The sequence below is a fragment of the Oncorhynchus nerka genome, linkage group LG18, assembly GCF_034236695.1.
Source record: "Oncorhynchus nerka isolate Pitt River linkage group LG18, Oner_Uvic_2.0, whole genome shotgun sequence".
NCBI classification, from domain to species: domain Eukaryota; kingdom Metazoa; phylum Chordata; class Actinopteri; order Salmoniformes; family Salmonidae; genus Oncorhynchus; species Oncorhynchus nerka.
This window is the reverse complement of record NC_088413.1, coordinates 22506613-22569587: the sequence shown is the minus strand read 5'-3', so window position 1 is coordinate 22569587 and position 62975 is coordinate 22506613. Positions and strand designations below refer to the sequence as shown.

The window sequence follows — 62975 nt, the reverse complement described above, 5'->3', positions numbered from 1 at the left end:
GGTAGAGAGATCCCACTAATACTAACTCAGTGAGGTTAGAGAGATCCCACTAATACTAACTCAGTGAGGTAGAGAGATCCCACTAATACTAACTCAGTGAGGTAGAGAGATCCCACTAATACTAACTCAGTGAGGTTAGAGAGATCCCACTAATACTAACTCAGTGAGGTAGAGAGATCCCACTAATACTAACTCAACGAGGTAGAGAGATCCCACTAATACTAACTCAACGAGGTAGAGAGATCACACTAATACTAACTCAACGAGGTAGAGAGATCCCACTAATACTAACTCAGTGAGGTAGAGAGATCCCACTAATACTACCTCAACGAGGTAGAGAGTTCCCACTAATAATAACTCAACGAGGTAGAGAGATCCCACTAATACTAACTCAACGAGGTAAAGAGATCCCACTAATACTAACTCAACGAGGTAGAGTGATCCCACTAATACTAACTAAGTGAGGTTAGAGAGATCCCACTAATATTAACTCAGTGAGGTAGAGAGATCCCACTAATACTAACTCAGTGAGGTAGAGAGATCCCACTAATACTAACTCAGTGAGGTAGAGAGATCCCACTAATACTAACTCAGTGAGGTAGAGAGATCCCACTAATACTAACTCAGTGAGGTTAGAGAGATCCCACTAATACTAACTCAGTGAGGTAGAGAGATCCCACTAATACTAACTCAGTGAGGTAGAGAGATCCCACTAATACTAACTCAGTGAGGTAGAGATCCCACTAATACTGAGAGGTTAGAGAGATCCCACTAATACTAACTAAGTGAGGTTAGAGAGATCCCACTAATACTAACTCAGTGAGGTAGAGAGATCCCACTAATACTAACTCAGTGAGGTAGAGAGATCCCACTAATACTAACTCAGTGAGGTAGAGAGATCCCACTAATACTAACTCAGTGAGGTTAGAGAGATCCCACTAATACTAACTCAGTGAGGTAGAGAGATCCCACTAATACTAACTCAGTGAGGTAGAGAGATCCCACTAATACTAACTCAGTGAGGTTAGAGAGATCCCACTAATACTAACTCAGTGAGGTAGAGAGATCCCACTAATACTAACTCAACGAGGTAGAGAGATCCCACTAATACTAACTCAACGAGGTAGAGAGATCACACTAATACTAACTCAACGAGGTAGAGAGATCCCACTAATACTAACTCAGTGAGGTAGAGAGATCCCACTAATACTACCTCAACGAGGTAGAGAGTTCCCACTAATAATAACTCAACGAGGTAGAGAGATCCCACTAATACTAACTCAACGAGGTAAAGAGATCCCACTAATACTAACTCAACGAGGTAGAGTGATCCCACTAATACTAACTAAGTGAGGTTAGAGAGATCCCACTAATATTAACTCAGTGAGGTAGAGAGATCCCACTAATACTAACTCAGTGAGGTAGAGAGATCCCACTAATACTACCTCAACGAGGTAGAGTGTTCCCACTAATAATAACTCAACGAGGTAGAGAGATCCCACTAATACTAACTCAACGAGGTAAAGAGATCCCACTAATACTAACTCAACGAGGTAGAGTGATCCCACTAATACTAACTAAGTGAGGTTAGAGAGATCCCACTAATATTAACTCAGTGAGGTAGAGAGATCCCACTAATACTAACTCAGTGAGGTAGAGAGATCCCACTAATACTAACTCAGTGAGGTAGAGAGATCCCACTAATACTAACTCAGTGAGGTAGAGAGATCCCACTAATACTAACTCAGTGAGGTTAGAGAGATCCCACTAATACTAACTCAGTGAGGTAGAGAGATCCCACTAATACTAACTCAGTGAGGTAGAGAGATCCCACTAATACTAACTCAGTGAGGTAGAGAGATCCCACTAATACTAACTCAGTGAGGTTAGAGAGATCCCACTAATACTAACTAAGTGAGGTTAGAGAGATCCCACTAATACTAACTCAGTGAGGTAGAGAGATCCCACTAATACTAACTCAGTGAGGTAGAGAGATCCCACTAATACTAACTCAGTGAGGTAGAGAGATCCCACTAATACTAACTCAGTGAGGTTAGAGAGATCCCACTAATACTAACTCAGTGAGGTAGAGAGATCCCACTAATACTAACTCAGTGAGGTTAGAGAGATCCCACTAATACTAACTCAGTGAGGTAGAGAGATCCCACTAATACTAACTCAACGAGGTAGAGAGATCCCACTAATACTAACTCAACGAGGTAGAGAGATCACACTAATACTAACTCAACGAGGTAGAGAGATCCCACTAATACTAACCCAGTGAGGTAGAGAGATCCCACTAATACTACCTCAACGAGGTAGAGAGTTCCCACTAATAATAACTCAACGAGGTAGAGAGATCCCACTAATACTAACTCAACGAGGTAAAGAGATCCCACTAATACTAACTCAACGAGGTAGAGTGATCCCACTAATACTAACTAAGTGAGGTTAGAGAGATCCCACTAATATTAACTCAGTGAGGTAGAGAGATCCCACTAATACTAACTCAGTGAGGTAGAGAGATCCCACTAATACTAACTCAGCGAGGTAGAGAGATCACAATATTATTAACTCAGCGAGGTAGAGAGATCCCACTAATACTAACTCAGCGAGGTAGAGAGATCCCACTAATACTAACTCAGTGAGGATCCACTAAGAGATCCCACTAATACTAACTCAGTGAGGTAACTCCAGAGAGATCCCACTAATACTAACTCAGTGAGGTTAGAGAGATCCCACTAATACTAACTCAGTGAGGTAGAGAGATCCCACTAATACTAACTCAGTGAGGTAGAGAGATCCCACTAATACTACCTCAACGAGGTAGAGAGTTCCCACTAATAATAACTCAACGAGGTAGAGAGATCCCACTAATACTAACTCAACGAGGTAAAGAGATCCCACTAATACTAACTCAACGAGGTAGAGTGATCCCACTAATACTAACTAAGTGAGGTTAGAGAGATCCCACTAATATTAACTCAGTGAGGTAGAGAGATCCCACTAATACTAACTCAGTGAGGTAGAGAGATCCCACTAATACTAACTCAGTGAGGTCCCAGAGAGATCCCACTAATACTAACTCAGTGAGGTAGAGAGATCCCACTAATACTAACTCAGTGAGGTTAGAGAGATCCCACTAATACTAACTCAGTGAGGTAGAGAGATCCCACTAATACTAACTCAGTGAGGTAGAGAGATCCCACTAATACTAACTCAGTGAGGTAGAGAGATCCCACTAATACTAACTCAGTGAGGTAGAGAGATCCCACTAATACTAACTCAGTGAGGTTAGAGAGATCCCACTAATACTAACTAAGTGAGGTTAGAGAGATCCCACTAATACTAACTCAGTGAGGTAGAGAGATCCCACTAATACTAACTCAGTGAGGTAGAGAGATCCCACTAATACTAACTCAGTGAGGTAGAGAGATCCCACTAATACTAACTCAGTGAGGTTAGAGAGATCCCACTAATACTAACTCAGTGAGGTAGAGAGATCCCACTAATACTAACTCAGTGAGGTTAGAGAGATCCCACTAATACTAACTCAGTGAGGTAGAGAGATCCCACTAATACTAACTCAACGAGGTAACCCTAGGAAGAGAGATCCCACTAATACTAACTCAACGAGGTAGAGAGATCACACTAATACTAACTCAACGAGGTAGAGAGATCCCACTAATACTAACCCAGTGAGGTAGAGAGATCCCACTAATACTACCTCAACGAGGTAGAGAGTTCCCACTAATAATAACTCAACGAGGTAGAGAGATCCCACTAATACTAACTCAACGAGGTAAAGAGATCCCACTAATACTAACTCAACGAGGTAGAGTGATCCCACTAATACTAACTAAGTGAGGTTAGAGAGATCCCACTAATATTAACTCAGTGAGGTAGAGAGATCCCACTAATACTAACTCAGTGAGGTAGAGAGATCCCACTAATACTAACTCAGCGAGGTAGAGAGATCACAATATTATTAACTCAGCGAGGTAGAGAGATCCCACTAATACTAACTCAGCGAGGTAGAGAGATCCCACTAATACTAACTCAGTGAGGTAGAGAGATCCCACTAATACTAACTCAGTGAGGTAGAGAGATCCCACTAATACTAACTCAGTGAGGTTAGAGAGATCCCACTAATACTAACTCAGTGAGGTAGAGAGATCCCACTAATACTAACTCAGTGAGGTAGAGAGATCCCACTAATACTAACTCAGTGAGATTGAGAGATCACACTAATACTAACTCAGCGAGGTAGAGAGATCCCACTAATACTAACTCAGTGAGGTAGAGAGATCCCACTAATACTAACTCCACGAGGTAGAGAGATCCCACTAATACGAACTCAGTGAGGTAGAGAGATCCCACTAATACTAACTCAGTGAGGTAGAGAGATCCCACTAATACTAACTCAGTGAGGTAGAGAGATCCCACTAATACTAACTCAGTGAGGTTGAGAGATAACACTAATACTAACTCAGTGAGGTAGAGAGATCCCACTAATACTAACTCAGTGAAGTAGAGAGATCCCACTAATACTAACTCAGTGAGGTAGAGAGATCCCACTAATACTAACTCAACGAGGTAGAGAGATCCCACTAATACTAACTCAGTGAAGTAGAGAGATCCCACTAATACTAACTCAGTGAGGTTGAGAGATCACACTAATACTAACTCAGTGAGGTAGAGAGATCCCACTAATACTAACTCAGTGAAGTAGAGAGATCCCACTAGTACTAACTCAACGAGGTAGAGAGATCCCACTAATACTAACTCAGTGAGGTAGAGAGATCCCACTAATACTAACTCAACGAGGTAGAGAGATCCCACTAATACTAACTCAGTGAGGTAGAGAGATCCCACTAATACTAACTCAACGAGGTAGAGAGATCCCACTAATACTAACTCAGTGAGGTAGAGAGATCCCACTAATACTAACTCAACGAGGTAGAGAGATCCCACTAATACTAACTCAGTGAGGTTAGAGAGATCCCACTAATACTAACTCAGTGAGGTAGAGAGATCCCACTAATACTAACTCAGTGAGGTAGAGAGATCCCACTAATACTAACTCAGTGAGGTAGAGAGATCCCACTAATACTAACTCAGTGAGGTTAGAGAGATCCCACTAATACTAACTAAGTGAGGTTAGAGAGATCCCACTAATACTAACTCAGTGAGGTTGAGAGATCACACTAATACTAACTCAGTGAGGTAGAGAGATCCCACTAATACTAACTCAGTGAGGTAGAGAGATCCCACTAATACTAACTCAGTGAGGTTAGAGAGATCCCACTAATACTAACTCAGTGAGGTAGAGAGATCCCACTAATACTAACTCAGTGAGGTAGAGAGATCCCACTAATACTAACTCAGTGAGGTTAGAGAGATCCCACTAATAATAACTCAACGAGGTAGAGAGATCCCACTAATACTAACTCAACGAGGTAAAGAGATCCCACTAATACTAACTCAACGAGGTAGAGTGATCCCACTAATACTAACTAAGTGAGGTTAGAGAGATCCCACTAATATTAACTCAGTGAGGTAGAGAGATCCCACTAATACTAACTCATTGAGGTAGAGAGATCCCACTAATACTAACTCAGCGAGGTAGAGAGATCACAATATTATTAACTCAGCGAGGTAGAGAGATCCCACTAATACTAACTCAGCGAGGTAGAGAGATCCCACTAATACTAACTCAGTGAGGTAGAGAGATCCCACTAATACTAACTCAGTGAGGTAGAGAGATCCCACTAATACTAACTCAGTGAGGTTAGAGAGATCCCACTAATACTAACTCAGTGAGGTAGAGAGATCCCACTAATACTAACTCAGTGAGGCAGAAAGATCCCACTAATACTAACTCAGTGAGGTAGAGAGATCCCACTAATACTAACTCAGCGAGGTAGAGAGATCCCACTAATACTAACTCAGTGAGGTTAGAGAGATCCCACTAATACTAACTCAACGGGGTAGAGAGATCCCACTAATATTAACTCAGTGAGGTAGAGAGATCCCACTAATACTAACTCAACGAGGTAGAGAGATCACACTAATGAGATATCAGCTGATGTACGAAGGGCTATATAAATAAATCTGATTTGATTTGATTTGATTTGACTAATACTAACTCAATGAGGTAGAGAGATCACAAGTCCCACCAACTAACTCAGCACATAGTGTTCATAAGGAAGACGTGGTCACACACTGTTCTCCCCATAGAGAATGACTCACTCATAATAAACATTGCAGTTTGTGCTCTCCTGTCTGGAGACACACACACTAACACACCTCTCTGGAGACAGACAGTGATCAGCAGGCTCCACTCCTGGCTACATCACATGACCAGGTAACATCATCGAGAGAGATGAGTCATCCAGTTGTAAATCTTTCTTTATATGACTCCATTTCTTTCTTATATGGACCAATCATTCTAGTGGCTCATTTAAAGGAAGACAAAACACTGAACATAATAGGGATTATTTGACAATCAACTCACTTACTCAATTTCTGACTCACGGCACAATTCAAACTTCTTTTTCGACTTTGTGTGTGTTGTTCGGCTTTTGTACTGATTGTATTAAAAGGATGGCAATGACAAGAACATCCATATTATCGGCCTGGCTGTTTCCCTAATCAGGAAGTACATTTGAATTTGGAACGACTTGTTCTTCTGCATTCCTTAGTTTCTATTCCCTGAGCGTATAAAACATGAACAACGACTGTTATTTCCTGGAACACGGACTGAACTGGTGAATCCAGGTGAAAGCTGGGATCCTTTATTGATGTGACTTGTTAAATCCACTTAGATGAAAGGGTGGAAACAGGTTAAACAAGGATTTTCTAAGCCATGAGACAATTGAAAGGAAAATACCTAGTCAGTTGTCCAACTGAATGTATTCCACTGAAATGTGTCTTCCGCATTAACAGTTTTTTATAATCGCTAGGAGCCATTAGACCCAATACTTAGGTCGCCTTTTCAAAACTTTTCACACAGTGAGCACAACAACAGTCTATGTGGGCTAAACTATGGATCATTTTTCATTGCTTTGGCACAAAATGCATTCAATGACTACATCTTTAAATTTTCATGAACTATTTGCTCTGTCGAGGGTAGGTATGCTTTTGTTGTTGTTGTCTTGTCTAGGGTTTTTGTAGATCCAGGGTTTTTTGTAAGTCTAGGTAATTGTATGTCTATGGTGGCCTGAATTGGTTCCCAATCAGAGGCAGCTCTTTATCGTTGTCTCTGTTTGGGGATCCTATTTAGGTTGCCATTTTCCCTTTTTGGAGTTGTGGGTTCTTGTCTATGTGTAGTTGCCTGTCAGCATTTGTTTATATAGCGTCATGGTTTGTTTTTTTTGTTAGATTGTTCAGTGTTCAATTTGTCTAATAAAAGAGAATGTACGCATACCACGCTGTGCCTTGGTCTCCTCCATACAACAACCGTGACATTCTCACTCAGACACAACCACCACCAAAACTCTATGTACCTACAGGCCAATTTGCACATGTTTACATACTCTTTTCAAAACTGTTGAACTTCAGTTCAAAACCTAAAATAACACAACATTGAAGAAGACATCAATTTGCTACATTTCTACAGTAATACCATACTGAAATATATTCCACATCTAAAAAATGAAATACTATCAAAACAATTAGACCAACCACAGCTGATTCCCATTGTAGCTGAACACCTACACAGGTGTTAGTCTTTCAATTACATTACCATCTATACAAAAGGGGACATTTTAGGAATAATGCTGTACTGAAATGTAAACATGGACCCAGCCAGAGATAGAGAAGTGACAGAGGAAGAAGAGTGGCTGGGAGAGGGAGAGGAGCACGCACGCACGCACGCACGCACGCACGCACGCACGCACGCACACATGGTGGAAGAAGACTGAGAGGAAGATCAAGAGTTGTAGTCTCAGATTAGATTAGGGCCACTATAATTGATCATGTATTAAATCATGGTCTATCAATGAGAGAGGCTGGTCTGAGAGTGCAGCCAAATCTGCAACACTCAACAGTGGTGTCAATTGTGAGAAATGTCTGGCAAAACGATAGGTAAGATGTGCATTCTGCATCTGACTGACCTGCACATTACAGAAGTCTATTTAGCAAAGCCACCAAACCTTCTTGTGTGTAATTGTTTTTGTATTTCTGCATAGGATCCACCGGTTACCTCCCACAGGTGGGAGAGGTAGGATTTTTCACTGCTGTGCAGGAAACTGCAGTCGTTGATATGGTCATCAGAAACAACGGCATAAAACTCACAGAGATTCGGGACGACTGTTGGCAGACAATGTAAGCATAACAAATATGCTTACGTCAAGTCAGGATGAAGCAGTTGTACACTGTCCCCTTTGAGAGGAACTCTGAACGAGTCAAGCAACTCAGGAACCAATATGTCCAGGTAAGATGACTATCAAATACAGAACTGGTTTTGAACAAAACCAAACAAGGCAGAGGCACACAATGGCATGTTTTAGGTATAATGTAAACTACCGTAATAGCCTAACTCTTATGTTGTCTTGTGGATTTATTTTAGAGAGTCATGGAGATTGAAGCCAGGAAAACACCCCACATATTCATCTTTGTGGATGAGGCTGGTTTCAACTTGGCCAAAACACGGCGGTGAGGAAGGAATGCGATTAGAAAAAGAGCCACAGTGGATGTCCTGGGCCAGAGGGGTGACAACATCACAATGTGTCCAGCAATATCCTCTGATGGATTCCTGTCACACAAACCGCTACTTGGGCCATACAACACCGAGCGTCTCATTTCATTCCTGGATGACCTCTATGGAAGGGTTGTGCCAGGTGAGGACAGGGTTGCAGTGAGGCGAAATCAGCCAACGTTTGTAATTGCATGGGACAATGTGGCACTTCACCACTCCCATACAGTCACAGAGTGGTTTTACAGCCCATCCCAGGATGATGTCACTTTTCCTCCCACCTTACTCTCTATTCCTCAACCCCATAGAGGAATTATGTTCCTCCCACCTTACTCTCCGTTCCTCATCCTCATAGAGGAATTATGTTCCTCCCACCTTACTCTCCATTCCTCAACCCCATAGAGGAATTATGTTCCTCCCACCTTACTCTCCATTCCTCAACCTCATAGAGGAATTATGTTCCTCCCACCTTACTCTCCGTTCCTCAACCCCATAGAGGAATTATGTTCCTCCCACCTTACTCTCCGTTCCTCAACCCCATAGAGGAATTATGTTCCTCCCACCTTACTCTCCATTCCTCAACCCCATAGAGGAATTATTTTCCTCATGGAGGTGGAAGGTTTATGACCACCATCCACATGATCAAATGTCCCTCCTGGACCCAATGAATGGTGGATGCCTGGACATATCTGCAGAAGATTGTCAGGGATGGACCAGGCACGCCAAAAGATTAGTTCCTAGGTGTATTGCCCACGATGACATAAGATGTGATGTGGAGGAGAACCTGTGGCCAAATGCAGAAGATAGGGTTAACTACTGTATCTGTATCGGTAGATGGTGTATATACAAATGATTGTATTGTGGAATCACTCAATGCCATAAAATGACATAAAACATATTGAAGCATATTGCATCATGTCTGGTACATTCCTGTAACATATACTGCAGTGTATTCTAAACAGCAGAGAGGTGTGATTCTTGTTTTGTACAGAAAACATTGTGTAATGCTACCTGTTGTTAGTGTTGTTTAGGTCGTTGTTTTATGAGTGACAACGTGTGCTTTTTGGGTGGCAGCCTTTGCTAGTGTTATGGAAGAACGAGTTGAATTTGAGACATGTATGAAGTGTTTTTGGTAGTTTTAGGGCATTTTGAACATGAAATGAACTGCTGTGCCAAGCTGAAAGTTAGTTAGGAGAGCTGTGTGAAGAGTTTTGAAAAAGTGACCTAAGTATTGAGAAATGGGTCCTAGTGATTGTAAAAAACTGTAACCCAACCCCTCTGAATAAGAGAGGTGCGGGGGGGGGGGATCAACATCCATGTCTTAACTGCCATGCTCAGTGGCAGAACAACAGATTTTTACCTTGTCAGCTCAGGGATAGGATTCAGCAACCTTCCGGTTACTGGCCCAACCCTCTAACCACAAGGCCAATCGAGACATGGATTGTGTGTGTGTGTGTGTGTGCCACATAAGGTGTTCCTAATGTTTTGTTGACTCAGGGTATGTACAAACAGTACACACTGATGCGTGTCTCTATGTTTTTACATTCCGGTTAATGATGATGATCAGAGGTGCTGGCCACTCTTCGGCCAGCGTCGTCGTGGTGATCAAACATGTTCAGTGACTCAGATCTGTCTTGCCCAATGACAACAGCAGGATGTCTCTGCCAGTGTCTATCTAGTAGGTAGGGCTCTGCTAGTCTAGGGGATTCCTCCTTTGGCTCGCCCTGCCTTGTTTCCTTCTGAGTGGCGTGACTGGGAGGTAGAGGTGACTGTACATTAGAGCAGACAGACAGGGTTGATAGCCAGGGGGTGGATGGTATGGCTTCTGGTGGGTAGGGCAGTACTGGTGCCATTCCTACCATTCCAAGTGAAAGCACCACAATGGACAAGTCTTTCTGAAGTTTTTGTTTGTAGCGTGACAGAAAATGTGTTAGGGCTAGGCAGCACAGTCATATGGCTGTATGGGACTGTGTAGTATTGTTGAGTAACTGAATACAACAAACTGGTTAACTGAGTAGCCTGACTGGGAGGCTGGCAATGGAACGTTCAGACTTGGAGAAGGAAAGTTGGAGGGAAGAGTGGAGGAAGAGGAGCGTCCTCTCTGCCCGTCGCCTGCTGTAGTGGGCCCATGATGATGGACAACCCTGGGGGCAGAGCACCAGATAAGCTCCCCGGGGCCTCCACATGGCTTTCAGGGCTATAGGGGGCCGAGGGGGGTCATGGGGCCCAGTGTGGGAGTGCCTCTCTGGGGCTCCATCCATCAGCTCTGCCCTTCAAGGGGCCAGGCCTGGGGCTGCCGTGTACTATCAGTATTTATGATGTGACATTCTCCTAAACGTCAGAGCGATGTTGATAACGTGTAGGATGTGAGGTTGTGTTGAGTGCAGATACAAATGAGCCATTTCTGTTAGGCTACAGTGTCATTTGCAACACCCTGCGTCTGTTGCACAACACGCTACAGTGTTGCCCTTCTGTCACTACAAAATGCCTCGAGTCAAAAGGAAAGTCCATAATTCAGAGCGTTGCGCCTTGTGAGTGTTTGTGCGTTTGCGTTTCCTTTCCTTCTCTTTTCCACTGTGACATCATCAGTCAGGCTCGTGACTTTTGACGGACAGCTTTTGAAAATAACATCATAGCAACGGCATGGCAACTGAAACATTCCGACGTCATCTGGAGGGCTTTCTTTATGACAATTTACAAACTTGCCTCTACATGTCTTCTCTCAAAGACAGACCTGTAGCCTGCCTCTACATGTCATCTCTCAAAGACAGACCTGTAGCCTGCCTCTACATGTCATCTCTCAAAGACAGACCTGTAGCCTGCCTCTACATGTCATCTCTCAAAGACAGACCTGTAGCCTGCCTCTACATGTCATCTCTCAAAGACAGACCTGTAGCCTGCCTCTACATGTCATCTCTCAAAGACAGACCTGTAGCCTGCCTCTCCATGTCATCTCTCAAAGACAGACCTGTAGCCTGCCTCTCCATGTCATCTCTCAAAGACAACATTTTGTCATTCCTCACACTGCTGTCACCAGCTGGCATTGACTGACACACTCATTTTCTGGAGATGTGTGTGTGTGTGTGTGTGCATTCATGTGCACTGACCTCATGAGTTGTGCCCTGCCGTAATAGAGCCCCAGAGTGGAGGTGTCATAATACCCATAAAAGCTAGCGGTCAAACAGGGAAATAGTTCTAATTGTTTTTCCACCATTCATTTTTCCCATAGGGTATTTTCTGGACACGTAAAATAAGCTCTGTGTTTTGTGAAGGTTTACCCTGGTGTGACGTTTTGATAACCGTGTCAATCTCTCTCAGACAAGGGGACTTTTATCAATATTTCAGCTGTTGTGTACATTTGTTTTATTAGATTACTTTATTATTTCATTCCAAGTCATCCTCTCATCACTATATCCTGTCTGACAAAATCACTATTTTAGTAGTTCTTCAAAAATAAACAAGGAATACTTTTATGACTGCTGAATATCAACTATCAATCATTTATTTCATGTATTCTCAGGTAGAGTTACCTCAAAAAGAAGCTGCTCTCTTTTGCTCTGTCCATCGCACATTCTTCTGTCTCATTTACATAGCAGGTGTAAAAGAAACACACACACCGGAAAAGTAGGTGCGCAATGGGTTATTGTCGTTGTGGTTAATTGCCATGTTTTCTGAGCTAAACTATGTGGAATATTGGCCTGTTGGAAACTACAACTCCCTACTACATCGCACAGTTTGCGATGTCTGATTTATCTCTAGAGAAACTGTGCAATGTGTGCACTGAGCTTACAGAAATAAACTGGACAAAATGGAATTAAAATAATCAAACCGAAGTCAGTCAATTAGTTGTTTAAAAAACGAAAAGTAACCTACATTGCTCAGCAGTAGTGGCTATTAACCCCTGGTTATTTCCCAACTTACATCTATTTTAGGATGCTACTGGATACTTCATGACAATAATGATTCATAAAGTTCATCCCCCCCCCCACACACACACTGCCAGTAAAGCTCATCGGATAGAACCAGTTGTGTCCTTCCCTTTGTGTGTGTGTCATACTATTTCAAATACTTTCGGGGCCACACTCCCAATATGGAGGCTGAGAGAGAGGGGATGACCCTGGCGTGTGAGCGAGAGAGAGAGAGAGGAACACTGTGCTGCTGTCATTACACCCTCGAGGGAGAGAGGGAGAGAGAGAGAGAGAGAGAGAGAGAGAGGGAAGTCCGAGACGTGCTGGAACGACATGTACCGTAGTGGTTACAGTGTGTGGGTGTCACCGGTACATAGAGTGTGTGTGAGTTTAGTTCATGCTGACCAGGCCCTCTTCTCTGGGTGTGTACAACACTTTGTTCTGTGACTCAGATGTCATGACAGTGTTAATCTCCCCATAACAACTGATTTGGGATCAGTTTCTAAGTGCATTAGTGAGTAAACAGACTGAGTTAAAAAGGCAAACACACACACACACACACACACACACACTAAATACCAGCCAGACTACCGCTGCACGCGACTCATTGGCGCAGTAGAGGGTCATTACGCAACATTTCAACATGCTCCTAAAATACATGCTCTTGACTCTCTTGTGTCTCATTAACACCCATTGGTGGTTACATCCAACACTTCATACTAGAGACACACCATGTTCCTAACTTTAATCTGGCTCATCTCATACAAGTACAATTTTCCTCTAAAATATAAAGTTCAGGATTTATGCCATGTTCTATCCCTGTTTAGAACTGAAGTGTGAGAGGGAAGGGGTGTGAGAGGGCAGGGGTGTGAGAGGGCAGGGGTGTGTGAGGGTATGGGTGTGTGAGGGAAGGGGTGTGAGAGGGCAGGGGTGTGAGAGGGCAGGGGTGTGAGAGGGCAGGGGTGTGAGAGGGCAGGGGTGTGTGAGGGTATGGGTGTGTGAGGGAAGGGGTGTGAGAGGGCAGGGGTGTGTGAGGGAAGGGGTGTGAGAGGGCAGGGGTGTGAGAGGGTAGGGGTGTGAGAGGGTAGGGGTGTGTGAGGGAAGGGGTGTGAGAGGGCAGGGGTGTGTGAGGGTATGGGTGTGTGAGGGAAGGGGTGTGAGAGGGCAGGGGTGTGAGAGGGCAGGGGTGTGTGAGGGTATGGGTGTGTGAGGGAAGGGGTGTGAGAGGGCAGGGGTGTGTGAGGGAAGGGGTGTGAGAGGGCAGGGGTGTGAGAGGGTAGGGGTGTGTGAGGGAAGGGGTGTGAGAGGGCAGGGGTGTGTGAGGGTATGGGTGTGTGAGGGAAGGGGTGTGAGAGGGTAGGGGTGTGAGAGGGCAGGGGTGTGTGAGGGAAGGGGTGTGAGAGGGTAGGGGTGTGTGAGGGAAGGGGTGTGAGAGGGTAGGGGTGTGAGAGGGTAGGGGTGTGTGAGGGAGGGAAGGGGTGTGAGAGGGTAGGGGTGTGTGAGGGAAGGGGTGTGAGAGGGTAGGGGTGTGAGAGGGTGGAGGGTAGGGGTGTGAGGAAGGGGTGTGAGAGGGAAGGGGTGTGAGAGGGCAGGGGTGGGAAGGGGTGTGTGAGGGAAGGGGTGTGAGAGGGCAGGGGTGTGAGAGGGCAGGGGTGTGTGAGGGTAGGGGTGTGTGAGGGCAGGGGTGTGTGAGGGAAGGGGTGTGAGAGGGTAGGGGGTGTGAGGGAAGGGGTGTGAGAGGGTAGGGGTGTGTGAGGGAAGGGGTGTGAGAGGGAAGGGGTGTGAGAGGGTAGGGGTGTGTGAGGGCAGGGGTGTGTGAGGGTTGGGGTGTGAGAGGGTAGGGGTGTGTGAGGGCAGGGGTGTGTGAGGGTTGGGGTGTGAGAGGGTAGGGGTGTGTGAGGGCAGGGGTGTGTGAGGGTTGGGGTGTGAGAGGGTAGGGGTCTGTGAGGAAAGGGGTGTGAGAGGGTAGGGGTGTGTGAGGGAAGGGGTGTGTGAGGGTAGGGGTGTGTGAGGGCAGGGGTGTGAGAGGGTAGGGGTGTGAGAGGGAAGGGGTGTGAGAGGGCAGGGGTGTGTGAGGGTTGGGGTGTGGTAACTGGTAACCTACGGCATAATAAATGTTGCTAATGTCAAGATTAGTGGCGGTGGTAAGTCCTGTTCTGCTCATCTACTCTTCCATGGTGACATGGGTAGTGTCATAATGCCCATCGTGCTAACCAGGGCCCTGCCCAATCACCAATACCCAGTGACTCACTAGGAAGATTACATACTGCACACACACACACATACACTCTTGCATGTACACATACCCAGGTGCACACATACACACTCGCGTGCGTGAGACCATGAAAACCTTTAAAATTACCGCAACATTTGATTTGCTGTAAAATTAAATGAATATTGGCAGAAATAATTGTAGAAATGTGTGAAAATAAAAGTGTTAGGTTCAATGATGGATATCCATTACATTAGATGAAAATGTTCACAATTATTTATGTCAATATTCACTTCGGTAATTTTACCGCAAATAAAGCATGATTATCTCTTAATTGAAAAGGTTTTCATCACAGCTGTAAAAGTAGGGCACCAAAATGACATTTCCAATAGTCTGCTCCCACCTTGTGGACAATAGGAATGTTGCGGCGTTTGTCCTGTGGATTTCCCCAAGTACTTATGTAAGGCACTTTCTTTTTATGGATTTGGTGGTAGGATAGGATAACCTGTCCTACATAAAACAGCTGCAGTTCACACACACACATGGGTTTTGTACACTTTACACGTGTAGGGGTATGTACCATGCAAGTAATAAGCAACACATTGTTGTCTCAGTCAATGTACAGCGTGTGTATTCACTGCTGTTTTCTTGTATCACTTGGAATGAAATGTGTACGTTATCTATTTCAACATGCATGTCTTTATCGGGTGACCTTGGCCAAGCATCCTTACCCCATCCCTACACCTCACGGTGGCTGAAACAATTAGGCCTCTATAAAAATAAATTGAAAATTACGTTGCTTGCAAATCTACACAATGCTAGACATTGAATTTGGAATCAAAGTCGTTTAAAACGGAGCTTTACTAAGCAGCAATCTCTTTCTCGGCCTCTGCGACTGTTGCCAGGAGCCGGAGATAGACCGGCGACGTCCAATCATCTGCACAGCCCTCTCCTCTTTTCCTAGTTTGAGAGGGCTGGAATTACATGACATCATTTAAAGAGCGCCCCCGTACCACCAACGAGGAAAAAAAGAAAACTTGAATCCTCACTCCTCCATCTTCCCACGAGCTGGAAGAGAAAACACCTGAGGGTCGTTTGCCATTGGGACGCTTTCCCTTCCCTTGTCGATATCGCGCAGCCTGTAGCATTATTGGATTGGCCGCGGCGGTATCCCTGATAGTATCGGATTCGGGGAGGGGCGTTCTCTACGCTCGGGGAATGGCGGAGCTGCAGGCTGCTGTGCTGGGGATTCAGTGTGGGAGAGAGATGGGGATTTAGCACAATAAGATAGATCCCAGTCCTCTCTGTTTTCCACTCTCTCTCTCTGTTGTCGTTCTACATCTCTGCTGCCTCTGGCCATGGATCCAGAGAAAACGTTGACGTTCTGCCTTGGACTCAAAGCAGAGGCGGTATGTTGACTTACACATTTGGTATTATCAACATCTTCGCTTGATGTGATTGCTGTGAGTTATGGTGATTTTTGTCAACAACTGGGCAATATTATACCGCAGGGGTATTAGGATACTGTGAATGCCGCCGTGATGTTTTCTAAGAAATGTTCCTAGATTTGCACGGATTTGTTGTCATACCGTCGCTTCAGTGGATATCTGTTATTGTTGGAAATAATTCAATTGATATTGCAAAACATATTTAGGCTTCACAAAACTAAGGTTTTATGGACAGTCTGAAGTTCAAGTTTTTCCTAAATCAGGCCTTTTGAGCATAGATAGACTTGTTGTACAGCACACACACAACTGCATGATTATCCTTTCATTTACGTTTTCATTTAAGATGTGTTGCTGATATCTGAAAGTTGATTTCCTCATCTCATTGTCTGGAAATTAATTTGCTGTAATGCACCAAATAATGACCTCAATGTTACACAGCCCATAATTAAAAGTGCTTTTAGCTCCCGACCCTCATAATAAAGGTAATTTATAACCCCTCTGCCAATGGTGAAATACCATAGTGCTGATTCAATGAGCTATAGGCCTCGGGCCGGGATAATGCAGGGCTGAAGCCCCTGGGCCACAGGGGGCAACAAAAAACAACAACTATGAAGGAAATGCAGTGCATTCGGGAAGTATTCAGACCCCTTGACATTTTCCACATTTTGTTACTTTAAAGCCTTATTCGAAAATGTATCAAATAAAATAAAATCCTCAGCAATCTACACAAAATACCCCATAATGGCAAAGCGAAAACAGGCGTTTATATGTTTTTGCACATTTATTAAAAAACCAGAAATACCTTACTTATATAAGTATTCAGACCCTTTGCTATGATACTCAAAATTGAGGTCAGGTGCATCCTGTTTCCATTGATCATCCTTTTGATGTTTCTACAACTTGATTGGAATCCACCTGTGGTAAATTAAATTGATTGGACAAGATTTGGAAAGGCACACACCTGTCTATATAAGGTCCCACAGTTGACAGTGCGTGTCAGATAAAAAACTAAGCCATGAGGTCGAAGGAATTGTCTGTAGAGCTCAGACACAGGATTGTGTCGAGGCACAGATCTGGGGAAGGGTACCAAAAAATGTCTGCAGCATTGAAGGTCCCCAAGAACACAGTGGCCCTCCATCATTCTTAAATGGAAGAAGTTTGGAACCACCAAGACTCTTTCTAGAGCTGGCCACCCGGCCAACCTGAGCAATCGGTAGAGAAGGGCCTTTGACAGGGAGGTGAACAAGAACCCGATGGTCACTCTGACAGAGCTTCAGTGTTCCTCTGTGGAGATGGGATAACCTTTTAGAAGGACAACCATCTCTGCAGCACTCCACCAATCAGGCCTTTATGGTAGAGTGGCCAGATGGAAGCCACTCCTCAGTAAAAGGCACATGACAGCCCACTTGGGGTTTGCCAAAAGGCACCTAAAGACTCTCAGACCATGAGAAACAAGATTCTCTGGTCTGATGAAACCAAGATTGAACTCTTTGGCCTGGATTCCAAGCGTCACATCTGGAGGAAACCTGGTACCATCCCTATGGTGAAGCATGGTGGTGGCGGCATCATGCTGTGGGCGTGTTTTTCAGCGGCAGGGACTGGGAGACTAGTCAGGATCATTGGCAAAGATGAACGGAGCAAAGTACAGAGAGATCCTTGATGAAAACATGCTCCAGAGTGCTCAGGACCTCAGACTGTGGTGAAGGTTCATTTTCCAACAGGACAAGGACCTTAAGCACACAGCCAAAACAACGCAGGAGTGGCTTCAGGAAAAGTCTCTGAATATCCTTGAGAGGCCCAGCCAGAGCCGGGGCTTGAAGAATGGGAGAAACTCCCCAAATACAGGTGTGCCAAGCTTATAGAGTCATAGCCAAGAAGACTCGAGGCTGTATTTGCCTTCAAAGGTGCTTGAACAAAGTACTAAGTAAAGGGTCTGAATACTTATGTAAATCTGTTTTTTTATTTTTTAATACATTTTGCTTTGTCATTATGGAGTATTGTGTGTAGATTTATGATGGGGGAAAAAAACCATGAATTGTTGAATAAAGCTGTAACGTAACAAAATGTGGAAAAAGTCAAGGGGTCTGAATACTTTCCGAATGCACTGTATACACTATATACATTAGATATGTAGTATATTTCTTAAACCGCCAACCACAGGAAGACTCAGGAGCCCACTCTCAATGAGTGTAGGCGGACAGGAGGTGGGGAGATGGGGGAGGACAGGAGGTAGGGGGCCCACGTGGGTAACTGGGGGGCCCTGCCTTGATTGGGTAACTGATTATTAAATACATTTAAGTAAACTGCATTATAATTAAATGTGACTGGTCAATTGTGTGGATAATGGTCTGGGCCCAAAATCATAGGGGGCCCAATAGGCAAAAAAAACAGCAACAAAAAAGAAATGTCATTTTTTAAATTATAATTTTTATACAACCACAGGAGCTGACTCTCAATGTTCAAAATACACCAAGAGCATAATTTAGCCCCAGAGAATCAACAGTTTATCCCAATAAAGCACATACAGGTATCTGCCAAAATGAAGGAAACACCAACATAGAGTGTCTTAATAGGGTGTTGGGCCACCACAAGCTGCCAGAACAGCTTCAATGCACCTTGGCATAGATTCTACAAGTGGACCTAAACCAACACCAGAACATATATTCATATCCCTTGTTTACTTTATTTTGACAGTTACCGGTATGCCTACAGCCGGGAAGGCCACAGTTTGGGCAACATTCGCATCAAATATCAGCTCCAGCTTGTTGCTCTGTGACCATAGACATATAATCCATAGAAGGGCAATGGGTCGGACGGCGGCGGGGCAGGGGGCTATAAAAAAACAAAGCCCCGGGGGGGGGCCTATGATTTCTTACTCCGGCCCTGTATAGGCCTAGAGGTCTTCTCGGCATGGCTAAACACACTGTATATACAGAGCAGTGTGTTGCAAGTCAGCTACTAGAATATGTGCAATTACCGTTCTTAAGAGGATCTTTACATTGATTGTAGGCTTAGTTGTAGTTGTAGTGGGTAGTAGTCATGTGTTAGTGTGTATGTTAAAAAAGTTATCTCCGATTGAATACACTCACTAAGAAGAAAACTCTGCTATTGTAGGTGTTTACTATCATAGCTGAATTTCTCGCTCGCACACACACACACACACACACACACACACACACACACACACACACACACACACACACACACACACACACACACACACACACACACACACACACACAGACACTGTTGACTGTCCATCAGGCATTGTGCTATGAACGTTCCTAATCATTTATCTTCTGATGATAATAATATATCTGTTGAGGAGGACAATGTTTCTTCATAACTTCCACTTGTCACTGTTGAAGTGGTCTTAGCTAACGGTCTCTTCTGCCAGAACAATCAGCTCCTTTGTATCTGTCCAGGATGCTCCTGCGGTCACATTAGCTCGTAGAAAAAAGGGTTCCAAAAGGGTTCTTCAGCTGTCCCCATGGGAGAACCCTTTTTGGTTCCAGGTAGAACCCTCTGTGGAAAGGGTTTTCTGTACATGGAACCCAAAAGCGTGCTACCTGGAACCAAAAAGGGTTCTTCAAAGGGTTCTCCTATGGGGACAGCCAAAGAACCATTTCAGGTTCTAGATAGCACCGTTGTTTCTGAGTGTATAGCCTATTGTGTAAGAGGTGCCTGGGTTAACCAGGTCTCCCCTCAGTCTGGCCTGTTTTCTTACTCTCTTTACAGGACCATCATTCCTCACAAGGCCAGCCAGCCACACACACACACACACACACACACACACACACACACACACACACACACACACACACACACACACACACACACACACTGGTGAACAGGCAGGAAGTGAGGAAGTGTGTTAAGCTGTTTGTCTCGCTGTCTGTCTGTGGCTTTGCACTGTGGTTAGGTGTTAGAGTGGGAGACATCTACAACTCGTAGTAGAGGTGTCTTGTGGTTTTTAACATGGTCTCGGGGGATGATTGAATGACCTCTTCAGATCCAGTAATGTATGATGTATGATGTGGTGGGCTAAACCACAGACTCTCAACTTTACAGAGTGGAGGCCAGTGATATTACACGTTTTCTCTTCCTGTAGATAAGACTGTTTGGCTGCCTGAAATCCCCTCCTATGCCAGTGAAAGGCATTTACTGAGTTGTCGTTGCCGATCACTCCCAGTCACATACAGTAGGTCTTATACTCCCAGTCAGATACAGTTGGTCTTATACTCCCAGTCAGATACAGTTGGTCTTATGCTCCCAGTCAGATACAGTAGGTCTTATACTCCCAGTCAGATATAGTAGGTCTTATACTCCCAGTCAGATACAGTTGGTCTTATACTCCCAGTCAGATACAGTAGGTCTTATACTCCCACTCAGATACAGTAGGTCTTATACTCCCAGTCAGATACAGTAGGTCTTATACTCCCAGTCAGATACAGTAGGTCTTATACTCCCAGTCAGATACAGTAGGTCTTATACTCCCAGTCAGATACAGTAGGTCTTATACTCCCAGTCAGATACAGTTGGTCTTATACTCCCAGTCAGATACAGTTGGTCTTATACTCCCAGTCAGATACAGTAGGTCTCATACTCCCAGTCAGATACAGTAGGTCTCATACTCCCAGTCAGATACAGTTGGTCTTATACTCCCAGTCAGATACAGTTGGTCTTATACTCCCAGTCAGATACAGTAGGTCTCATACTCCCAGTCAGATACAGTAGGTCTCATACTCCCAGTCAGATACAGTAGGTCTTATACTCCTAGTCAGATACAGGTCTTATACTCCCAGTCAGATACAGTTGGTTTTATACTCCCAGTCAGATACAGTAGGTCTCATACTCCCAGTCAGATACAGTAGGTCTAATACTCCCAGTCAGATACAGTAGGTTTTATGCTCCCAGTCAGATACAGTAGGTCTTATACTCAATTCTACAGTAACCAGTTGACAGTCCTGCTGACACTGTTGACAACATCTATCTTGCTCTCAGTGGTAATCGCATCAAATTATTTTCCCCCCCTCTCTCAGCCAATCACAATTTCCAATGTGTTGGGATACATCTTACTTTAACCCTGAACCTGACCCAAAAATAACCTGAAAGCTGTTGCCCATCAACAGAGTTAAAGTTGATAGTTTGTTGATAGATATGTCGAACACATATAGGGAACTATCCAAATATAGTGTGACCAAACAATGGGATACAAGATTATCTAGATGTTTTCTAAAATCTCTGGTATTCCGCTCACACTGCCCAGTAACAGTACATTACTAGTTTCACTCCTCTAACCAGGCTGACAACTGCTGTTAGTGGTCCTGCCGTCGACAGAGTGGGGTTTCCAGTCCGGAGCTGCCTGTGTAATGTTTATCCCAAACTAGTCTCACACTCCTCTGCTACGGCTGTGTGTGTCTCTGTGTGTGTGTGTGTTGCTCTGCTACTGTTTGATCAATACCTGGCACAGACGCCAGCTGCTTGTCCTCCCCCTGTACTCTACTGCTGCTGCAGTGCCTCACTTTGTTAGAGAGCAGCAGGAGTTGGATGGATGGAGAGAGACTACTAGGAGGACTCTGGGTCAACCCTGATAGGGTGTAATAGTGTGTAGTAGTATGTACTAGTTTATAGTAGTGTGTAGTAATGTGTAGTAGTGTGTAGTAATGTGTAGTAGTATGTACTGGTTTTTAGTAGTGTGTAGTAATGTGTAGTAGTGCGTAGTAGTGCGTAATAGTGCGCAGTAGTGCGTAGTAGTGTGTAGTAGTTTGTAGTAGTGTGTAGTATTGTGTAGTAGTTTGTAGTAGTGTGTAATAGTGTGTAGTATTGTGCAATTGTGTGTAGTAGTGTGTAGTAATGTGTAATAGTGTGTAGTAGTGTGTAGTAGGGTGTAGTAGTGTGTAGTAGTTTGTAATAATGTGTAGTAGTGTGTAGTAGGGTGTAATAGTGTGTAGTAGTGTGTAGTCGGGTTTACGTTTGTAATAGTGTGTAGTAGTTTGTAATAGTGTGAAGTAGTGTGTAGTAGTGTGTAAGTATTTTGTAGTAGTGTGTAATAGTGTGTAGTAGTGTGTAGTAGGGTGTATTAGCGTGTAGTATGTAGTAATGTAGTAATTTGTAATCATGTGTAGTAGTGTGGAATAGCGTGTAGTAGTTTATAATAGTGTGTAGTAGTAGTGTGTAGTAGTGTGTAGTAGTGTGTAGTAGTTTGTAATAATATGTAGTAGTGTGTAGTAAGGTGTAATAGTGTGTATTAGTGTGTAGTAGTGTGTAATAGTGTGTAGTAGTTTATAATAGTGTGTATTAGTGTGTAGTAGTGTGTAATAGTGTGTAGTAGTTTATAATAGTGTGTAGTAGGGTGTATTGGTGTGTAGTAGTGTGTAGTAATGTGTAATAATGTGTAGTAGTGTGGAATAGTGTGTAGTAGTTTATAATAGTGTGTAGTAGTGTGTAGTAGTGTGTAGTAGTGTGTAATAATATGTAGTAGTGTGTAGTAGGGTTTAATAGTGTGTATTAGTGTGTAGTAGTGTGTAATAGTGTGTAGTAGTTTATAATAGTGTGTAGTAGTGTGTATTAGTGTGTAGTAGTGTGTAATAGTGTGTAGTAGTTTAATAGTGTGTAGTAGGGTGTAATTGTGTGTATTAGTTTATAATAGTGTGTAGTAGTGTGTAATAGTGTGTAGTAGTTTGTAATAATGTGTAGTAGTGTGTAGTAGGGTGTAATAGTGTGTATTAGTGTGTAGTAGTGTGTATTAGTGTGTAATAGTGTGTAGTGGTTTATAATAGTGTGTAGTAGGGTGTAGTAGTACTAGTCAGACATGTAGAGTAGCTACAGTTTTGACTATGTGTGAAGGTTAAAATGGAGGATTTCCCTAACTAACTGATTTGAAATCAGTCATTGTCATTAGCTACTGACTAGTTTCTGTTAGCCTGCACTAGTACCCTCAAACTACACTCTGGACCTCCAAGACAGTCCACTGCTTTTCTTCATTGTTCCCCTCTAATCCTGGGACACCAGGTGGGTGCAATTAATTATCAGGTAGAACACCAGCAGGCTCCTAACCATGTTAAGGTCGAATAACCCTGATCTAGTATGCGATTGGGGCTCCATTATGCAATGTGCTTATTGGTGATTATAGGATGACACCAATACAGTGCAGGCTCGGGTGATAGGCCTAGTACCAAATCTATGTGTGAGTTCAAACAGTGCTGGGGAGAGAGATGCAGTGCTGGGGAGAGAGATGCAGTGCTGGGGAGAGAGATGCAGTGCTGGGGAGAGAGATGCAGTGTTGGGGAGAGATGTAGTGTTAGGGGGAGAGATGCAGTGTTGGGGAGAGAGATGCAGTGTTAGGGGGAGAGATGCAGTGTTACGGAGAGAGATGCAGTGTTAGGGGAGAGATGCAGTGCTGGGGAGAGAGATGCAGTGTTGGGGAGAGAGATGCAGTGCTGGGGCGAGAGATGCAGTAATTGGGAGAGAGATGCAGTAATGGGGAGAGAGATGCAGTGCTGGGGAGAGAGATGCAGTGCTGGGGAGAGAGATGCAGTGCTGGGGAGAGAGATGCAGTGCTGGGGAGAGAGATGCAGTGCTGGGGAGAGAGATGCAGTGTTGGGGAGAGAGATGCAGTGCTGGGGAGAGAGATTCAGTATTGGGGAGAGAGATGCAGTGCTGGGGAGAGAGATGCAGTGCTGGGGAGAGAGATGCAGTGCTGGGGAGAGAGATGCAGTGTTGGGGAGAGAGATGTAGTGTTGGGGAGAGAGATGCAGTATTAGGGAGAGAGATGCAGTGTTTGGGGGAGAGATTCAGTGTTTGGGGGAGAGATGCAGTGTTAGGGGAGAGATGCAGTGTTTGGGGGAGAGATTCAGTGTTAGGGGGAGAGATACCGTGTTGGGGAGAGAGATGCAGTGCTGGGAGAGAGAGATGCAGTGCTGGGAGAGAGATGCAGTGTTGGGGAGAGAGATGCAGTAATGGGGAGAGAGATGCAGTAATGGGGAGAGAGATGCAGTGCTGGGGAGAGAGATGCAGTGTTGGGGAGAGAGATGTAGTGTTGGGGAGAGAGATGCAGTGTTAGGGGGAGAGATGCAGTATTAGGGAGAGAGATGCAGTGTTAGGGATAGAGATGCAGTGTTGGGGAGAGAGATGCAGTGTTAGGGGGAGAGATGCAGTGTTACCGAGAGAGATGCAGTGTTGGGGAGAGAGATGCAGTGTTAGGGGGAGAGATGCAGTGTTACCGAGAGAGATGCAGTGTTTGGTGGAGAGATGCAGTGTTTGGTGGAGAGATGCAGTGTTTGGTGGAGAGATGCAGTGTTTGGTGGAGAGATGCAGTGTTTGGGGGAGAGATGCAGTGTTAGGGAGAGAGATGCAGTGTTAGGGAGAGAGATGCAGTGTTTGGGGGAGAGATGCAGTGTTAGGGGGAGATATGCTGTGTTGGGGAGAGATATGAAGTGTTAGGGGGAGAGATGCAGTGCCCAGTGCAGCCTGGCCAACAGAGACCCAACGTCAGCTGACAAAAGGCTGACTGCTCATTTGCATGTTTGGTGACATGCCGTCCGGTCAGACTGAGTCGGGTGTAAAAAAAAAGCCCAGTGTCTCCGTCCATGCGAGCATTGTGTCCTCTGTAGCTGGACCCCCGCAGCCCACTGCAACACTAAACAGACAGGCATTTTCCCTTTACTGTTATGCAACCGTCCTCCTGTCTGTCTGAAATGTACACACACAGGCGTTGTGTTGCGTTCTGTTGTGTGTTTGAGGTAGACGTGCCGAGTACAATGGAGGTATTGAATCTGGGGATCGTAAGCGTGAAGTGGGCTTTCTCACTGATTTCCAATGCAGATGGACTCGGGTATCTGGGATGATAGCACGCTTACAAGTGATCACAATCACATGCCTCTTTTTTGGTTATGCAAATCCTTTAGCCAATATGTGCTTTTGACTTGATTCATGACTAATCCTTTCTACAGGAACTGTCCTGTTCCACAGTTCATGTGAATGCTGGGTCGTGTTCAGTAAGAATAACATGTTTTAACTGTGGTCCAACAGGGAAGTTAGTACCAACTAAACTTGCTCAATAATAACATAGATTTTCGTTTTCCCTTGCAACATGTACCCTACTACTGAACATAGCCCTGTCTGTAAGGGCCTGTCTGTCTGTAAGGGCCTGTCTGTCTGTAAGGGCCTGTCTGTCTGACTGTCTGTCTGTAAGGAGGCGCCAGGCTGGGAAATTGATAAATGATAACCTGAAAATGACATCACGGTTGTTTTGGACTCAGGGTACCTTGTTGTTCCTGTCACTGCAGGAACACTGAGAGGTTGTTTGTTTGTGTGTGTTTGTGAGTATCAGGTTGAAAGTGTGTCGGGGGTTGACTGTGGTGGCCCTGGAGAGTTTATCTTTTAGGCGCATCCACAGTCAGGCTGTCTGTATAGGTGAACATCCACAGTCAGGCTGTCTGGATAGGTAAACATCCACAGTCAGGCTGTCGGTATAGGTGAACATCCACAGTCAGGCTGTCGGTATAGGTGAACATCCACAGTCAGGCTGTCTGGATAGGTGAACATCCACAGTCAGGCTGTCTGGATAGGTGAACATCCACAGTCAGGCTGTCGGTATAGGTGAACATCCACAGTCAGGCTGTCTGTATAGGTAAACATCCACAGTCAGGCTGTCTGTATAGGTAAACATCCACAGTCAGGCTGTCTGGATAGGTAAACATCCACAGTCAGGCTGTCTGGATAGGTGAACATCCACAGTCAGGCTGTCTGGATAGGTAAACATCCACAGTCAGGCTGTCGGTATAGGTGAACATCCACAGTCAGGCTGTCGGTATAGGTGAACATCCACAGTCAGGCTGTCTGGATAGGTGAACATCCACAGTCAGGCTGTCTGGATAGGTGAACATCCACAGTCAGGCTGTCGGTATAGGTGAACATCCACAGTCAGGCTGTCTGTATAGGTAAACATCCACAGTCAGGCTGTCTGTATAGGTAAACATCCACAGTCAGGCTGTCTGTATAGGTAAACATCCACAGTCAGGCTGTCTGGATAGGTAAACATCCACAGTCAGGCTGTCTGGATAGGTAAACATCCACAGTCAGGCTGTCTGGATAGGTGAACATCCACAGTCAGGCTGTCTGGATAGGTAAACATCCACAGTCAGGGTGTCTGGATAGGTGAACATCCACAGTCAGGCTGTCTGGATAGGTAAACATCCACAGTCAGGGTGTCTGGATAGGTGAACATCCACAGTCAGGCTGTCTGGATAGGTAAACATCCACAGTCAGGCTCTCTGGATAGGTGAACATCCACAGGTGAATTGGGGTCAGGTACGGGCAATTCCAGTGTTATGGATGTGACATTTGCATGCAAAATCACAAACTAAATGGCTCACAGAATTGACATACAAAACGTAAACAAATGTGTGTGTATAGTACCACTGGGAGGACCATATACCCAAAATACAGACTACTAAATATTGGCACTGGGGGGACCGTATACCCCAAAAACAGACTACTAAATATTGGCACTGGGGGGACCGTATACCCCAAAAACAGACTACTAAATATTGGCACTGGGGGGACCGTATACCCAAAAACAGACTACTAAATATTGGCTTATAGGCATTACAAATGTTAAGTGAACTGGACAAGGTTTTATGGGGAGACTGTATTTATTCGATCTATTAGCTAAACTGTAAATACAGATTGAAGGGTTGGCCTCTCTCTCTCTCCTCCCATTCCTTTCTTTCTCTGATGTGCAGCCTGTCTGTCAGTCAGTCTGGCTCTGCCTGTGTAAATGTCAGCTGTATTAACCCCCCCCTCCCTCTGTTCTCTCTTCTAGATGACCATCTCCCTGCAGGGGCCGGGAGGACCAGCAGCTACGGTAAGGAGTCTAACCTTTCAATATGCAGTCATTCACAACAACCAGCACAACACATAGAAAGGAACTAGCGGTGGGAGGAAAACGAGAGAGAGAGAGAGAGAGAGAGAGAGAGAGAGAGAGAGAGAGAGAGAGAGAGAGAGAGAGAGAGAGAGAGAGAGAGAGAGAGAGAGAGAGAGAGAGAGAGAGAGAGAGAGAGAGAGAGAGAGAGAGAGAGAGAGAGAGAGAGAGAGAGAGAGAGAGAGAGAGAGAGAGAGAGAGAGAGAGAGAGAGAGAGAGAGAGAGAGAGAGAGAGAGAGAGAGAGAGAGAGAGAGAGAGATGGAAAGGGGTAGGGGAGGGAACTAATAACAGTACAACACTGAAGATGAACTGAGAATGAGTAAGGGAGGGAGGGAGGGAGAACTAGGGGGTTAACAAGCAAAATTAAGAAAAGGGGGATGGAGAGAGAGAGGGAGGGAGGGGTGAAGAGAGAAAGGGATGGAGGGAAGACACTAGAGGGCTAACACCCATTCTGAAAAAACAAGGAATGTTCATCTCACACTGTGTTGCTACCTGCTCTCATAGCTGCAGGGTTTCTACATATTGGATCTGCTGTTTGTCCAGCTCCTGTGAAAAAGGTGTGGTTGTGTTATCTGTAAAACCCTCTCCTGGTATCACTAACACGCTAACTAACCTTGAAATAACACGTAAAACAGCCTCGGACTTATGTACCTATAACAAGCATCTTCAGCATGAAATCCAGTATGGATTAGATAACAGGCCTCAATGCCAAAATCCTAAAGTATCCCTTTAAGTGCTTCACTCCTGCTAGCCCACAGTCTTCACCCCTGCTGGCCCACAGTCTTCACTCCTGCTAGCCCACAGTCTTCACTCCTGCTAGCCCACGGTCATGTGGATGTTTTGGTCAAAGTGGTCAAACCAGTAGCCTAGTGATTCAGCGGTTTTGCATTACACGTCAACGATGATGAATGTGTGGAAAGACCAGATTAAGACTTCCTAGATAACGTTTATTTTCTCATTGCAGACGACTGTGTCTCCAAAGGGTTCAGACATGGGAACCATCAACAAGGTTAGAGATGTATTCTGTTTATGTCTGCTATCCACTGTTTCTCAATAAAACATACAGTGCATTTGGAAAGTATTCAGACCCCTTGACCTTTTCCACATTTTCTTACATTACAGCCATATTCTAAAATAGATTAAATAGTTATTCCCACTCGTCAATCTACACACAACACCCCATAATGACAAAACAAAAACTGGTTTTTAGAAATGTTTGCTAATTTATAAAAAATGTAAAAAAATTACACAAGTATTCAGACCCTTTACACAGTACTTTGTTGAAGCACCTTTGTCAGTTATTACAGCCTCAAGTCTTCTTGGGTATGATGCTACAAGCTTGGTACACCTGCATTTGGGGAGTTTCTCCCATTTTTCTCTTCAGATACTCTCAAGCTCTGTCAGGTTGGATGGGGAGCGTCACTGCACAGTTATTTTCAGCTCTCTCCAGAGATGTTCGATCAGTTTCAAGTCTGGGCTCTGGCTGGGCCACCCAAGGACACATCCCCACAGCATGATGCTGCCACCACCATGCTTCACCGTAGGGATGGTGCCAGGTTTCCTCCAGACGTGACGATTGTCATTCAGGCCAAAGTGTTCAATCTTGGTTTCATTAGACCAGAGAATCTTGTTTCTCATGGTCTGAGAGTCCTTTAGGTGCCTTTTGCCAAACTCCAAATGGGCGGTCATGTGCCTTTTACTGAGGAGGGGCTTCTGTCTGGCCACTCTACCATAAAGGCCTGATTGGTGGAGTGCTGCAGAGATGGTTGTCCTTCTGGAAGGTTCTCCCATCTCCACAGAGGAGCTCTGTCAGAGTGACCATCGGGTTCTTGGTCACCTCCCTGACGAAGGCCCTTCTCCCCTGATTGCTCAGTTTGGCCGGGCGGCCAGCTCTAGGAAGAGTGGTGGTTCTAAACTTCTTCCATTTAAGAATGATGGAAGCCACTGTGTTTTTGGGGACCTTCAATGCTGCAGACATCTTTTGGTACCCTTCACCAGATCTGTGCCTCGACACAATCCTCCTGTCTCTGAGCTCTACAGACAATTCCTTCGACCTCATGGCTTGGTTTTTGCTCTGACATGCACTGTCAACTGTGGGATCTTATATAGACAGGTGTGTGCCTTTCCAAATCATGTCCAATCAATTTAACTTTCCACAGGTGGACTCCAATCAAGTTGTCGAAACATCTCAAGGATGATCAATGGAAACAGGATGCACCTGAGCTCAATTTCGAGTCTCATAACAAAGGGTCTGAATACTTATGTAAAAAAGGTATTTCTGTTTTATTTTATTTTTAATAAGTTTTCTAACATTTCACTTTTCACACTTTGTCATTATGAGGTATTGTGTGTAGATTGATGGAGGAAATGTTTTTTATTGAATCCATTTTAGAATAAGGCTGCAACGTATCAAAATGTGGAAAAACGGAATGGGTCTGAATACTTTCCGAATGCACTGTGTATACCTGGTTAAGTAAAGGTAATGAATACATTTTTGTTTGACGCTACTACATCTGAGCCACTCAACTATTCAAGGGTTTGATGACTAGTTAAGTAGTTAAATCAGATGAGATGGTGCTGGGCTGGAACAAAAAAGTGCAACCCTGGGGGGTACTCGTCTCCAACCCCACAACTGGAAATTTGAGAAACACCCTGCTCAAGCTAAACGACCATGTTGTTGTTGTTTACCATGTACGTTGTTGTCATGTCATGTCTTGTCCACTAGGGGGTGAAGGACCAAGCTGGCTCAGGCAGCCAGCCCATGCTCAGTCATAAGTACTGCCCTGGTGTCAACAACAACCCAGGCTACCTGTGTGAGACCGGCCACTGCTGTGGGGAGACAGGATGCTGCACCTACTACTACGAGCTGTGGTGTGAGTAACAACCGGTCGATACCAGCCAAGAGGCTAGTCTTGTCAGCATTTGCTGTCACACAGCTATACCGATGCATTGTGGTATGTAACCAGACCAGATCGGGAGTTTAACATGAGCAAGCCCTTAAGGCTGGTCCTCTGGTCAAACTGTGGACAGTTTGTCTTATTACGGTTTAATAAATATCCATTTATAAAAGCTTTTTCAATGTGATTATGCAACGGTATAGCTACCAGAGGCTGTTCAATAATTGGGATTAATAAAGTTGTTTGAATTCAATTCAGTATTGTCAGTGTGTCTGTATCCTGCAGGGTTCTGGCTGCTGTGGACCATCGTGATTCTGTTCAGCTGTTGCTGTGCCTACCGCCACCGGCGGGCCAAGCTGCGTGTCCAGCAGCAGCAGAGACAGAGGGAGATCAACCTGATCGCCTACCACGGAGCCTGCAACTACCCTGCGTCCATGTTGGACCTCAGTACGTATATCTACGGTCGCCTCTCTCCCCGGTCCTTTCATTGTCTGCGTCACCTTATCGTCTTATTAGCAGGACCTGGGTTCAAATAGTATTTGAAATGTTTGCTCATTTGCTTGAGTCTGTCTAGGGTGACAGACTTTTGGGACTCTTCCATTGGCTGCATTGTGCCAGGGAAGGTCAAGGAAGTACAACTTATAGCCCCGATGCAGTCTTCTTAATTTTATTTTCAAATGTAAACAACTCCGGATATATTTTTGTATAATTTGTTTTCCTGAGCCTTCTTTTGCCAAATGCTCAGTCTGATTGTGTGGGCGTCTTGATACAAATGTTAATTTACAGTATTTACATACTGGCGGATAGGAGTGTCTAGACTCTAGAGCCTCTAGAGTACCCCTTCAAAGTAGGAGGATACATACGCAAATAAAAGATGACTAGTCATTGGTCAGAATAATCAGATCTGATTGTGAAGTCATGATCTGGGCCAAAAACTCCATCTCGCCTGAACAGGCTGAAATTCCAGGATTTCTTTTCAAACAGCTCTTACACAAAAATGTCATTATCATAATTTTCTCAATTTCAGAGTGTCATTTCAACCTCATAGTGTGGAAGTATCATTAAAAAAACAAGACTTTTGAATGCGCTGCACAATGACTATTTTGGAGTTTGGTGTCTCAGTCCCTATTGCTGGTCATGTAACCCTAGTGGTTAGGAGATGAAATTGATTATCTGTCATGTGTTATACTGTAGGTTTCCTGGCCTCCTTCAAGCTGCCGTCCTATGAGGAGGTGGCAGCCCAGCCCCCCTCACCCCCTCCATCCTACAGCTCCGTCTTTGCTCTGCAGGGGGCGATGGGGGGCGCCACCGCTTACACAGCCACCCCTTACGGTTCAGCCTACCCCCATCACCACCAGCAACAACCCCTCGGCCCTCCCTCCTACTTGGTTAGCTCCAGGGCGGGCCCCAGCGGTGCCGGTGGTGGCCTGACCTCATCTCAGAGTTCAGACAACTACACCAGCTGCTCCTGCGAGTCCTGCTCCCTCCTCACCTCCCCATCCAGCACCTCCTTCTCTGTCCAGGTGACCTACGAGACGGATAATACCAGCCATGCCTCCACGCCCGGTAGCGAGGTTGGAGGAGGAGGGAGGGAGGTCTTGAGAGGCTTCCCCAGGGAGGGTTCATCTCTGGAGGGAGTTGTGTCTGCCAGGTCCCCTTTGTCTCCTGGAGGATATCCAGCTCCTCCTCTGCCCCCTCCTCCACCTGAACTTCTACCTCCACCTTCTCCCACAACGTCTTCTTCTCTCCCTCCCACTCCCCCTCCCAAACTATCTTCTCCCTCTCCACTTCCTCCTTCACATCATCTGCCACTCCCTCCACTCATCCTTATGGACCCCCTGGCTGTGCTGGCTGAGCAGAGAGGGGTAGAGGGCGGCCTGAGTGAGGGTGGGGTCACAGAGAGACAGAGCCCTTCCATCCTCTCTCCCCCCAAGCCCACCCAGTCTCCCCCCAAACACGCCCTCTTCTCCACCAACGTGGACTTCTTCGAGCCCGTGGAGAAAGAGAAGAGAGAGGAAGAGGAGGAGGAAGAGGAGGATGAGGATCATTTCCGTCACCGCCGGCTCACAGGCGACTCCGGCATCGAAGTGTGCCGCTGCCAAGTGAAGAGCGAGGAAGAGGATGTGGAGAAGAAGGTGGAAGAAGATCAAGTTGGAGGAGGGGATGGAGAGGAGGGGGCGGATTTCTTCCATGACAGTGTGGACTGTTCCCTCCGAGCGCAGCAGGTCGCCCAGTGTGGCCACGCCTCCTCGGCCATCCCCAGGGGCGGGGACGCCATCATCACCGTGGAGTCGTCATGAGGACAGCCAAGCCAATGAGGGCCAAATAATTTGGTCAGGTGACCAAAACTCACTTGACTGACAACAAATGGAGCCAATGGAGCTTAAAAGTGTTTACTTTGACCCAGTAGCACCCCCTACTGTTCAAACCAGGAAGGAAGCCAAGGCCCACATCAACTAGTATGGGCCTGCTTGTGTTAACGGCTTACTGTAGTAATGTGAAGTCACCATAGTAACACAGAGGAAGAGGATCATCACAGCCTTCTAATTGAAAGGAGGAAGGAAGTCGTTACAGAGGGAGTCGGACAGTTTATCTGTGTTGATCTTTCTGACGGTCATTATCATTCTGTCCCGCTGCGCTGCCACCGGGAACAAAGACACCTTTTATTATTTCTCAAAGTGCAGAAACCAATGCTGCAGTGAAACTGCTAATTATACTCTCTCTCGCTCTCTCTTTCTGTCTCTGTCTTTCTGTCTCTCTCTCCCTCTCTCCCTTTCTGTCTCTCTCTCTCCCTCTCTCCCTTTCTGTCTCTCTCTCCCTCTCTCCCTTTCTGTCTCTCTCTCTCCCTCTCTGTCTCTCTTTCATCACAGGAAGAGGAGCAACAGCTGCATGAGACAGTATAAAGTCAGCATAATGTTTACACAGTCTACCTCGCACACACACACACACATTCACACGCACGCACGCACACACGCACGCACGCACGCACGCACGCACGCACGCACGCACGCACACACACACACACACACACACACACACACACACATACACACACACACACTGTTGACTGTCCACCTGCTGTGTCTGAAGCTCTGCTGCACCTGCCCTTTTGCTTTGCAAAAATACCTCCCGCTTTCTTCCTCTCCCATCCTCCCATCAGAGTACTGTTAGCTCCTCTTCTCTTCTCCTCCTCTCCTCCTCTCCCATCCTCCCATCAGAGTACTGTTAGCTCCTCTTCTCTTCTCCTCCTCTCCTCCTCTCCCATCCTCCCATCAGAGTACTGTTAGGTCCTCTTCTCTTCTCCTCCTCTCCTCCTCTCCCATCCTCCCATCAGAGTACTGTTAGCTCCTCTTCTCTTCTCCTCCTCTCCTCCTCTCCCATCCTCCCATCAGAGTACTCCTCTTCTCTTCTCCTCCTCCTCTCCTCCTCTCCCATCCTCCCATCAGAGTACTGTTAGCTGCTCTTCTCTTCTCCTCCTCTCCTCCTCTCCCATCCTCCCATCAGAGTACTGTTAGCTCCTCTTCTCTTCTCCTCCTCTCCCATCCTCCCATCAGAGTACTGTTAGCTCCTCTTCTCTTCTCCTCCTCTCCCATCCTCCCATCAGAGTACTGTTAGCTCCTCTTCTCTTCTCCTCCTCTCCCATCCTCCCATCAGAGTACTGTTAGCTCCTCTTCTCTTCTCCTCCTCTCCCATCCTTCCATCAGAGTACTGTTAGCTCCTCTTCTCTTCTCCTCCTCTCCTCCTCTCCCATCCTTCCATCAGAGTACTGTTAGCTCCTCTTCTCTTCTCCTCATCTCCTCCTCTCCCATCCTCCCATCAGAGTACTGTTAGCTCCTCTTCTCTTCTCCTCATCTCCTCCTCTCCCATCCTCCCATCAGAGTACTGTTAGCTCCTCTTCTCTTCTCCATCTCATCTCCTCCTCTCCCATCCTCCCATCAGAGTACTGTTAGCTCCTCTTCTCTTCTCCTCATCTCCTCCTCTCCCATCCTCCCATCAGAGTACTGTTAGCTCCTCTTCTCTTCTCCTCCTCTCCTCCTCTCCCATCCTTCCATCAGAGTACTGTTAGCTCCTCTTCTCTTCTCCTCATCTCCTCCTCTCCCATCCTCCCATCAGAGTACTGTTAGCTCCTCTTCTCTTCTCCTCATCTCCTCCTCTCCCATCCTCCCATCAGAGTACTGTTAGCTCCTCTTCTCTTCTCCTCATCTCCTCCTCTCCCATCCTCCCATCAGAGTACTGTTAGCTCCTCTTCTCTTCTCCTCCTCTCCCATCCTCCCATCAGAGTACTGTTAGCTCCTCTTCTCTTCTCCTCCTCTCCTCCTCTCCCATCCTTCCATCAGAGTACTGTTAGCTCCTCTTCTCCTCCTCTCCTCCTCTCCCATCCTTCCATCAGAGTACTGTTAGCTCCTCTTCTCTTCTCCTCATCTCCTCCTCTCCCATCCTTCCATCAGAGTACTGTTAGCTCCTCTTCTCCTCCTCTCCTCCTCTCCCATCCTCCCATCAGAGTACTGTTAGCTCCTCTTCTCTTCTCCTCCTCTCCTCCTCTCCCATCCTTCCATCAGAGTACTGTTAGCTCCTCTTCTCTTCTCCTCCTCTCCTCCTCTCCCATCCTTCCATCAGAGTACTGTTAGCTCCTCTTCTCCTCCTCTCCTCCTCTCCCATCCTCCCATCAGAGTACTGTTAGCTCCTCTTCTCTTCTCCTCCTCTCCTCCTCTCACATCCTCCCATCAGAGTACTGTTAGCTCCTCTTCTCTTCTCCTCCTCTCCTCCTCTCCCATCCTCCCATCAGAGTACTGTTAGCTCCTCTTCTCTTCTCCTCCTCTCCCATCCTCCCATCAGAGTACTGTTAGCTCCTCTTCTCTTCTCCTCCTCTCCCATCCTCCCATCAGAGTACTGTTAGCTCCTCTTCTCTTCTCCTCCTCTCCTCCTCTCCCATCCTTCCATCAGAGTACTGTTAGCTCCTCTTCTCTTCTCCTCCTCTCCTCCTCTCCCATCCTTCCATCAGAGTACTGTTAGCTCCTCTTCTCCTCCTCTCCTCCTCTCCCATCCTCCCATCAGAGTACTGTTAGCTCCTCTTCTCTTCTCCTCCTCTCCTCCTCTCGCATCCTCCCATCAGAGTACTGTTAGCTCCTCTTCTCTTCTCCTCATCTCCTCCTCTCCCATCCTTCCATCAGAGTACTGTTAGCTCCTCTTCTCTTCTCCTCCTCTCCTCCTCTCCCGTCCTCCCATCAGAGTACTGTTAGCTCCTCTTCTCTTCTCCTCCTCTCCTCCTCTCCCATCCTCCCATCAGAGTACTGTTAGCTCCTCTTCTCTTCTCCTCCTCTCCTCCTCTCCCATCCTCCCATCAGAGTACTGTTAGCTCCTCTTCTCTTCTCCTCATCTCCTCCTCTCCCATCCTCCCATCAGAGTACTGTTAGCTCCTCTTCTCTTCTCCTCCTCTCCTCCTCTCCCATCCTTCCATCAGAGTACTGTTAGCTCCTCTTCTCTTCTCCTCCTCTCCTCCTCTCCCATCCTCCCATCAGAGTACTGTTAGCTCCTCTTCTCTTCTCCTCATCTCCTGCTCTCCCATCCTCCCATCAGAGTACTGTTAGCTCCTCTTCTCTTCTCCTCATCTCCTCCTCTCCCATCCTTCCGTCAGAGTACTGTTAGCTCCTCTTCTCTTCTCCTCCTCTCCTCCTCTCCCATCCTCCCATCAGAGTACGGTTAGCTCCTCTTCTCCTCTCCCATCCTCCCATCAGAGTACTGTTAGCTCCTCTTCTCTTCTCCTCCTCTCCTCCTCTCCCATCCTCCCATCAGAGTACTGTTAGCTCCTCTTCTCCTCCTCTCCCATCCTCCCATCAGAGTACTGTTAGCTCCTCTTCTCTTCTCCTCCTCTCCTCCTCTCCCATCCTTCCATCAGAGTACTGTTAGCTCCTCTTCTCTTCTCCTCCTCTCCTCCTCTCCCATCCTTCCATCAGAGTACTGTTAGCTCCTCTTCTCTTCTCCTCCTCTCCTCCTCTCCCATCCTCCCATCAGAGTACTGTTAGCTCCTCTTCTCTTCTCCTCCTCTCCTCCTCTCCCATCCTTCCATCAGAGTACTGTTAGCTCCTCCTCTCCTCCTCTCCCATCCCTCTCTCTCAGAGCAGCCTGCCTTTGACGAGGGCCAGTGGTTGATGTTGCTGTTGGATGTACAGTCATTGACAAGGTGAGACTGGGTCTAGTCTAGTAACAAGCTGGTATAGACTGACCTCGCTGTCTGACACTCACATTGACCTGTTGTTGCGCTGCTGCTCAGACGATCGGCAATCTGCAAGGCAATAATGATATGAACAATGATTATGACGATGGACAAGAGCCATTGAAATCACTCCAAGACTGTCTGACTGTCCGTTGGATTCTGAGTGGTCAGTGACAAGAATATGAACACTGAGAAAGAGGTGGTGTGTACAGTTACAACACGCCAATACTTTGCGTTCTTTTTCTGATACCTATTCTAGTGCTGTTTCACTGTTAGCTGATAGTACACATCCAGACGTTGTCCTATTCTGACATTTCAAAAGAGGAATTGTGGTGTGTATTTCTCCCAAGGTTTAGAACTATGTACCATGTGGACTGATCTTAGTGTGCTCTCTACCCAATCTACGCCATCTTCTCTCTTGTCCTCTTGCGATGGAGTTTCCTTATCTGCTCAATTGCTCATTCAACAGCCTAACTCTAACTTTAAACCTTCACCTATGATATTGAATGTAAGCATTTGCATATTAGCAACACCAAGCAAAGGAAGTGAAATGGAACATTTTAACTGGAAATGAAGTGCTAACTGGACGAAGGACTGTTAATATCAGAAGTTACAGCTTTGATTTCAAGGCATTGCACTTGATTTTCGTCATCTGTATTGAAGTGCCCCTTTTGTCGTGACCTAGACTGTTTCATCCGAAATAGTGCCCTCTCCCATATTGTCTTAGACCTAGAGTGAATGGAGGAGTTGTTTTGTGAGCTTTTCAAACTGGAACCGTGTCAGGGCTTTCTCTCGTGTGCTTTGCTGTTGTGTGTTTTATGTTCATTTTTAATAATCATGAATCATTTATTTTTTCATTCAACAGAACCATTTTACCATAATCGCCTAAGGATTGTTACAGATTGAGTACTCACTAGTCAATTACAGAATGACTCACTTTAAACAGCGATCAAAATATACTGCCGAATGTTATTGTGCTGAACAGGCGTAGTGTGAAAATGAGACAAATCACAGCTTTCATTTCATGTTGTTGTTATTGTCACATATATAGTTATCTGAAGGCTACATTTAGTTTCTCTGGTAACAAGCAGTGGCTTCATACTGTAGGAATGGTTGCCATGGATTTCCCATGTACTGAGTCTTGTTTGAGACCCAAGCCTGACTTCAAAGCTATTGACCTCTAGATTGGCTCAAAGCTACAGTAGATTGATTTTAATACTGTAACCAGTTGGACTATTCTCTGCGACTAGCATCAAGGTGATGATGGAGATCTTGTTATCTGGGCTGGAGAAATAGCATGTTAACTCTTAGTGTGACTACAACCACAGACAGGAGATGATCCTTGCATTTCATTTTCTACATCTCTCTTTCACCACTATGTGTGCATGTGTGTGTGTTTATGTGTGTGTTTATGTGTGTGTGTGCATGGGTGTGTGTTTGTGTAAAGCTCTTATTCGGCAGCTTATGTATAATTACAGTTATTGCTGATGAGTCACTCGCTCCCACTGGCTCATTCACCTGGGTGGACATTTCTGGGAAAATGTTTTTTTTTATACCAGATTTCCATGTTCAGACATCCTGTATGGTTAAAGAAAACATTGTGTGAACGGTGGGACTCAGAGACTATCACAAAGCATGATGTCATGTCATCACGTCAGTCAGTGCAGCCGCAGAGCTGAGCGTGGGGGGGTAGATAGAGAGAGAGACGGGAGGGGGAGAGAGAGAGAGAGACGGGGGAGGGAGAGAGAGAGAGACGGGGGAGGGAGAGAGATGGGGAGAGACGGGGGGAGGGAGAGAGATGGGGAGAGAACAAGAGAGAGAGGGAGAGAAAAGGGGGAGAGAGTGGGAGAGAGTGGGAGAGGGGTGGTGAGAGGGGGGAGAGAAAGAAAGAGAGAGAGAGAGGGGGAAAGAGAGAGAGGGAGAGAAAGGGGGGAGGGAGAGGGGGGAGAAAGAGAGCGATAAAGAGAGAGAGAGGGGGAGAGAGAGAGAGAGAGAGAGAACATGAACAGCCAGTGGGCTCATTGCTCATCTGTGTCTTGCTGACGGAGAAGCTGTTTTTACTACATAACATGGGTTCTCCTATGTTATGTAGTACTGTCCTATGTGTGGTTGTCTTCTAGTCGTATACCCAAACCCATGTTCAGCAGTACTATTTCAGCAGTCTCTTTTTTAAAGATACTCACAGTACAACTATGAAACCCATGTTCAGCAGTACTATTTCAGCAGTCTCTTTTTTAAAGATACTCACAGTACAACTATGAAATCCGAGACGTGCAAAAGAAAAGGTACATGTTTAGCAATAGAATGGCATTAACTGTTACCCCTTCATCTGATCATTATAGGTTGAAAACTGGTTGTAATCAAGTTGTAAACCTGTTATAATGACAACATTTACCTATCGATAGTGATCAATGACTTGTGAAACTGCATTTTAATAAGAACCATGTCTGTTTCAAAGGTACCCTTTAACTACAGGTCTCAGACCAGCTGACTCGACCCCCACTCCTAATCTTAACCATTGGGACATGAGAAGCAAAGCTGACCTCAGAGCAGCTCCTTTTTGTGACTATGACCATTTCTTTTGCCTTGTCAGCTGCCAGTTGTTTCCTATGAACAGTATGCTTCTTCTAGCCTGGTCCCCTATCTGTTTGTGCTGTCTTCTCAGATCTGGAACCAGGCTATTCCCCCCCCCCCGCCCAGTCCTTTTGTTGATAGGCCAAGGCAAAATGTCAGACTGTTACCTCGCCGAGTTATTATGACTGCGATTGGATGTTGACCCTTTTTTTCTGATACTATATAGCCTCCTCTATATTTGTACTACTAGCTACTACCTTTATTTTGTATACCCTGAGAATTTAATGAGAAGCATTGGTACAGTAGTGCCAAGTTCATTTTGTGGAAAGCTGGGTCATATTCATTAGGGCGCACCGTAGCAAAATATTTTGCAATGGGGGGCGACAAGTGTTTCTTATTGGCCAAAATAAGGAAGACCTTCTCTGTTTCAGTCCATTTTCTACCGCTTGGTATATAATGAATATGACACTGTTGGGCCAGGATGTCTTAAGACTGTTGGTTTTGCTCCAGGCAGGGAAGAATGTCTCACGTTTCACCGACTTCCTAATATGGATGCTGCACTATCCTGCCATTGACTGACAGCAGGCTTTAGCAACTACAGTTGAAGTCGGAAGTTTACATACACTTAGGTTGGAGTCATTAAAACTCGTTTTTCAACCACTCTACACATTTCTTGTTAACAAACTATAGTTTTGGCAGTCGGTTAGGACATCTACTTTGTTCATGACACAAGTCATTTTTCCAACAATTGTTTACAGACAGATTATTTCACGTATAATTCACTGTATCACAATTCCAGTGGGTCAGAAGTTTACATACACTAAGTTGACTGTGCCTTTAAAAAGCTTGGAAAATTCCAGGAAATGATGTCATGGCTTTACAAGCTTCTGATAGGCTAATTGACAGCCTTCAGTCAATTAGAGGTGTACCTGTGGATGTATTTCAAGGCCTACTTTCAAATTCAGTGTCTCTTTTCTTGACATCATGAGAAAATCAAAAGAAATCAGCCAAGACCTCAGAAAAGACATGTAGACCTCCACAAGTCTGGTTCATCCTTGGGAGCAATTTCCAAACACCTGAAGGTACCACGTTCATCTGTACAAACAATAGTACGCAAGTATTAACATCATGGGACCACACATCCGTCATACCGCTCAGGAAGGAGACGCGTTCTGTGTCCTAGAGTTGAACGTATTATGGTGCGAAAAGTGCAAATCAATCCAAGAACAACAGCAAAGGACCTTGTGATGATCAGGTACAAAAGTATCTATATCCACAGTAAAACAAGTCCTATATCGACATAACCTGAAAGGCCGCTCAGCAAGGAAGAAGCCACTGCTCCAAACCGCCATAAAAAGCCAGACTACGGTTTGCAACTGCACATGGGGACGAAGATCATACTTTATGGAGAAATGTCCTCTGGTCTGATGAAACAAAAATATAACTGTTTGGCCATATTGACCATTGTTATGTTTGGAGGGAAAGGGGGAGGCTTACAGACCGAAGAACACCATCCCAACCATGAAGCACGGGGGTGGCAGCAATATGTTGTGGCGGTGTTTTGCTGCAGGAGGGACTGGTGCACTTCACAAAATAGATGGCATCATGAGGCACGAAAATTATATTGAAGCAACATCACAAGACATAAGTCAGGAAGTTAAAGCTTGGTTGCAAATGGGTCTTCCAAATGGACAATGACCCCAAGCATGCTTCCAAAGTTGTGGCAAAATGGCTTAAGGACAACAAAGTCAAGGTATTGGAGTGGCCATCACAAAACCCTGACTTCAACCCTATAGAACATTTGTGGGCAGAACTGAAAAATCGTGTGCGAGTAAGGAGGCCTACAAACCTGACTCAGTTACACCAGCTCTGTCAAGAGGAATGTGCCACAATTCACCTAACTTATTGTGGGAAACTTGTGGAAGGCTACCCAAAATGTTTGACCCAAGTTAAACAATTTAAAGACAATGCTACCAAATATTAATTGAGTTTATGTAAACTTCTGACCCACTGGGAATGTGATGAAATATAATAAATAATTCTCTCTACTATTATTCTAACATTTCACATTCTTAAAATAAAGTGGTGATCCTAACTGACCTTAAACATAGAATTCTTACTACGATTAAATGTCAGGAATTGTGAAAAACTGAGTTTAAATGTATTTGGCTAAGGTGTATGTAAACTTCCGACTTCAACTGTATGTGATATACACTGAGAGTACAAAACATTAAGAACACCTTCATAATATTGAGTCCCCTCCTATGTTGACTCCAATGCCTCCTCCCACAGTTGTGTCAAGTTGGCTGGATGTCCTTTGGGTGGTGGGCCATTCTTAATCCACACGGGAAATTGTTGAGCGTGAAAAACCCAACAGCGTTGTGCCTGTCACCTACTACCATACCCTGTTCAAAGGTACTTCAATCTTTTGTCTTGCCCATTCAATCTCTAAATGGTATACATACACAATCCATGTCTCAATTGGCTCACCTGAATTCACCTGGTCAGTCTTTGTCATGGAAAGAGCAGGTGTTCATAATGTTTTGTACACTCAGGGTTCATGAAGCCATAGCAACTATGTGATATACATGTAGCTATAGTAACTATGTGATAAACATGTAGCTATAGCAACTATGTGATATACATGTAGCTATAGCAACTATGTGATATACATGTAGCTATAGCAACTATGTGATATACATGTAGCTATAGCAACTATGTGACTGTTAGTTAATTATATTGAACAATGTGTATTCCTTGAGGGTATGCTACTGTACAAGTAATTGTAATTCTGTCTCTTCTGTCTATCATGCATGTTTGGTTCTGAGAGAGAGGGTTGACGGCATTGTCACCAGTGTAACTGTATGTATCATCATTGCAGCTATTGATTATAATAAACATATTAATGATGAAGGTATTGATTATAATAAACATATTAATGATGAAGGTATTGATTATAATAAACATATTAATGATAAAGGTATTGATTATAATAAACATATTAATGATGAAGGTATTGATTATAATAAACATATTAATGATGAAGGTATTGATTATAATAAACATATTAATGATGAAGGTATTGATTATAATAAACATATTAATGATGAAGGTATTGATTATAATAAACATATTAATGATGAAGGTATTGATTATAATAGGTTTCCTAAAGCTTAACGCTTATTGATGGTGATATTTGTTCATTTGATGCTATTGTCTGTTGACCAGTCTCAGCCCCTTTTTCAGAAACGTGACATTATGAATATCTCATTGGTTCATTCTGTATTCCCTGTGTGTAGCAAATATACAGACTAATGACATGGTGATTTCTAATCCATCTCTCGGTGTAACACATGCTACAACTGTACTCTGACGTTGTTGACCTGGTTCTTTCCTAATCTCAACCAATGCTTTTTCAGATGCTTCATTGCGTATTAGGTTGAATATTTATGTCACTCTCTCACCTACAGGTCCTGGTTTTGACCATATTGGACTTGGTCATCCACAATGATTATTATGAAACAAACTGTGGATTTTGTGTGGAAATAAATGTTGCAAAGTGCTGCACAAACACTAGTCTAGGTGCACGTTTTTATTTGCTTGCACAGCATTGAACATGGATAAGAATGGCGCCGGAAGAGATGGCTGCCTTTTTACGGGCTCTATCAGGAATCAAGGTAAGAACCAAGTGCAGACTGTGTGAAGTAACAATGTCATTACGACAGGTCACGGCAGGCAAGGGTCGATAATCCAGAGTAGTAGCAAGGTACTGGACGGCAGGCAGGGTCAGGGACGGGCAGAATGGTCAGGAGGGCTGGTACAGGGTCAGGACAGGCAAGGGTCAAAAACCAGGAGGACGAGAAAAAGAGTGGCTGGGAAAAGACAGGAGCTGACAGGACGAACGTTGGTAAGCTTGACAAACAAGACAAACTGGCCACAGACAAACAGAAAACACAGGTATAAATACACAGGGGATAATGGGGAAGATGGGTGACACCTGGAGGGGGGGGGGTGGAGACAGGTGAAACAGATCAGGGCGTGACAGGCTCCTAATCAATTGTGCTATTTTGAGTGTTTAATCACATTGTTTGTAACTTATTTTGTACATAATGTTTCTGCCACCGTCTCTTATGACCCGAAAAGAGCTTCTGGATATCAGAACAACGATTACTCACCTCGAACTGGACAAAGATATTTCTTTAACGAGTCGGTTTGCGAAGGATGTACTCCAGACACCGGACCAGGCCCAAATCCCAGCATTTGCATGAAGAAACAATGCCTATACAGAGGACGCAGGTCCGGGTGCCTTGTTAGACTTGTCGGCGAGCAGGTAACCCACCTCTACCATCCGTCCTATTGGCCAACGTGTAATCATTGGAGAAAACACTGGATGAGCTCCGTTCAAGACTGTCCTACCAACGGGACGTTAAAACAGTTTCACCAAGTCGTGGCTGAACGATGACATGGATAATATACAGTTGGCTGGGTTTTCCGTGCATCAGCAAGACAGAACAGCTGCCTCCGGTAAGACAAGGGGTGGCGATCTATGTCTATTTGTCAATAACAGCTGGTTCGCAAAATCAAATATTAAGGAAGTCTCAAGGTTTTGCTCCCCTGAGGTAGAGTATCTCATGGTAAACTGTAGACCACACTATTTACCAAGGGAGTTTATCTTTATTTTTCATAGCTCTCTATATTAGGCTCCCGAGTGGCGCAGTGGTCTAAGGCACTACATCTCAGTGCAAGAGGCTGCAGTACCTAGTTCGAATCCAGGCAGCAAAGTCATATGGGCATCACTGCAGTACCTAGTTCGAATCCAGGCAGCAATGTCATATGGGCGTCACTGCAGTACCTAGTTCAAATCCAGGCAGCTTCACATCCGGCCGTGATTGGGAGTCCATCGGGCGGTGCACAGTTGGCCCAGCGTCGTCCGGGGTAGGCAGTCATTCTAAATAAGAATTTGTTCTTAACTGACTTGCCTAGTTTAAATAAAGGTTACATTTAAAAAATATTTTTTACCACCACAAACCGATGCTGGCATTAAGACCGCACTCAACGAGTTGTATAAAGCCATAAGCAAACAAGAAAATGCTTGTCCAGAGGCGACACTCCTAGTGGCCGGGGACTTTAATGCAGGGAAATCCGTTTCACCAAGTTTCTACCAGCATGTTACACGTGCAACCAGAGGGGAAAAAACTTTTACAAGCAAAAACTAAAGCAGGAAGAACCAGTGACTCGACTCGCTCAATACGGAAGTGGTCAGCAGATGCTAAGCTACAGGACTGTTTTGCTATCTCAGACTGGAATATGTTTGTAAAGCTATGATTGTCCAAAACGGGTCCCCACCCGTCTTCTACTGTTGTTCTCCTCTGCAGTCGTGTAGTCCTGAACAGAGCTGCAGAGTTGATTCTACTTCCATTCGCTCTGGAAGATGCTTCTTTGAAGATAGGCTAGCCAGCCGTGTCGATGGTTCCCAGTGGGGTGATGAGGGTAGCGTACTCTGGTGGTTTTGAGTAGTAGTAGTATGGTTCTACTGTAATTCACTTTTCTATATACTTTACTAAGGACAGCCAATCAGCCGTACCAGTGATTGTCCGGGAGGTGACTTTATCGTCTCTACCTCGTGTTGAGATTCAGAGTTCAAACCACTTTAAACGTGAGCTGCAGCTCTATGTCTCTCTGGTCTGATATGTTAATTCTTAACCCATCATTTTACACAGTTTGTTCAAAAGGGGCGGTTTCGTCAGGCTGACACGCTCTCTGACCACACTCAAGGGGGCGGTGACTACTTACTGTGCACAGTTCATTTCCTCTTATAGTTTCTAAAATCACAACCCTCTCTTAACAAAAACACTTTCATCAAGTTTCATATAGCATGCGCAACGCAGAGGATGGAAATTTCGTACATGTAGTGTGTATACTTTTCAAGTTACAGTATTTCCTTTATAACATTTTTTATGACATCACAAAATAACATATGACAGTCTTCTTTAGACCGCTTTTGACCATTCCCCACATTTTATGTTAGAAACATTGTTCCAGTATTCGCCTTAGAACGCGTTAGCGTTTTGGTGGGAAAAAGTATGTGAAACAAAGGCATATTCCTCTAGTGAACCTTGGAGAGGGAGATGCTGCATGTTCTGTTCTTGATTTACAACAGGGTGTGAGGTGCTAACCCCCAAAAAGATTTGTCATGGGTCCTCAGATCCTCAAAAATTCCTACAGCTGCACCATCGAGAGCATGGTTGCATCACTGCCTGTTATGGCAACTGCTCGGCCTCTGACCGCAAGGTGCTACAGAGGGTAATGCGAACGGCCCAGTACATCACTGGGGCCAAGCTTCTTGCCATCCAGGACCTCTACACAAAGGGGGTGTCAGAGGAAGGTCCTAAAAATTGTCAAAGAATCCAGTCACCCTAGTCATAGACTGTTCTCTATGCTACCGCACGGCAAGCGATACTGGAGTGCCAAGTGTAGGTCCAAAAGGCTTCTTAACAGCTTCTACCCCCAAGCCATAAGACTGCTGAACAGCTAATCAAATGGCTACTCAGACTATTTGCATTGATTCCCCCACCCCTTTTTTTTACACTGCTGCAACTCGCTATTTATTATCTATGCATAGTCGCTTTACCCCTACCTACATGTACATATTACCTCAACTACCTGCACATTGACTCTGTACCTGTATCCCCTGTATATAGCCTTGTGATGCTTATTTTATTGTTGCTCTTCTATTTTTTAAACTTTTGTTTCTTTTGTAAATATTTTTCTTGACTCTTGACTTATTTTTTTAAAATGCCATTGTTGGTTCAGGGCTTGTAAATTAGCCTTTCACTGAAATGTCTACACCTGTTGTATTCGGCACGTGTCAAATATAATTTGATTTGAAAGCTTGTGTCTGAGAAAATGACTGATAGTGAGTAGTCTCAATAATAAGTAGTCTGTTTTAATGCAGCACTCAGGTTTTTGTAGCAAATAGCCTATAATTATTGTCTGACCTTGGAATTTCCCTCCTGGTCTTTCTTTTTGCCACACAGTCTCGCTAACACCAGCCTCTACGTCACCCAAGCTAGTGGCTACTGCACTAAAGAGCCAATCAAGAATTGCATGTTGCGTTGGCGCCATCTTGTGTGAGTTTTGGCCATCTCAATTGCAGAACAAAAAATGAAATTTCCCCTGTCTTCTATTCGTAAGGGTAGGCAGATACACCCATATGTATCAACCATCCTATAGTAAGAGTTCTGATCTAGGATCAGGTCCCCTCTGTCCAGGTAATCTTATTTGTGGTGATCTACACTAAATGGCAAACCTGAACCTAAATCTGCTCTCCTACTATTGAGACACTATTCTCCTACTTTTCTTAAATCACCACTGGGCAAGCAACCCATTGCAAAGCCACGGCTATGGAGCTAGCCCTAACACCAACATCAACCACCACTAGGCCGTCACAGAACAGCGCCCGGTTTCCCAAAAGCATCTTAACGCTAAGTTCCTCCTATGGTTCTAACCATAAACGTAGCCTTAAGATGCTCTTGTGAAACCGGGCCCATATCTGTGAGAGCTGTACTGGTCTGATGAGATGCCAAAGCCACAAAGAAGTCCAGTGGTATTCAGGTGGTGAGCCACACATCTGACACGCTGCCGTCACATTTAACAAGCCTTTTAACAACCTGCTTCATTACGCTGTGTAGCATCAACAGCATTAAGTCCCTGTTTGGAGCAACAGTCAGCAAGATTGTAACCAAAGGCATCTGACTTGACATAATGCAGAGGACTGGGAGTTTGTTTGTGGTCCAAGATCAAGGGCTGAGTTGACTCCAATACACTTGAACATATCCAGCAAATGTTTATATGAATTTGGTAAACATTTCAATAAATGTAGTGTGGAGTGATGGGCATCGCCTCCTAAATACTACCACAAAAACCTCAATCCTCATATGGCATTGCTGCCTGGAGGCGTGGCTTTCTAATTAGACAGACTTGTAAAGGTGTGTGAGAGCACACAGCCAAGGTAACTAAGTAGCCTACATAGAGATAGATATCAGTGCCATTATAGTGTTTGTGACAGCATAGGCAGAGCCATTGAGGTTACAACCCATTGGAATCCCCACCCAGTTGACTACTTGACTACATTCAAATGTCGGATGATGGCAATGTCCAATAACAATGGCAATGTGCATCCTAAAATGTGTTATATCCACGATGAGTCCTCTATATATCTCTATGGTAGCCTTGCACAAGCCTTGGCTTGTGGGAGCTGGAACAGCTCATAGGAGCAGGAGCCTATCTCCTGTTTCTGTAGCGTGAGGCAGCTTGATGTACAAATATGTATATCCCCTGGACAGGACGCTAGTCTATAGTAGGGCCTTGTATTACACCCCCTGGACAGGACACTAGTCTATTATAGGGCCTTGTATTGCACCCCCTGGAGAGGACACTAGTCTATAGTTGGGCCTTGTATTACACCCCCTGGACAGGACACTAGTCTATAGTAGGGCCTTGTATTACACCCCCTGGACAGGACGCTAGTCTATAGTAGGGCCTTGTATTACACCCCCTGGACAGGACGCTAGTCTATAATAGGGCCTTGTATTACACCCCCTGGACAGGACGCTAGTCTATAGCAGGGCCTTGTATTACACCCCCTGGACAGGACACTAGTCTATAGCAGGGCCTTGTATTACACCCCCTGGACAGGACACTAGTCTATAGCAGGGCCTTGTATTACACCCCCTGGACAGGACACTAGTCTATAGCAGGGCCTTGTATTACACCCCCTGGACAGGACACTAGTCTATAGCAGGGCCTTGTATTACACCCCCTGGACAGGACACTAGTCTATAGCAGGGCCTTGTATTACACCCCCTGGACAGGACACTAGTCTATAGCAGGGCCTTGTATTACACCCCCTGGACAGGACACTAGTCTATAGCAGGGCCTTGTATTACACCCCCTGGACAGGACACTAGTCTATAGCAGGGCCTTGTATTACACCCCCTGGACAGGACACTAGTCTATAGCAGGGCCTTGTATTACACCCCCTGGACAGGACACTAGTCTATAGCAGGGCCTTGTATTACACCCCCTGGACAGGACACTAGTCTATAGTTGGGCCTTGTATTACACCCCCTGGAGAGGACACTATAGTCTATAGCAGGGCCTTGTATTACACCCCCTGGACAGGACACTAGTCTATAGTTGGGCCTTTTATTAGACCCCCTGGACAGGACACTAGTCTATAGTTGGGCCTTGTATTACACCCCCTGGAGAGGACACTAGTCTATAGTTGGGCCTTGTATTACACCCCCTGGACAGGACACTAGTCTATAGTTGGGCCCCAATAAATCTCATTTTTGAGTGGCAAGCAGAGACTCTTTCAGTCCCATATTTACAATCTCTGTTGGAGGCTCCTACATTTAGGATGTATACTAACTGCTGAAACAGTCATTTTAATGTTCATATAGTCCTATGTAACTGGTCACTGTGTACTTCCTGTTGCTGTGAGAACCTGTATAACAACCACAAGTCCCCCTCAACAGGAAGAGAGATGGGGGCTGAGAAACCAGGCACCTATTCTTCATTTTTCATTTACAGATGATACAAAAGAGATTCTTTTGGGCGAATCCTGTCTTCTACCTAAGTGACATTTTCACTTATTCATGCATTGATGTATGTATAGTACCTGTGTCCACAGAACTCAGGGAAGAGACCCTTCCTACTTGCTGCATTGTGTCTGGGGCTGCTGTGTGTTCTACTGGCTGGGATCATAGGCCTGTTTGTCTACTGTAAGCAACTCAACTTTATGTTACACTAAACCTCACATAGACTGTGTCATTTCAGTATGTGATTTCTGCGGAGAAGTGTATGTTATTGGTCAGGGCTGTTTGTTGGGTTATTCTTCCTCTCTACAGATACCAGAGTGATTGGTGATAATGAGAAGAAACACAGTGTTCTGTATTACAACTACACTGTAGAGAGAGACCAGATAGAAACCAGCCTCAACTTGTTACAGACCAGCTACGATGTCCAGACTAAAGAGAGAGACAATATAGAGACCAGCTACAACTTGTTACAGACCAGCTACGAAGCCCTGACTAAAGAGATAGACCAGATAGAGACCAGCCTCAACTTGTTACAGACCAGCTACGAAGCCCTGACCAAAGACAGAGACCAGATAGAGACTAGCTACAACTTGTTACAGACCAGCTATGAAGCCCAGCCTAAAGACAGAGACCAGATAGAGACCAGCTACAACTTGTTACAGACCAGCTACGATGTCCAGACTAAAGAGAGAGACAATATAGAGACCAGCTACAACTTGTTACAGACCAGCTACGATGTCCAGACTAAAGAGAGAGACCAGATAGAGACCAACTACAACTTGTTACAGACCAGCTACGATGTCCTGACTAAAGAGAGAGACCAGATAGAGACCAACTACAAATTGTTACAGACCAGCTACAAAGCCCTAACTAAAGAGAGAGACCAGATAGAGACCAGCTACAACTTGTTACAGACCAGCTACGATGTCCTGACTAAAGAGAGAGACCAGATAGAGACCAGCTACAACTTGTTACAGACCAGCTACGAAGCCCTGACTAAAGAGATAGACCAGATAGAGACCAGCCTCAACTTGTTACAGACCAGCTACGAAGCCCTGACCAAAGACAGAGACCAGATAGAGACTAGCTACAACTTGTTACAGACCAGCTACGAAGCCCAGCCTAAAGACAGAGACCAGATAGAGACCAGCTACAACTTGTTACAGACCAGCTACGATGTCCAGACTAAAGAGAGAGACAATATAGAGACCAGCTACAACTTGTTACAGACCAGCTACGATGTCCAGACTAAAGAGAGAGACCAGATAGAGACCAACTACAACTTGTTACAGACCAGCTACGATGTCCTGACTAAAGAGAGAGACCAGATAGAGACCAACTACAAATTGTTACAGACCAGCTACAAAGCCCTAACTAAAGAGAGAGACCAGATAGAGACCAGCTACAACTTGTTACAGACCAGCTACGATGTCCTGACTAAAGAGAGAGACCAGATAGAGACCAGCTACAACTTGTTACAGACCAGCTACGAAGCCCTGACTAAAGAGAGAGACCAGATAGAGACCAGCTAAAACTTGTTACAGACCAGCTACGAAGCCCTGACTAAAGAGAGAGACCAGATAGAGACCAGCTAAAACTTGCTACAGGCCAGCTACGAAGCCCTGACTAAAGAGAGAGACCTGCCACAGAGAGATCGAGACAGGTTTCAGGATATGTTTGCTGTGCTTGGTTAGTGCTGGACAATAACATGGCCAGCCTGGACATTTGGCAGGTATAGACAACCACCTAGAGGGGCAGATTAAAAAGGGCAGCATTTTATTCTCTATATGGTGCAATACTACATTGCCCTGACCAATGAGATGGCAACCAGAGGAACCTTTACCGTCCGAGCCACCACCGATCGCAGATTCACTTCTTCCTTCCCTGCCAACATCTCCATGGTGACTGGGGGCGGTGCAGCCAACTGGGGGCGGTGAGCCTCATGGCGCCCACCAACACCCCGTCAGGAACAGATGTAATTCTAAAATTTGATTTTTTTCAAAACTCTAAAATGCCTTCCTTTTCTCATATCCTCTCTCCCTCGCAGCCACTGATTTGAAAGGAATTGGTTGCTGTTAGCTACCAGTTGTTATCAGCTACATCAGTTGTCTGACTAAGCTCTCTTGCTCTATCTATCTCTGTCTCTCGCTCTATCTATACCCTCTCCCTCTTACCCCCCTTCTCCTTCACTTCCTTCCTTCCTCCCTCCAGGTGACAGATTTTACCGCTCCCCAGTGCGGCTACCAGGCGTCTCCTCCAAGGGACCTGCGTTCCGGTCTAGAAGCCCGGTTTTGATTGGTACTAGAGTTTAACGGACGCTTGGACCAGAAAGACCATTTTCCACACGGCCTCCATACACGGCCTCCATACACGGCCTCCACACACGGCCTCCACACACGGCCTCCACACACGGCCTCCACACACGGCCTCCACACACGGCCTCCACACACGGCCTCCACACACGGCCTCTATACACGGCCTCCACACACGGCCTCCACACACGGCCTCCACACACGGCCTCCACACACGGCCTCCATACACGGCCACATAGAGAATCCAGATATTAATATTCCTAATAAGAAACTTTAGGGTTACGTTTGTGCACAAAACATCCATTGAATTCTTCAAATAATTGTCGCTGAGGCCGATTTAAAAAAATTATTTTACATTCATCCAATGTCTGCCATGTTTTTGGATGACGTAATGATGTCGTTACTGCTCAAATCAAATTGTATTGGTCACATACACATATTTAGAAAATGTTATTGCGGGTGTAGCGAAATGCTTATGTTCCTTTTTATTTTTTATTTTATTTCACCTTTATTTAACCAGGTCTCATTTACAACTGCGACCTGGTCAAGGTAAAGCAAAGCAGTGTGATACATACAACGACACAGAGTTACACATGGAGTAAAACAAACATACAGTCAATAATACAGTAGAAACAAGTCTATATACGATGTGAGCAAATGAGGTGAGATAAGGGAGGTAAAGGCAAAAAAAGGCCATGGTGGCAAAGTAAATACAATATAGCAAGTAAAACACTGGAATGGTAGATTTGCAGTGGAAGAATGTGCAAAGTAGAAATAAAAATAATGGGGTGCAAAGGAGCAAAATAATAAAATAAATAAATAAAATAAAATAAATTCAGTAGGGAAAGAGGCAGTTGTTTGGGTTAAATTATAGGTGGGCTATGTACAGGTGCAGTAATCTGTGAGCTGCTCTGACAGCTGGTGCTTAAAGCTAGTGAGGGAGATAAGTGTTTCCAGTTTCAGAGATTTGTAGTTCGTTCCAGTCATTGGCAGCAGAGAACTGGAAGGAGAGGCGGCCAAAGAAAGAATTGGTTTTTGGGGTGACCAGAGAGATATACCTGCTGGAGCGTGTGCTACAGGTGGGAGATGCTATGGTGACCAGCGAGCTGAGATAAGTGGGGACTTTACCTAGCAGGGTCTTGTAGATGACATGGAGCCAGTGGGTTTGGCGACGAGTATGAAGCGAGGGCCAGCCAACGAGAGCGTACAGGTCGCAATGGTGGGTAGTATATGGGGCTTTGGTGACAAAACAGATGGCACTGTGATAGACTGCATCCAATTTGTTGAGTAGTTTATTGGAGGCTATTTTGTAAATGACATTGCCGAAGTCGAGGATTGGTAGGATGGTCAGTTGTACAAGGGTATGTTTGGCAGCATGAGTGAAGGATGCTTTGTTGCGAAATAGGAAGCCAATTCCTAGCTCCAACAGTGCAGTAACAATACACAACAATACACACATCTAAAAGTAAAATAATGTAATTAAGAAATATACAGTATAAATATGAGAACGAGCAATGTCAGAGTAAAATTGACTAAAATACAGTAGAATAGAATACAGTATATAAATATGAGGAGAAAAGCAGTATGTTAACATCTTTAAAGTGACTAGTGTTCCATTATTAAAGTGGCCAGTGATTCCATGTCTATGTATATAGGGCAGCAACTCTAAGGTGCAGGGTTGAGTTGCCGGGTGGTACCAGGCTAGTGATGGCTATTTAACAGTGATGGCCTTGAGATAGCAGCTGTTTTTCAGTCTCTCGGTCCCAGCTTTGATGCACCTGTACTGACCTCGCCTTCTGGATGATAGCGGGGTGAACAGGCAGTGTGGTTGATGTCCTTGCTGATCTTTTGGCTTTCCTGTGCCAATGGGTGATGTAGGTGTCCTGGAGCGCAGGCAGTGTGCCCCAGGTAAATGCATTGGGCAGACCATAACACCCTCTGCAGAGCCTCGCTCTGCTCCCTGTACCCACTGAGTGCTGGTGAGCATGTGATGTTGGGCTGTGTAAACCGGATGCAACCCAGAAAAAGACGTCCATGCATCTGCATATGCGAACATGATTACCTTGGAAACAACAACATCTTGGACACAGTCTCCAGTTGTTATTATACCTCAGTGGTCTCCTCTGACTGCCCGGTAGCATTTAGCACCTCAAACTGTTGTTATTATACCTCAGTGGTCTCCTCTGACTGTCTGTTAGCATGCAGCTCCTCAAACTGTTGTTATTATACCTCAGTGGTCTCCTCTGACTGTCCGTTAGCATGCAGCTCCTCAAACTGTTGTTATTATACCTCAGTGGTCTCCTCTGACTGTCTGTTAGCATTTAGCACCTCAAACTGTTGTTATTATACCTCAGTGGTCTCCTCTGACTGTCTGTTAGCATTTAGCACCTCAAACTGTTGTTATTATACCTCAGTGGTCTCCTCTGACTGTATGTTAGCATGCAGCACCTCAAACTGTTGTTATTATACCTCAGTGGTCTCCTCTGACTGTCTGTTAGCATGCAGCTCCTCAAACTGTTGTTATTACACCTCAGTGGTCTCCTCTGACTGTCTGTTAGCATGCAGCTCCTCAAACTGTTGTTATTATACCTCAGTGGTCTCCTCTGACTGTCTGTTAGCATGCAGCTCCTCAAACGGTTGTTATTATACCTCAGTGGTCTCCTCTGACTGTCTGTTAGCATGCAGCTCCTCAAACTGTTGTTATTATACCTCAGTGGTCTCCTCTGACTGTCCGTTAGCATGCAGCTCCTCAAACTGTTGTTATTATACCTCAGTGGTCTCCTCTGACTGTCCGTTAGCATGTAGCTCCTCAAACTGTTGTTATTATACCTCAGTGGTCTCCTCTGACTGTCCGTTAGCATGCAGCTCCTCAAACTGTTGTTATTATACCTCAGTGGTCTCCTCTGACTGTCTGTTAGCATGCAGCTCCTCAAACTGTTGTTATTATACCTCAGTGGTCTCCTCTGACTGTCTGTTAGCATACAGCTCCTCAAACTGTTGTTATTATACCTCAGTGGTCTCCTCTGACTGTCTGTTAGCATGCAGCTCCTCAAACTGTTGTTATTATACCTCAGTGGTCTCCTCTGACTGTCAGCATGCAGCTCCTCAAACTGTTGTTATTATACCTCAGTGGTCTCCTCTGACTGTCTGTTAGCATGCAGCTCCTCAAACTGTTGTTATTACACCTCAGTGGTCTCCTCTGACTGTCTGTTAGCATGCAGCTCCTCAAACTGTTGTTATTATACCTCAGTGGTCTCCTCTGACTGTCTGTTAGCATGCAGCTCCTCAAACTGTTGTTATTATACCTCAGTGGTCTCCTCTGACTGTCTGTTAGCATGCAGCTCCTCAAACGGTTGTTATTATACCTCAGTGGTCTCCTCTGACTGTCTGTTAGCATGCAGCTCCTCAAACTGTTGTTATTACACCTCAGTGGTCTCCTCTGACTGTCTGTTAGCATGCAGCACCTCAAACTGTTGTTATTATACCTCAGTGGTCTCCTCTGACTGTCTGTTAGCATGCAGCTCCTCAAACTGTTGTTATTATACCTCAGTGGTCTCCTCTGACTGTCCGTTAGCATACAGCTCCTCAAACTGTTGTTATTATACCTCAGTGGTCTCCTCTGACTGTCTGTTAGCATGCAGCACCTCAAACTGTTGTTATTATACCTCAGTGGTCTCCTCTGACTGTCAGCATGCAGCTCCTCAAACTGTTGTTATTATACCTCAGTGGTCTCCTCTGACTGTCTGTTAGCATGCAGCACCTCAAACTGTTGTTATTATACCTCAGTGGTCTCCTCTGACTGTCTGTTAGCATGCAGCACCTCAAACTGTTGTTATTATACCTCAGTGGTCTCCTCTGACTGTCTGTTAGCATGCAGCACCTCAAACTGTTGTTATTATACCTCAGTGGTCTCCTCTGACTGTCTGTTAGCATGCAGCTCCTCAAACTGTTGTTATTATACCTCAGTGGTCTCCTCTGACTGTCTGTTAGCATGCAGCTCCTCAAACTGTTGTTATTATACCTCAGTGGTCTCCTCTGACTGTCTGTTAGCATGCAGCACCTCAAACTGTTGTTATTATACCTCAGTGGTCTCCTCTGACTGTCTGTTAGCATGCAGCTCCTCAAACTGTTGTTATTATACCTCAGTGGTCTCCTCTGACTGTCCGTTAGCATGCAGCTCCTCAAACTGTTGTTATTATACCTCAGTGGTCTCCTCTGACTGTCTGTTAGCATGCAGCACCTCAAACTGTTGTTATTATACCTCAGTGGTCTCCTCTGACTGTCCGTTAGCATGCAGCTCCTCAAACTGGCAGCTCTCTGCGGCAGGGTAGCCTAGTGGTTAGACTAGTAACCGGAAGGTTGCAAGTTCAAACCCCCGAGCTAACAAGGTACAAATCTGTCGTTCTGCCCCTGAACAGGCAGTTAACCCACTGTTCCGAGGCCGTCATTGAAAATAAGAATTTGTTCTTAACTGACTTGCCTAGTTAAATAAAGGTAAAATAAAAAAATAAAAATAAAAACCTCACCGACTTTGTCAGTGGGACTGGAATCATCTGCATCAGCCTATACCAGGGCAATAGGACCCTCAACACTTCGGGGGCATAGGGCCCCAGGTCCAAGAATGTGACCAAGTTGGACTACAGCTTCACCTGCTGTTCAAAGAAGGTAGAGCTGTTGGTAGTGGACAGGGCAGGCAACGTGGGTGTGTGTCTGGGCTTGCAGTTAGGACTACATCCACCCAGGTCTCTGTTACCAACACTACAGCTGTACCTGTAGTTAGTACTACATCCACCCAGGTCTCTTCCACCAACACTACAGATGCACCTGTAGTTAGTACTACATCCACCCAGGTCTCTGTCACCAACACTACAGCTGTACCTGTAGTTAGTACTACATCCACCCAGGTCTCTTCCACCAACACTACATATGCACCTGTAGTTAGTACTACATCCACCCAGGTCTCTATCACCAACACTACAGCTGTACCTGTAGTTAGTACTACATCCACCCAGGTCTCTTCCACCAACACTACAGATGCACCTGTAGTTAGTACTATATCCACCCAGGTCTCTGTCACCAACACTATAGCTGTACCTGTAGTTAGTACTACATCCACCCAGGTCTCTGTCACCAACACTACAGCTGTACCTGTAGTTAGTACTACATCCACCCAGGTCTCTGTCACCAACACTATAGCTGTACCTGTAGTTAGTACTACATCCACCCAGGTCTCTGTCACCAACACTACAGTTGTACCTGTAGTTAGTACTACATCCACCCAGGGCTCTGTCACCAACACTACAGATGTATTTGTAGTTAGTACTACGTCCACCAGAGGGCCACCTTTGACTCTGTCCCTGTATCTAAGGATCTGTGTGATGCTATCTCTCCTCCTGTGGAATAGAGTAGAGCTGTAGAGTTGTATAATAGTTAATGTAGGTAGATGTCATGTGGAACAGTGGAATCAGTGCAGAGAGAGTTGTGTCATTAGATGTAACCAGTATGTATGTATATGTTATGTTGTACTGAAAGACAGGGTGGAAATATGATTTTTTTGTCATAATACATGTGAAGTGTTTTTATTCTTCTTTCTGTTCTATTAAATCTGCCAAACTGGAACAATGGAGATATTGTCAGAACTTCTGCTTTTTCATTCTGAGTAACTCTTCACAGTCAGTATAGATAAAAAAAGACCCCTACTGTAAATGGCCATTGGTGGCCAGTCACACTACGGACGGAAGATTCCCTAGGTTCAGATCTAGGATCAGGTTTCTCTCCCCCAATCCTAACCTTAACCATTTGTGGTAGAAATGCAAAACCGACCTAAGATCAGTGTCTAGGGACAACTTCCCCCACACCGCCAGTCACAGAGTGAGATCCATAATGTGTTCTCCATTTGAAGGCTGGGGGTGCTGTAAACTCAGTCAGGATACATGTAGTGTATTTGTCAATTAACAGAATCCCAATTTATTTTAGCACATCCAAAATCGGGACCCTGTGAATTCATACATACATCATATATCATGATATAGAGTCATATCATGTATTATATTATCACACTAAGACTGGTGGGAGTCATATCATGTATTATATTATCAAACTAAGGCTGGTGGGAGTCATATCATGTATTATATTATCACACTAAGACTGATGGGAGTCATATCATGTATTATATTATCACACTAAGACTGGGGGGAATCATATCATGTATTATATTATCAAACTAAGGCTGGTGGGAGTCATATCATGTATTATATTATCACACTAAGGCTGGTGGGAGTCATATCATGTAGTATATTATCACACTAAGGCTGGTGGGAGTCATATCATGTATTATATTATCACACTAAGGCTGGTGGGAGTCATATCATGTAGTATATTATCAAACTAAGGCTGGTGGGAGTCATATCATGTAGTATATTATCACACTAAGGCTGGTGGGAGTCATATCATGTATTATATTATCACACTAAGGCTGGTGGGAGTCATATCATGTATTATATTATCACACTAAGGCTGGTGGGAGTCATATCATGTATTATATTATCATACTAAGGCTGGTGGGAGTCATATCATGTATTATATTATCACACTAAGGCTGGTGGGAGTCATATCATGTATTATATTATCAAACTAAGGCTGGTGGGAGTCATATCATGTATTATATTATCATACTAAGGCTGGTGGGAGTCATATCATGTATTATATTATCACACTAAGGCTGGTGGGAGTCATATCATGTATTATATTATCACACTAAGGCTGGTGGGAGTCATATCATGTAGTATATTATCACACTAAGGCTGGTGGGAGTCATATCATGTATTATATTATCACACTAAGACTGGTGGGAGTCATATCATGTATTATATTATCAAACTAAGGCTGGTGGGAGTCATATCATGTATTATATTATCATACTAAGGCTGGTGGGAGTCATATCATGTATTATATTATCACACTAAGGCTGGTGGGAGTCATATCATGTATTATATTATCACACTAAGGCTGATGTGAGTCATATCATGTATTATATTATCAAACTAAGACTGGTGGGAGTCATATCATGTATTATATTATCACACTAAGACTGGAAGGAGTCATATCATGTATCATATTATCACACTAAGGCTGGTGGGAGTCATATCATGTATCATATTATCACACTAAGGCTGGTGGGAGTCATATCATGTATTATATTATCACACTAAGGCTGGTGGGAGTCATATCATGTATCATATTATCACACTAAGGCTGGTGGGAGTCATATCATGTATTATATTATCAAACTAAGGCTGGTGGGAGTCATATCATGTATTATATTATCACACTAAGACTGGTGGGAGTCATATCATGTATTATATTATCAAACTAAGGCTGGTGGGAGTCGTATCATGTATTATATTATCAATCTAAGACTGGTGGGAGTCGTATCATGTATTATATTATCAATCTAAGACTGGTGGGAGTCATATCATGTATTATATTATCAATCTAAGGCTGGTGGGAGTCATATCATGTATTATATTATCAATCTAAGGCTGGTGGGAGTCGTATCATGTATTATATTATCACACTAAGGCTGGTGGGGGTCATATCATGTATTATATTATCAAACTAAGGCTGGTGGGAGTCATATCATGTATTATATTATCACACTAAGGCTGGTGGGAGTCATATCATGTATTATATTATCACACTAAGGCTGGTGGGAGTCATATCATGTAGTATATTATCACACTAAGGCTGGTGGGAGTCATATCATGTATTATATTATCACACTAAGACTGGTGGGAGTCATATCATGTATTATATTATCAAACTAAGGCTGGTGGGAGTCATATCATGTATTATATTATCATACTAAGGCTGGTGGGAGTCATATCATGTATTATATTATCACACTAAGGCTGGTGGGAGTCATATCATGTATTATATTATCACACTAAGGCTGATGGGAGTCATATCATGTATTATATTATCAAACTAAGACTGGTGGGAGTCATATCATGTATTATATTATCACACTAAGACTGGAAGGAGTCATATCATGTATCATATTATCACACTAAGGCTGGTGGGAGTCATATCATGTATCATATTATCACACTAAGGCTGGTGGGAGTCATATCATGTATTATATTATCACACTAAGGCTGGTGGGAGTCATATCATGTATCATATTATCACACTAAGGCTGGTGGGAGTCATATCATGTATTATATTATCAAACTAAGGCTGGTGGGAGTCGTATCATGTATTATATTATCAATCTAAGACTGGTGGGAGTCGTATCATGTATTATATTATCAATCTAAGACTGGTGGGAGTCATATCATGTATTATATTATCAATCTAAGACTGGTGGGAGTCATATCATGTATCATATTATCACACTAAGGCTGGTGGGAGTCATATCATGTATTATATTATCACACTAAGGCTGGTGGGAGTCATATCATGTATCATATTATCACACTAAGGCTGGTGGGAGTCATATCATGTATTATATTATCAATCTAAGACTGTTGGGAGTCATATCATGTATTATATTATCAATCTAAGACTGGTGGGAGTCATATCATGTATCATATTATCACACTAAGGCTGGTGGGAGTCATATCATGTATTATATTATCACACTAAGGCTGGTGGGAGTCATATCATGTATCATATTATCACACTAAGGCTGGTGGGAGTCATATCATGTATTATATTATCAATCTAAGGCTGGTGGGAGTCGTATCATGTATTATATTATCACACTAAGGCTGGTGGGAGTCATATCATGTATTATATTATCAATCTAAGGCTGGTGGGAGTCGTATCATGTATTATATTATCACACTAAGACTGGTGGGGGTCATATCATGTATTATATTATCAAACTAAGGCTGGTGGGAGTCATATCATGTATTATATTATCAAACTAAGGCTGGTGGGAGTCATATCATGTATTATATTATCACTTCAGTTGAAACACATGTTTAATACTGATGAGCACTGTGGGAAACATACATGTTTAGATTGGCTGGTGCAAGTCACGTGATGACCAGTGTGGTGTTGATTTGACAGTTTCCTCTTCACTGTGGTTAACTGTTTAAAACATGTATCACTATAATAAGTCACACAGATGCAGGACAGTCCAGAGAGAACACATAGATACAGACGTATATTAGAGTTGAGATAAGTAGAAGTTACTGTATTTCACCACCAGTGTGTTAAGATGTCAGAGGGAGTCTATGAAATCTCAGATGGATTTGAAGAAGATGAGCCTGATGCAATGAAGAACACAGACATTGATGACCAATTATATGGCAACGTAAGAGCCTTCAAACCCAGTCCAAGAGATGGAGTTGTTGCTTCAGGTAAGATTGCACGAACACACACACACACACACACACACACACACACACACACACACACACACACACACACACACACAAACAAATACAGGTGTGATAACCCTGTAGAACTCTAGCTTTATTTGTCTCAATCCTGGATGATACAGTAAAACACATTACCGAAGATCTTTAATCATTTGTGATTCAGTACATGTTCAGTGGTGGACGAGACCCTCTGGAGGTGCTGCAGTGTGTCTGGGGCTGCTGTGTGTTCTCCTACTGGCTGGGATCATAGTCCTGTCTGTCTACTGTAAGTTTAGTATGTTGTCACTGAGACTTAAGTAGCCTACTTAATTATACTTACTCATCAATGGTGTTTTAGTTACATGTTTGATAAACTTTTCCCTTTTACAGATGGAGACATTGGTCATCACAACTCAACAGAGAGAAACCAGCTGCTGGCCAGTTACAGCAATCTGACTGAAGAGAGAGACCAGCTACAGGCCAGTTATAGCCTTGTGATTAAAGAGAGAGACCAGCTACAGACTGAGAGAGATTTTCTTAGTGGGAGGCTTACCAATCTCAGTGAGTAAACATACAATAGTACATTTTCATTAATCCCACACACTTTATCGTGTGCTGAATTTTTTACTTAAGTATCCTGTGTGGTAAATTGAAAGAAATTCATGTTTTCATCTTGTAGAACAAACATGTCCCAAAGGCTGGCAGAATTTTGAATCCAGTTGGTACTTCCTGTCTAATGATACTAAAACCTGGAAGGAGAGCAGAGAGGACTGTCTGGAGAGAGGAGCAGACCTGGTGATCATAAACAGTGATAAGGAACAGGAGAGAGAGAGAAGAGAGAGAGAGAGAGAGAGAGAGAGAGAGAGAGAGAGAGAGAGAGAGAGAGAGAGAGAGAGAGAGAGAGAGAGAGAGATTATATATATATTATAATATATAAGAGATTATATATAGATATAAATATATATATATATATGAGAGAGAGAGAGAGAGAGAGAACATATATTTATTTATCTTTTTCAACAACAGAAGTTTCTCTTCTCTTCAACCTCAACAAGGGAGTCTGGATTGGTCTGACTGACTCTGTTACTGAGGGGACCTGGAGATGGCTGGACAGAACCTCACTGACCACCCCAAGGTAATACACTACTGCTCTAATAACACTGACCAACCCAAGGTAATATACTACTGCTCTAATAACACTGACCAACCCAAGATAATATACTACTGCTCTAATAACACTGACCAACCCAAGGTAATATACTACTGCTCTAATAACACTGACCAACCCAAGGTAATATACTACTGCTCTAATAACACTGACCAACCCAAGGTAATATACTACTGCTCTAATAACACTGACCACCCCAAGGTAATATACTACTGCTCTAATAACACTGACCAACCCAAGATAATATACTACTGCTATAATAACACTGACCACCCCAAGTTAATATACTACTGTTATAATAACACTGACCAACCCAAGGTAATACACTACTGCTCTAATAACACTGACCAACCCAAGGTAATATACTACTGCTCTAATAACACTGACCAACCCAAGGTAATATACTACTGCTCTAATAACACTGACCAACCCAAGATAATATACTACTGCTCTAATAACACTGACCATCCCAAGGTAATATACTACTGCTCTAATAACACTGACCAACCCAAGATAATATACTACTGTTCTAATAACACTGACCAACCCATGGTAATATACTACTGCTCTAATAACACTGACCACCCCAAGGTAATATACTACTGCTCTAATAACACTGACCAACCCAAGGTAATACACTACTGCTCTAATAACACTGACCACCCCAAGGTAATATACTACTGCTCTAATAACACTGACCACCCCAAGGTAATACACTACTGTTATAATAACACTGACCAACCCAAGGTAATATACTACTGCTCTAATAACACTGACCAACCCAAGGTAATATACTACTGTTATAATAACACTGACCACCCCAAGGTAATATACTACTGCTCTAATAACACTGACCAACCCAAGGTAATACACTACTGCTCTAATAACACTGACCAACCCAAGATAATACACTACTGCTCTAATAACACTGACCAACCCAAGATAATATACTACTGCTCTAATAACACTGACCAACCCAAGGGAATACACTACTGCTCTAATAACACTGACCAACCCAAGATAATATACTACTGCTCTAATAACACTGACCAGTGTAAGGAGTAGGACTGTTTCTCTGTGTTGTTCATACTCTAGGTTCTCCATACTCAACTGATAGACCAACACTGACCACAGTGTAAGGAGAGGGACTGTTTCTCTGTGTTGTTCATACTCTAGGTTCTCCACACTCAACTGATAGACCAACACTGACCACAGAGTGAGAGATGATAACTACTCTGACAATAAGGGTCCAATTTTCAGTTCATTCAACCTTTATCTATGCAGGTTATTGTCATTGATGGCAGCAGTCAACAAAGTTGAATTTAAGGTGAAACATTTCTGTATATTATTTAGGATTGTGATGATCTAACTGTGATGTCTGACTGTTTTTAACCCTGTAGGTACTGGTATTTGTCACGCCCTGGTCGAGGTATTTTGTGTTTATCTTCATTTATTTGGTCAGGCCAGGGTGTGGCATGGGTTTTTTGTATGTGGTGTGTTGGTATTGGGATTGTAGCTTAGTGGGGTGTTCTAGTTAAGTCTATGGCTGTCTGAAGTGGTTCTCAATCAGAGGCAGGTGTTTATCGTTGTCTCTGATTGGGAACCATATTTAGGCAGCCATATTCTTTGTGTGTTTCGTGGGTGAT

General features: G+C 44.4%; 2 protein-coding genes across 3 annotated transcripts; one reads left to right on the top strand and one right to left on the bottom strand.

The window, feature by feature from the left end:
* Positions 1 to 13429: 13429 nt before the first annotated feature.
* On the bottom strand, positions 13430 to 14770 carry LOC115127711 (uncharacterized). Its single transcript, XM_029657327.2, has one exon. It carries the CDS (start codon positions 14768 to 14770, stop codon positions 13430 to 13432), a length of 1341 nt encoding a protein of 446 aa, XP_029513187.2.
* A 1028-nt stretch (positions 14771 to 15798) lies between these two features.
* LOC115115979 (WW domain binding protein 1-like) lies at positions 15799 to 33400 on the top strand. Of its 2 annotated transcripts, XM_065003257.1 has the most exons (7): positions 16191 to 16227; positions 27095 to 27136; positions 27699 to 27751; positions 28159 to 28203; positions 29920 to 30067; positions 30377 to 30538; positions 31286 to 33400. In XM_065003257.1, exons 4-7 carry the CDS (start codon positions 28186 to 28188, stop codon positions 32389 to 32391), a joined length of 1434 nt encoding a protein of 477 aa, XP_064859329.1. In that variant the 5' UTR covers positions 16191 to 16227; positions 27095 to 27136; positions 27699 to 27751; positions 28159 to 28185; the 3' UTR covers positions 32392 to 33400. The 2 variants fall into 2 exon arrangements, with proteins under 2 accessions (XP_064859328.1, XP_064859329.1); XM_065003256.1 differs by lacking the exon at positions 27699 to 27751 and having other exon boundaries at positions 15799 to 16227.
* The last annotated feature ends 29575 nt before the right edge of the window (positions 33401 to 62975 follow it).

What these genes read in the sequence shown, in the direction of transcription:
- LOC115115979 (XM_065003256.1), top strand. Translation starts at nt 16,177, where the DNA reads ATGGATCCAGAGAAAACGTTGACGTTCTGCCTTGGACTCAAAGCAGAG. An exon ending in TTGGACTCAAAGCAGAGGCG is followed by an intron (nt 16,228 to 27,094) that starts GTATGTTGACTT and finishes TCTCTCTTCTAG; the next exon opens with ATGACCATCTCCCTGCAGGG. An exon ending in ACATGGGAACCATCAACAAG is followed by an intron (nt 28,204 to 29,919) that starts GTTAGAGATGTA and finishes CTTGTCCACTAG; the next exon opens with GGGGTGAAGGACCAAGCTGG.
- LOC115127711 (XM_029657327.2), bottom strand. Translation starts at nt 14,770, where the DNA reads ATGAGCAGAACAGGACTTACCACCGCCACTAATCTTGACATTAGCAAC.